A 60915-nucleotide genomic window follows, 5' to 3' on the forward strand; every position below is an offset into this window, starting at 1 on the left:
TAAATTGCAGAAAAGCGTGCTATTGGAAATGGCAAAAATCTCGAGGCGAGTGCTTCAACTCCCAGGCCTCTGATAGCAGACCTGAGCTTGAGTAAACATCATTACTTACCTGGGTTAATCGGGATTAGGAAACAATTTTTTTATATATCTTGTATATAAGAAACTTATTCTGACCTAGCTTAGCCTAACTAACGTACTTCACAGATGGCCTGAATTTCAGTCATCTTACTGCATGTCTAGTTTCACATATTGCCTGTAACATATACGGGTAATACCAAACGAAGGTTGATAGGAAATTCTACTTTCCATCGCACTACTCTCTGGATTAGCCTTCTACCTCTTACTGCTTTACGTTTGTTGTTACATTAAGAGCAAAACATCATATTTTATTTATACTATTTAATATCAACAGATACTGTATGTAAATGAAGAATGTATAGTAATGTATATTACGGGAATGTATAGTAGACCTACCAGGTAGGTTATGATCAGGGAAAATGTATGAAATTCAACTACTGCAAAAATGCTAATTGTTTATAGTGCAACAAATTGACAAAAAAATATCTCGCAAAATACACAAGTATACATGGTAGAATAAATAAGAAATATACTAATTTAAAGAGGCTTTTATTTTTACAATATTCATTTAGCATAGTTGCTGAATTAAGCAAGTTGCGAGTACGGATCCCACTTGTGACATTATAGAAGGCCATCAGCATAGTTCAGCATTGGTGCCTTACAAAGCTCATAAAAATTAAGTGATTTCAAATCAATTGTTTGCTTTTTAGTGTTGGCAAGTAGTATTGTTAAAATTTCCCACACACAGGTATCTGTTTGAATTCTGCAAGTGCATTTTAGTAAACCCAACCGCAACTGTCCGACCCATGATCAGACCTGCAGAACAAAATCAGCAGAAGCAAGCCAAGCAAAGTACAACAAAGACGGTGGAAGAAGAACCATCAGCATTTGATGGGCTAGAACTGTTAATTAGGTTGAAAAAACGACCGAGGTTGTCTACAGAACAATAATTAATGATACTATATTGACAGTTATTTACATATGTTTTATGATTGTTATACAAATCATTACTATTGCTACTTTACAACTATGTACATACATGTACGTAATGTGACCATGAACAAATTTTATGATATTCTAACATCTGCACAAATTATTTTAGGAGTTTAAAATATCAGCATCATCGTTTACTTGAACCATAGGCACATCTAGGATCTCAATAGTGGGTTGCGCCTTATAATCACATAGTCCAACTTCCTTGAGCTTCCACTCCCAATCCATAGTTTGAACAGCATAGAGAGAGTCAGCCTCATGATGATGTCGATTTAACATCTGATCCTGAGAGTAAAACAAAAACACATTTATGCAAGTTTTTAATTAGTTTGACAATATACAAGACATTTTTTTCTGGTGTTTCACATTATCAAAATAGAGCCGAAATATCGCATTTAACAAAAATCACTTTGTGTGTCTGTCTGTCAGTCTGCATAAACCTATGCGTTTACACATTTTTCAGTGAATTTTGTCCAAACTTCGCCCGAATATGCTCCATGCCTTCCACCAGGTTGCCAAAGATGTTTGGTTTCAAAACTGTCTAGTTCCTAAAACCCAGCCTCTTAAACACCCATCTGATCAAAAACTCATGAAGGCGTCTTCACAAGCATTACAGATAATTATTAAGGACAATTCCCCTCAATGAACGCACTCATGGATTATTGTCATGAAAGCAATGTAGTAATTTGCATTGAAAATCTACACACGTGCTGCCGGCTATCCAATTGAAAATTACATAAATTCTGAGCAATGCCGAGCTTAATGTGAATATTTAATAACGGGTATCAAGGCAGAACTCACCTTCAAGTTTTCAAACTTATCTTTGATATCTTGATGCCAAGATATGAGTTGTCTATTATTGAAATGCGAACGGCTACTTTTCTCACTGCTCTTTTCCTCTGTGGCATTTGGACCAGAGCTTCCATCCTGCATTAGAATTACAATTAATGCAAGGTGAGGTCTCTCCGAGAAACCATGTGTGCCATGACCAGTCTACACAATACTAATGCAGCAATAGGAAGGCCATATACAGTGAATAGCCAGGCAATATTTAATGCTGCTAGCTGTGCAAAGGCATCACAACAGAGACGAAGTGGTTTACCTCAAGCAGAGGCCATGGATACAAATCCGATTCAACCATTCTTTCCTAAAAACAAGTCTTTATGGCAGTGACAATAAGTTGCTTAAAATTTTTGAGCTGGCTTTTCAACTACTAAAAGAAAATTTCTGATAAACAGCATTATGGCATTAATAATATTGTCAAAATTGCAAGTACATTTGCACACACAAAACGTTGATGATTAAGTATAATTTTATGCAAGCAAATTGTCAAAGTCGAAAAATTGGTAAACCCAGCACTTCACCGAGTAAATGACTAACTGGGCTGAGTTCACACTATTGGCAAATCCCTGCACGTATTGGCACAAAGATGTACATTTTGGAAAAATTGTCTAGTATTCAAACCAGCAGTTATGGCAATAACATAACAATAGCTGGTCATCATGCAAAATGATTTTTCTGTGATGCCCATCATGTCTTACTGAAAATTTTAGCGATAAACTCAATAGCAACAACTAAATTGCATGTGATTTTAAAATACTGCGAAACAGTGACATATGGTTAACCTATTCCAACGTTTGCTTTGCATGCAAAAACCATCTTATTTTGAAGTAAAAATCTACTTGGAAAAATAAATTGAATTTCGCTTAGCTTTTTCCACAGCTGTAAAACTTAAATTTAAATTCTTGAGATAATTGTGTATCACATTAATACATCACGTGAAACGATAAAAGAAAACCTGAGCGTAGAAAAGTAAATGTAAAAAGCTAAATTATGCAAGAACTTATATTAAGTAATTCATTGAAAAGATTTTAATGTCACTTTATATTAAAGACAAGAAATGGAGATGTGGTGAATTTTGGCAATACAGAAGATGAATGTGCGCAAATAGTGGGGTGATAGAGATACAGAGCTAGTCTAACACAAATCATGTGGACTTAAAATTAACAGGAACTATTAATTTTTTATTTACATACTGAATATTTGTTTCAGTACGTTTGGTTATCCAGGCCAGCCTCTACTTCCCACTAGATTTGGGCTTTATTCTTTCTGTATCACTTTTAACTTCTTTCTCACAATAATTGCTAAATGTCCTTTGCAAAGTTTTTAAATTAATCAACAAATGTTTGTTTGCTAAAGTTTTTTATTATTTGTTGTTCTAATTGTAAGAAAGGTCTTGCTTTTTGGTTTTTATTTTCCACACCTCCCACTCGCAATACATTTAGTAGTATCCACGCTTTTAAAACTAAATGAAAGGTATTTTATTTGAACATCATGGATGCAAACTGTATGCATAATTATGTAATGATATACAGTGTTTACGGAAATTTTGGAAATCAAAGAGCATTTCAGAAATTATTTTGTATGTCCAGGCAAATGTTAAAAAAATATTATGGTGAGGCAATTGTAAGTCAGGGTTGGACTATAGTCAAGCTAAGCTAGTCAGTTTAACATAAACGTAAACGTTTTGATATCATCAGCAAAATCAACAAATCTCCAAGACTATTATTAGACAACATACCTTTAATGCATTGAATGGATGATACACTGTGCCAGATTCCTTATCCTTAAGCACAGTGCAAACACTAAGAGGAATTTCTTGGTTGGCAGCAGCACGCGCACCACGTGTGTGAACGCGTACAACTTCTTGTTCATAAGCTATACGTAATTTTTCCTACAAATCAATATTTACAAGCCATACAATGAAAGAACTTAAGTGCTAATGCCCGAGTCATTATTACCTACTTATCAGCTTCTAAATTGTGATTTGGGAAGTAGTTCACCAATTTTGGAAATTAAAATTAGGTCACGTAAGCTCTCTAAACTGTGTTTTAGTTGCCTGAGCTACTGAGCCAGTTACGAGGTCATCAATGACTAGTTAATGCCCTGTAGGAAATCCATTGTTGCCAAAATCATTGCACATACAGCATTTGAATCGCCAGGTTTGAACAGGGTCAAATTGTAATACTAGCAGATGGCTAAGTATCGGTGAAAACCTGCACTGATTTAAAATATATTCAGTTACAGCATTTAAATGTTAACCACAAAATTAACACATCTGCTTACATGTTCTAGTTGTTTGCAATACAAATAAACTAAATGTTTTTATACCAAACGTAAATTTCAAAAAATTTCAATAATAGCTAATCACTACAATACTATCTGCAGCCTATCAATGCATTGCCCGTCAGTACGAACAATAGTTTAGCACTGTAAGAAGTGTATTTAGTAAATCAAGAGCCGTCACATTGCTTCATTGCATTGATAATTTTTTTAAAACATGGAAACTATATCATAGTTTTCAAAGATCATAGTTTTCAAAGATATGTTTCACTATTAGGCACAGCCCCCTTATTTTGCAAACGATAATATTTTAGATAAGCTATACTGATAATACATTACATACCCCTTCAATGAGATGCTGACGACTTAATTTGTAACGTTCCTGCTCCTGTTTATTGAACAGTTCCTTCATCGGCTGTGCAAGCTGTGAAGGAGCACTAAGCAGTGGAATAGAAAGTTTACTTGCATTTGTGGCTGCGTTCTTATGTATTAAATACTTTTTGGTGTTGATGATATATCGACTATAGCCTGCTGGTGTTCGAGGATTCACAGGTACAATCTTCTCCCATTTCTTATGCATCTAAAAATATGTGCAACTTGAAATGGATGAAGCTAATGAGGCACAGCCAACAACACTGTTGAGAACATACGCTGTGTCAAATGTTATTTGGTATATCGGCAGCACCATTGATCCAAACAAACAATGATAGTATAATTAACATTATGGATTGTATTACATAGGTAAATCATCTTTAAACCATATATAGTCTTGCCTCGACATATGAGTTTCCCAACATATGAGAAATTTGAGATGCGAGAAAAAATCCGAGCAAAGTTTTGCCTTGAGATGCTAGCTGGTTCTTGTGGCCGAGTATGCGAGAGGCTGCTTACGAGAACGGTATCACTCGGTCTTTCTCACCAAGCCAGTTTAAAAAAGGCCAACGAAAGGTGCAGATGAAAGCGAGTCAAAAAGAGCCTAACTGAAAGAAGAAAAGTAAAATCTAAAACTGAAAACCAAGTTAGAATTAAGTTTATTGTAACGCAAGAGTAAAACTTATTTTCAAGTGTGCGGTGTGTGTGCGCAGTGCGTGTGTGTATATTATGCTACATAGTGTCACAAAAGTGTAGCGTACCGAACGTGTTGCCGTGAAGTCTCTCTCGTGCTGCCATTAGCTTACTATGTTTGTCTTGAAGGTGAGAACTCTATGTAGTACTATACATGATAGTATTACATTATATTGCAGATCATAAGCACTAGATAGGTATATTTGTTACTTTGTGAGCCTAGGTGGTGAATTAGAACATTTAAAAACATGTTTTCCCCTGTAATATGCTGTTTTAGGTGGTTTTTTCAGAGGGAGAAACCGATTAATTGGTATTTGATTATTTTATATAGGAAGAATTGATTTGAGATACGAGACAATTGACATACGAGCTCGGTTTGGGAATGTGTTAGGCTTGTATGTCGAGATATGACTGTACCACCATCGCAAAATGAATCACTTTCAATAATGCTATAAAGTCTGTCATAATCAACTATTTCTATGATAGATAATCTAATAGATATTCTATTTTACTGGGATGCACCACTAAGAACCACTGTAATCTAAGGTGATGTTGTCTGGATGCAGTAGATGTAGTGGATGTACTTTCTCATGTACCCTAGGACACTTATATTTCGCTAGTATTTAGTTTCGTGAGTAGCACACAGAGTAAAATTTCGTTGCAACTTAATTTCGCGGATCTGATGAGTGCGAAAATATAGTGATGTGAAAATAAATGCAGTAGAACAAACATAATTGGATTCCTCAGGTCCAGTTCGCTAGTAAAAAAAATTTTCAATTTGGGACTAGTTGGTATTTGTGAATCGCGGGTAGAAATGTGTGGGCGAGATCGACAATGCAACTTGATCGCTTGCTGCTATTTGTTTCTTGGACTATCAATGCCGTCTAGGTCCTTGCCCTTGCCGCCGTGACTGATGTGGCACCAATACGTATTATATCTCAAGTATTTATAGCATGCGGTGGCCATGGCTCAATGTTGTTATTGTGTTTGGGTGGTAATAAAATTCATCGCTACAATAATTATTATTCAATTTTATGACTTTCCTTACCAGACTTTCATCCTCATCAGTTACAAATTCAGTGACTAAACTAATATCATCATCTTCCTCGCTTGTCTTGGCTTTTCCACAGGCCCGTATTCCCTGGGGCGGCTGGCCAGCCCCAACTTTTTAGGAATTTTTGGTGGCCAAGTATAGTCAAACTCGGAGAACTCGCCCTCGGATAAAATGTAAAATTTTATCACGAACACTTGGTTAACTCGAACGGATTTGTTTGGTCTGTTCCCACGTAATGATAAGCTGCTTTAGATAACTTGACCTCAACATCATTAATTCGAACAGTTATTTGCCCGGGAACGGTTTTTTATCACTGTAGAATATCACTTTATTTCAAGCCATAGAGATAAACGTTAACTTTTAATAGTTCTTGGGCGTCATTATTATCATGATTGGCAAAATATTTTTGTTAACGACTTATAAAGCTTTGCAAAAGGTCAAGTTTTACCAAACATCCATTTGGCAATGGCCCAACGAAAGAGTAAAAACCTTCGGATAAACTAAAAATAAAATCGGCGAAATTGATCTTTGTTGAAACGCTCAAAAGAAAAAAGATGTCTTTTTTTCTTAGCTTTTCAACTGCGGTCAAGTTTAGCCTATTTTAATCTGAAAACGTCCTAGCAGTCACATCACCTAAAGCAAACAAATCTCAAGTAATAGAAAAAATGTTTATACTTTCCGATAAAATCTTTTAAAACTTTACGTGAGATGCCCGGTTGAGGCCTTACATGAAAGAAACCCGTTGAGGAGGCTGATACCACCCCTCCAAACCCCCAGATGCTCATAACTAGTCCCCTAACATTAGCTGCCCCAATTTGCAACCAGGGAATACAGGCCTGCTTTTCCAAAAGAACTTGTTATCTCAATTTGTTTTGCCACGCTGCTCAGTTGGCGTATTAGCTTTAATGAGTTTAGCAGAAATTGCCAAAGGTTACCTGCATTTCTAATATGACGATTTTATTGTGGATATCAATAAACAAAGCTCTTTAATTTCGCGTTTTCGCTCGTTCATTATGATAGTTTAGTTTCGCTCATGAAATTTTCGCCGAGATGAATGACTCCGCGAAAATGCGAAAGTTAGATGACGCGAATACATAAGTGTCCTAGGGTAATGCTCACAACTGATACACAGATACATGCACTCAACGTTACATCCACGCCAACAACCATGGCAGCAAATGTGTAATAGATACCTGCTCTCGAACTCCCTTGAATAGGGTATATGGGTTAAAGATAGTCGATGGTCCAGGTGGAGGAGGAAGACTTGGAGGTGGCACCGGGGCTACAGATGCTGGTTCTGCTTTCATTCGTCTGCTCTTTTTTGGAGGAACAGGATCTCTAAGTTTCTCACCAACTAATGCATAGAAGAATTTAACAAACGAGATGAGTATTTAAGAACTTGCAACACTGATACTGCACACTAATATTCACAACCACATGCACCACATGCAAAACTAACCGGTGGCTTGGATTCTATTTGTATGAGAGCGAAGACCAGTTCGTCGTGTTGACACTCCAATTGTTGATAGTGGAGGTTGGGTGCTAGCCTGAGAGGTTACATTGGTGGCATCCTGTTTTTTCTCTTTGTTTTCTGCAGAGTCAAGGCTGTCTGGAAGTTTTGCTTGCTCTATTTGCACAAACAACATGTTCATTGAAACATTAAGTGTAAAAATGTTTTATAACGAGATAAAATGAGGTTTACTTCAAAATGGAATTACCGTTTGGGGAAACTGGGCTTCCAGATTTAAATGCTTCAGCTCAGAAGCAGCCTATAAACTCGATGATGTAAATGAAATTCAAAAAAACCTTACCAGGTCTTGTACATATTTTTGCCGATGCCGACATGTTTTTTGTGTCTCCTTCAAGCAACAGTTCAAGTAATTACAGCATGACTTACATTAAATAGATAAATCATTGCATGAACTTTTGGTAAAAGTTTTTAATAAATAGCGTTTGCAAAAATCACTTTCAAGCAAAAGTAGGTAACCCAAACTTTCTATGCAGGTAAAATAATAGCCTAAACGGCTATTGCCCTGGAAGCAAAAATACCCCGGGCTAGAAAAAGAGGAGCAGACCTTTAGCAAGAAAGCTGTTGGCCCTCTCTGTGTCTTTATCTGCCAACATAACGTACGGCTCTCCACCGGCTGTTGCGCTGGCCACAGAGCTATGCGTATCCTTGGCAGTTGATGTAGCAGAAGTACTGGTCTGTGACTTACCACCCAGTTTTATGGTGAGAGGTGGAACCTTCTGTGACCCCACCTTTGAAGACTTGTCAACAGATGGCGAGCTGGCAGCGGACTACAAGAATACAAAAACTAGCGGTCATCACCTCAGGCAATTACATTCCAAAATTTTATCAACAAACAACATCGTCCACAATAACACATTTTGAAGCATCAAGTGGATCCGCAAAGATTCATCGATGTCAACGATTTGTACGAGTAATGAAGTGAGTTCATTCTGAAGTTATACAACCATAATATAAACTACTAGCTTATATTCACTATGTTTCCATCGTGCGGATTTGAAATTGTGCACATGTTGAGTTACCATGTGATAAAAGAGTTTCAATGGACATTCGCGTGTTGCGGATTAACGCGAGTGATTTGTTACAAAAGATAACAATTTCTATGCCACAGGTCATTGGAGTGCATTTGGGATTGCCAAGATCAGAATAACAGCGATCGATGTGTGGAAAATGTTTAAGATGGATGTTTAGAATGGATATTCTCTTGTGCATTATTCAAAAAAGCTGTTTCCATCATTTGCAAGCATGAAGAAACATTCAGTAAAAATTTTTGAATAACAAAACTTGCGGTCGATTTGCAGATTTTTACTGTTTCCATTTGTGGATGATGCAAACTTGCAGAGTAACAGAAGTCATGGAAGCACAGTAATAATTGTCATGGAAACATAGTGATTATCGTCATGGAAACATAGTGATTATCGTCATGGAAACATAGTGATTATCGTCATGGAAACATAGTGATTATCGTCATGGAAACATAGTGATTATCGTCATGGAAACATAGTGATTATCGTCATGGAAACATAGTGATTATCGTCATGGAAACATAGTGATTATCGTCATGGAAACATAGTGATAATGTAGTGGTCCAAACGGCCACACTTTAAGAATTGTGAAAACTTTCTTCAATCGATCCAAAGCGAAATGTTGTGATAACTGGCTCCATTATCTCTAATAATCTGCAGGACCAATCTTAATATCATACTACTAGACCTGCTATGAATTACTGATGACGATTCAATTCTCTTGCATCATTCTCTTATCAATTACCGCTAATACCTCAAGTAGATCATATGCTAAAAATGTAGATATCAATACAACACATCACAGCTCGACTCTACCAATCACAGTTCATGCAACCAAAATTATAAAAACCTTTTCTGACCAAATTGTCCTTCTTATGAAACCAACAAAATTTAGCCTACTATAATTAAACACCAGCTAAGCTTAATCTACGTGCAGCAGATAGTTGCAGTTAGTCTCCAACAATGAAATAAACAGGAAATGTTTGTTCAGCCATTGCAAAATTTCATTCTGATCATCCTTTGGTCTTAACCACAGAGTATGCAAGTACTTCACAAACACACAGCGTTAACATTAAAAGCTGTACCATTACTAAAAATTTGAGTTATTCGGTACTATTTAAATTGCAATATTTTATGAGGCAAATGCATTAATAAAACTAATACTATGGTCTTGCCCACTCTGAACTTTCAGGTCTTTACCAACCAACCAGCCAACTTTTACGAATCTTTCGTACAATTACGGCAAACTAAAAAAAGCGAACACACTGTCTTCTCGAACTGACTATTCGCCCACCAGGGCAGAATCAATATGGAAAATAAACTAACCCTCTCTTTCATCATAGCTTTTCTTCTAGTTTCGCGAGCAGGAATTGGTTCATCTTCTTGGTGAGCAGCAGCTAGCTGTTTGTTTCTAGATCGACTCGCTCTTGTTACATTAGTTGTAGACGAATGAGAATCGGTTGAGTCTTTGGAATTGTCTCCCTCTGGCTGCACCTAAACATTATCGAATGGAAAAAGTAAATTGCAGTGCTAAATGGCAGTTACAATGAAATCCTACATCGAAATTACTGAATGCAGTTAAATGCATACATTTAAGCCAAAATTAAAATATCAGGCATATTTGGTAGATACAATGTATCTCATTCATGGCCTGACACTCTGAATAGAGAGAAGAAAATGCTACTTACATGAGCTTGAAAGTGGATTATGACAGTCAATGAAACTTAAATCCTTAGAATACACAGAATGAATAATAAGTTTAATAAGTGCTGACAGAGCTTCCCCTGACAAGGCGCTAGTAAAGGCAGCGCAATTTCATGAAATAAATTCTTATCCCAGGACTTTTACCGGTGACTCTGTCTGAATGTTTGAATGAGCCTGTCGCTTCTTTCTGTGCATGCTACCAGTCCTTGTTCTTGAAGCTTTCTCCGGTGTAGGAGATACTGGCAGAGCTTTGCTCTCACCTTTAATCCAATATAATAAATAGAAGTAATTACCTCCTTAGGTCTAGAGGTCTATTAGCTTTAGCGATCTCGATACTTGGATCAGATGAAATAAAAACATGGCAGCTTACGAAACAGCGTGATGGTTTTCACAATAAATTGCTACTCTTTGACATTGGTTGGTGGAGATCATCAACAATATGCTACTGCTATTTGTTTCCGTTCACACACAGCCGACTGTCTTGTTAACGACATAAAATTATATGAAAAAAATCTAAAACTAAACATTATTTTGCAGGTAAGGCATTTATTAGCAAAATAATATACTTTTCACTTCCTCCACAACTTTGTTCTCAGCAGATAATGGTGCTGGGTTTCTGATATCCTGGTCAGCCTTCTGCACAGTTTTATTTCTTTCTGTCACCTCAGCAGTGGTATCAGCACTCATCGTTTTGCTAGCTTCCGCCTCACCTTTTCCATCTGCCGTGTCCATTTCTGCAGGCTGTTCACTAGTATTCATCAAATCTGCTATAAGAAATGTTTTCATTTGTAAATTCCTGCGCATTAGAACATGGATGAAATATAGTGTGACCTCTGAACCACATGCACGTTACACAGAGAATAATTGCTATAACACGAAGCAAATGTTATGGACAACAGAGTACAGGCTCCGGCTTCATAAGAGAGCGTAAACAAATTGGCATTCCACTCTGACAGAGCAATGAAAACCTTTACGCCGAGATCGCAGGAGATTATAGTACTACTAGAGAGGAGCCTATCTTACTACTAGACACGCTTATGCAGTCATTTGCCTAAGAGTGAGAACGCTATTAAATAGCTAGCTTTTGAATATCCAAATAAATCTATTATATAATTAATTAGAGTGGATAGATAAAGCCATCATAGCTTATTGAATGATCAATGCATTTCCACCTAGAAGGTAAATCCTATGCACAAAGCAGTAAATTGGTTTTGTTCAGGCTAGAGACAACAACTTCCAGAAACATTTATCATCTGCTGAAGGCTGATCAAATATACTATTGGAAGTAAACAGCTGTCTGCGACGAGCAAGGTAGTTTGTTTTGCCCACTGATGATTTGTCATCGGTTAAACCAACAACCATATCACATGTTTAGCTAAGTGGTAACCTTCGGCTAGCCTTTTGACCGAGCAAGCTTAGACCACAGTCCCTACAGATCAGGATATTTCAAGACAAAGGCATGGACATAAATGTCGCGCACACATGTACTCACCACTTGCGCAAGACTTGGCTGCGATTTTATCAGCTGGCATAGATTCCTTTGCATCTGCTAAGGTCAGGCTTGGCTCAGCCTCTATAAAGTCACCGAGTATCTACATTCTCGCATTCACTTATACAGTAGCTGTCATGTTTATAAAAGCGGTAGCTTGTTTTTTTATTATACTAGATATTTTAGTAACATCGTTTTAGTATGGTCTCTATGTTATGCTAGCCACCTTCAGAGTATATAATCTGGAGATATGATCATAGATCAACAAACTATGTAGAGTCTTTCGAGAACACAAGAGCTAATTATAACACCTCCCCGTGATAATGCTAGTTATCTTTCTCCTTTCCTAGCAACATTCCCTACTCTAAAAGGTGTCTATTAACAGTTAAAATCAGGCAATGGCAATGATCATTAGTAGCCTTCAATCAACTAAAGGAAAACATCCGGTTTGTTATAAAGACAGTGTTAACATCAGCAGTTAACATCAGCGTAGATATCAGCAGTTCATTCTCTTTACTTACTCGTCCCCTCTGTCGTACAATCTGAGACGTACTTACTCGTCCCCTCTGTCGTACAATCTGAGACGTACTTACTCGTCCCCTCTGTCGTACAATCTGAGACGGCCATCAAACCGGTGTCTTCTCTAGCAACTGGTTTCCCTTTTGTACTCGACTCCACTTGCGATTGTGATGGAATCTTTATGGGTGTGAAATTCAACGATTGCCTCGCCGGCTTACCTTGGCTTTCGAGTAGAGGGGGCTGGCACTAAATGTGAAAAGTTGGAGGTTTGTGGCATGACTAACCAAAATACCGAGATAACAGACAAGTTTCAGATAGCCGTAAGACTTATTGACAATTGATTGATAGGTTATGCCATCAAGCAGTTCAAGTGGTGGTTTGCATTCCCATAGACAAGAATGCTACAACATATCGCTAGCGTCTAAAAATCTGAATATCTACCTAAGTGAAATCATATGTTTGGAAAGACGGTATGATATTGAATTGGATGCGTCACAATCACTTCCTTTTGTTGAGAGAACAAATTAAGCCAATCTAGTTTTTCTCTTAACAAATATGTAGAGGCATCAGGTGAAGTATTCAACAGAAACAATATGATTCTCCATTCCTGGTCCTATAGCAAAAGGTACTACGTGCATCGAATCCTACCAACATTCCTGAACATAATGGATGATAACACATCATTAGATCACTGCACTTGAAGTTAAAAACAAACAGATATAACCTCAATACAATGCAGTAGAGTCACCAGTGTTCAAACTAAATGATTTAAATGGTTAAGAAAAGATTTAAATGACAGCAAACCACTCATTCGCTGGCATTCTTTGTGAAAATATTGAGCGAATATCAACTTTAGTCTACTCTGCATAGAAGCTAACGCAAGCCCGTATACACTCATAAAACTAACCTAGCAATGATCTCAGGCCGCTATTAACTCAGCCAAACGCCTTCGATGATAATTGTTCCTCATAATGCAGTCAGCAGTCAGTGACAGAGAACCAAAAGTGTCAAACACCCGTAGAGACAAAGAATGGCTAATGATACTTACCAGAGACTGTGTAGCTGACGCAGGCCGGCCAGTATCACCTGAGTTAGCGTGCATGACAGGGTTGGCACTCGGGTGCGTGTCTGGCTGTGCCACGGAGAATGCATCAGTCCTCTCTGGACAGGCTTCTGCAACAGACACGTCGAGCTGTTGACTAGATGTAGCACTAGAGAGACACTGCATTGCTGTGTACATTCCTCCGCACTGCAGCACTGCAGCCAGTCACCACAAACATTGCCTGCGTCTCGGATGCAATCAAGTTCCTTATTATTATATTTTTCCTAGACGGGTAGAGATAATGACTTGTATATGGGAAGCTTCAGTACTAGCTTACAGCATTCTCATTAAATATCTCTCTTCTACGCTAACTAACAACACATGTGTCAGATGGGGTATGAAATGAAACTGCCTCATCAGGGAACTAACTACCAAGCTTAAAACGAAACTGCACAATATGTGAAGCACAACTGTGCACGAGAAACAGGCCGATGGAAGTTCATCTCAAATTAGGCCGAGAAATAAGAAATCCGTTTAAAGCTAAACTCATACTTGGTAAATTTACAATGACCACCACGTCTGATGTTCATATACACTGGCAAACACCACTTTGGCTGATCTTTGGACACACGGAATCACTTGTCATGAAGCCCACTCATGCTCGCTGCTTGACTGGCATCAAGCTAGTATCTAATAGGCTACAAACTAGCATTTAACTGGAACTAATCCAGTCAACGACCTACGCTAATACCCTACATGTAATCGAGTAGTGCTAAGATTGCAAAATTTGCTCTCGATTAATCACTAGTTTTGACTGAACTAGTAACTGATAGACTGGTACCAAACTAGTGACAGGTACCAAACTAGTGACAGGTATCAAACTAATGACAGGTATCAAACTAGTGACATGTACAGAACTAGTGACATGTACCGAACTAGTCGCTGGCTGGTATCAAACTAATAACTGTTTGGTATCAGACTAATGACTGATTGGTATCAGACTAGTGACTGACTGGTATCAAACTGGTGACTGACTGGTATTAGACTAGCAACTGACTGGAATCAGACTAGTAACAGACTGGTATCAGACTAGTGACTGACTGGTATCAGACTAGTAACAACTGGAATCAGACTAATAACTGACTGGTATCACACTAGTGACTGACTGGTATCAGACTAGTAACTGACTGGTACCAGACTTAGTAACTGACTGGTATTAAACTACTAACTGACTGGTATCAGACTACTAACTGACTGGTACCAAACTAGTCACTGACTGGTACCAAACTAGTAACTGGCTGGTATCAGACTAGTAACTGACTGGAATCAGACTAGTAACTGACTGGTATCAAACTAGTCACTGACTGGTACCAAACTAGTCACTGACTGGAATCAGACTAGTAACTGACTGGTACCAAACTAGTCACTGGCTGGTATCAAACTAGTAACTGACTGGTACCAGACTAGTAACTGACTGGTATCAGACTAGTAACTGGCTGGTATCAGACTAGTAACTCACTGAAATCAGACTAGTAACTCACTGGTATCAGGCTAGTGACTGACTGGTATCAGACTAGTAACTGACTGGTATCAGACTGGTAACTGACAGGTACAAGCTAAATACTAACTAGCATGACCTGACTGGTACAAAACTCATGCTTGATAAGCATCAAACTCACGTTTAGCGGGAGCCATTTCAACTTGTGGCTGATGCAAGCTTATATCTGAATTGACGAGCAATAAATTAAAACCTGGTAAGAATACACCTGGCAGTCAACATCTACATGAAAAGAAGGAAGAGGCAGTAAAATGTTTATGAACTGGTTAGGAGACAACGCAAAGAGGATATACTCCAGTCATCCTTGAATATTTATCTATCTCAGCTAGTAATCAAATTTGCTAATGAGGAAAATCACTGATACAAAATTATCATTTGCTGCATATTAATAGTGCAACAGCAGTTTACCAAGTACACATTCTCAGTTTGTACAGTATGTGGAATGTGCAACTATAATCTTTTGATCTTTACCCGGTGTGGTGAATACAAGAACAAATGCTCATTTGGTTTCCACAATAGATCTACGTAGTATGTACAAGCATGGCCTTTCAGTTTGCATTGCATATGCTGTGTATAGTATAGGTTGTCTAAGTCAGCACTGCATATAATATGTACAAATATCAAGTCTGTCAAGTTTATACAACATGTAAAGTAAACAAGTACATATTATTTTACTGTGCACTGCATACAGTGCGTAGAGTTACAGAATCTGTCAGTTTATATTGTACATAAAGTGTGCAACAATAAATCATCTCATTCTGTATTATATACAGTGTATACAAATATATAGCCAGCCAGTCTATACTGTGTGTTATGTGTACAAGTATGTACTATCTCAATGAGCCCTGTATATAGTGTGTACAGATATAAAATCTGTCAGTCTGCACTGTATATTAGAGGTGGAACGAGACACGAGACGTCTCGAGTATCGACCTGTCTCGTATCGGTCTCGTCTCGAGTTAACTATTGCCAAACTCGAGACAGGAAATAGAACTAAAGCGCCTGCGCACGGTCGTTATAACATGGCTTCTTGCGGTAGCAACAACTCCATATATTGTAACGGATTGCGGGCAGCTGCCTTTAAAGTTCTACCCGGTCCGTTACTACCTGTTGCTATTGATTATGTTGGCCACTGAGTCTAATCATGTAGTCCGGACAACGGCCCTGTTATATTTTAGTTCGGTTCTGTGTTCTTAAAACAGATACCGGGTCGTATCTAATTGCTCTTCGGATAATCCAATTTAATAAATTGGATAACTTTTGCGGGTAAAATGTCTGTATTTTATCGTATCGTGTCTAAACACCAACTGACCTTCATAAAATTCGGGCCTCTTTTACGTATATACTACCAATCGCGGGTAAAACTTGCCCGGACACGGAGAAACGAACGAAAGGCCGTGTCGACCATAGTCCGTGTTCGGTTAACAATGACGTTTTGTTAACTCAATATAAGAATATACATGTATACAGTAATTAATATAATTTCATGAGTACAATTTAAATATAATTCACATACTACAGTTAACACATAAACAAAGCTTAACATTAATGAAACGATAAGAATGAAAGTGTTATCGTGTGTTCTTTTAGTTGCGGTATTTCTTTGTAGAGCGACGGCTATCGGTTTCATTACACATTACATTAAAAAGTAAGAACTATTCAATAGATGGTAAAAATATACATGTACAAAGCAATATGTTTATAATAATTATGATCAATCAAGCTCAAAATTCTTAGAATATATAACTTCGGTATTTTAGAGCTGTTTGTGTCACTTTTGTTTACAAAAACTACATGCATATCACTATAATAATTAAAATGTTGTATTTAAATCGTTTACACCAGTTGAAAATTCAATTTAAAAATAGATTTATTAATTTATATATACCGAGTAGCTAGTACTTGTGTAGTGAAATCATCACCAAATGCTCATTATTTTACTGTCTCGTGTCTCGAGTCTCGACTTTTCACAAGACAGTGTCTCGAGTCTCGTCTCGAACTTAAAAAACCTGTCTCGTTCCACCTCTACTGTATATAGTGTATTAGCCTGTCTTGACAAACTGTTGTTTTTGCGGAGTTGTCACTGGGCAAGCGCGGCGAGCAAAACAACAGCTTGTCACAAAACGCACTGCACCTGATGCATCAGCTGCACTGAAAGGGAGTTGTTCTCTTCCGTCTAAGCGGCTTGACTGCAATGTTATGTAGGTCGCTCCATTGGTAATCATAACGGATTTCGTGCAAAAATTTATGTAGAAAAAAAAAAGATTACAACGTTTAACCAATGACCAGTCTTTGCGGTAAACTTTAGTAGAACTTAAGAATAAAATTACTTAAAAATAAAATCAATTAGAACAAATAAAACTGACTGATACAAAAATAGAAACAAAACTGACTGAGCGCACAAATAACGACATGTTTAGTTGCTGTTGTTGCCTAAGTTCTTAAGTTCTACTAAAGTTTACCGCAGAGACTGGTCTCTGGTTAAACGTTCTTATCTTAAGTTTTCTACATAAATTTTTGCGCGAAATCAGTTATGATTACCAATGGAGCGTCCGACATAACATCGCAGCCAAGCCTCATAGACGGAAGAGAACAACTCCCTTTCAGTGCAGCTGATGCATCAGGTGCAGTGCGTCTTGTGACAAGCTGTTGTTTTGGTCGCCGCACTTGCCGGGGGACAACTCCGCAAAAACAACAGTTTATCAAGACAGGCTAATAGTGTATACATATATAGAGTCACTCAGTTGGTATGTTATAAAGTGTGGAAAAGTATTAAATCTATCGATTTGAACTGTACAGAGTGTGCACAGGTATAGTCTGTCTGTACTCTGTGTGGTGTGTACTCGTATGACCTTTCACAGTCTGTGCTGTACAAGCCAATAGCATTTTAGCATGTTCTGCATGTACATTGTACAAAAACAGCACCTCTCAGCTGATCAGTCACTGAATATTAAGTTCAAATACAAAATGGCTGTAGTACAAAACTTTTATAGTCACTTGCTTGAACCGTTAGCAACGTTAGTGGTGGCAGCTACAAACAACTAACACTACAGCATATCTACAACTGTTCACCCTCCAAGCAACAAACACTACACCATATCTACAACTGTTCACCCTCCAAGCAACAAACACTACAGCATATCTACAACTGTACACCCTCCAAGCAACTAACACTACAGCATATCTACAACTGTTCACCCTCCAAGCAACTAACACTACAGAATACCTACAACTGTTCACCCTCCAAGCAACTACCCATTATATCCTTTAATAGATTGACTAACAAAAACATTACTTCAACACGAAAAACAATCGAAAAAAACAAGAACAAAAGACGTATGTTATGCTCGTCTCGTCAATAGCAAACTAGTAACTGGGAAGGAATATCGATTGCGCGAGCAAATCTCTCTAGCATTAACCTCGCGACTATGTTAACAGCAACGCTCACTTATCAACATAGCTTCCTTAAAAGGGTACAAATACGCAAAAACATCGATCTTCAAATGTCTCAGATCTTCAATAAATCAAAGTTTGCACAAAAGAATTGAGACTTGCTTCAATCACCAAAAATAATTTGATAACTCGAACAAACACTAGATTCGCTTGTTGAACAGCGTTCTGAAACAGATTGTGGTGAAGAACCAACATCGAAATGGATTCACTAATATTTTAATCTGTTTATAGCGTTCATGATTGTCAAATCAGAAAGTAAATTTCTCTCCATTACAGATGAGTTGATTTGTGCAGCTATTACTGGTCTATGCATAATTATTCAAATGTGACATGGCCGACAGGTAACAACTAAAGAATAAAGAAAAAGCTTTAAAAAGCTGAAATGCATGCAGTGGGACTTTAAAAAAAGGATCAACACGAAGTCGACTCACCTCCACAATGACAGACCCGTAGCTCATACAATGTAAAGGAGTTATCAACTAATTACATAAGAGGACAACTACTAAATTCAGGCGCCAACGGAATCGTGTGTTGAAGAATTATTATACGCTAGTTTTACAACTATTGCTACGTTTTTTTTTATTATTTTCACTAGTTCACGTCTGCAGAGTTGTTCACATGTGCAGTAGTTTCTGTATAAATAGACAAAAAATGGGTCCACAAATATTGACATAATATAGTACTTTAGTTCCCACAGAGTTCAATCTGTACAACAGACGTTTGGAAAGGTTTAAACTCCAGTTACCATATTTATTGGAGCTGAAATACTGCTGAGCAACAGTGCCAACCGAGTCAATGCTTATAATAATCACGTAATGCAGATTAAAATTTGTCCCAAATCGAAGAACTTGGGATCTCAAGTAAACTAACAACACAAAAAAAACGGAATAAGAATATAATGGAAAAATAAACGTGTATATTCTATACTGTTTGAAGAAATTTATTAGGCGGCCATGTTTCCAGGTTATCCTAGAGATTTTTGTATTGCTTTAAGCTGCAGTATTCAAAATGATATTTTTGGAAACAATTCATGTTGATACGTTTAATGATACTTAAAATGAGTACACATTTACAGACGATTATTTGATAAAATACACACTGGCTAACAACAATGACGTATAGTTTGTTGTGGCTAGTATATGTATACAGTTTAGTTAAGAAATATGCTAGTGGTTACTGCTAGTGGTTATCGTTACCTTGATGGAATCCCGTGGAGGAATGTCTTGAAGCTGGTCGGCTTCCCGTTGAAGACGGACTGAACGAAGCAGACTCTATGCTGTCTGCCGTGGTAGATGACAACGGACGATTCTCACTGGTCACCATACTAACACTGGCGACAGACATAGCAGGTAGTTGTGACCTATCAGTTACGTGACCAATTGATGGCTCATGTCTGAGCATGTTAGCAATCTTCTGTGAGTGCTCCAAAGGAGTCATTGAACTGTTGCTATCTTTTCCTGCCCGTATCTGTATGGGAAATTGAGGCACACGCTCGTACCCACCAGCTACTATGTTCGATTCCTTCATGAGGAGCTGTTTGATATCTTCATTGATAGCGACATCCAACGGACTCTCACCCTTGCTGTTATCCTGATACGGGTTGGCTCCGTATCTCAGTAACAGCGACACCAACTGTCAGAAAAAATCAATAAAATTACACACTATAACGACTTGATGTGAAGTGGTTCTAAAAGCCAAAAATGGCACAGATGGACAACAAGTTAAAAATTGAAGTTCGCTATTTCCATGTAGCGATAGAATATCATTGGCAAGACATGTAAAAAATCAATAGAAAGTGTTTTACTAGACATTTTTATATTTGTGTTATCGGAAGAGCTTTTCAGGTAGGCACTGGAACTGCTGCATTACACATCTCCAGCTGAATAAAAATGGTAAAGAAGAGATGGGGAGAGGGGGAGAAAACAAAGAAGAGCGGAAGAAAGAAGAGGGGGAGACAGATGAAAGAGGACAAAAATAAATTAACGCAAATCTTTCAAACAAACCATGTGGCACAAATGAACATTCAAACACAATCACAATAATATCCTTTTTAGCTTATGAAATATCTACAGATTTAATTGATTTCATCAAAGAGGCCGGCATAAATAATAGTAACGAATAAAAACACCATCATAAAAAATTCTACGTATTTACATTCAACTTTTGAAATTTTACAGATTCTAGAAAAGTTAACTTCTCATCAATCTTTTTAACGGAACTATGAGTTATCTTACACTAGACACTTATAGAGGTCATACATAGAGTCATCTTACACTAGACACTCATAGAGCTCATACATAGAGTTATCTTACACTAAACACTCATACATAGAGTTATCTTACACTAGACACTCATAGAGCTCATACATATAGTTATCTTACACTAAACACTCATACAGCTCATATATAGAGTTATCTTACACTAGACACTCATACAGCTCATACATAGAGTTATCTTACACTAGACACTCATACAGCTCATATATAGAGTTATCTTACACTAGACACTCATACAGCTCATATATAGAGTTATCTTACACTAAACACTCATATGTAGAGTTATCTCCACATACGGATAGGCCTACATTAATTGTCTTATGCCATTCATTGTAAACTCAGTATTGAATAAATATACAATACAAGAATATTAAGAATGTCTACTCAAATGTGTATACAGCGGAACATTTACTTATGAAATCAATTTGTTCCAGATGCCATTTTGCAAGTAGAAAATTTCGTAATTAGAAACCGATTTTAGCATATAAATGCCCTAACCCGTTGCAAGCCCACAAAAATCGTATATAACATTTACATAAATTATAAATACATGTAGCAGTTTGTAAAAGTTGTAATAAACACATGTTAAAAATTTACACACAAACGAGGCTAAGGGAAGACCGCAGAAAGTGGGAGGACAGCGATCAGAAGAGGTGGGTGTTATATTGTTGTTTTGGTTTTGTTACGAATAAATGTTTTAAGAGCATAAGCAGAAAGAGTCGTTTACATTGGCATGAGCTGAAAAACTACCGCATGTCATATAGAAAGCACAGAACTTGAATTGCTAGAAACAAAAGTTGTCCTGCTCTATATGTGATATATGATAACTCCAAATTGCACAACAAGCGGGAAAAACTTGTTTACCGACAAATAAAACTGAGTGGCACACATTCTACGCCACAACCTCGAGAAGCAAACGGCCATAACACAAAACAAACAATCAGGTCTAAATACGAAAGGCCTTTTAGCCATTCATATCTAGAAATAATATGTTTTTCGTAAATCAAAGCGAGATTCCTACCAAAACTTGAAGATTTTGTAAGTAGTCTTCCAAAGTAAAAGGGCCGCTGTATTCATAACTATTCATAAGAAATCATTGTTTTTTCTTGGACAAACAATTGTAATGGAAACTCCACAATATTGCAAATTACAGCTTGAAATTGTGTCATTGATTAATCAGAGCTATTCCTGAGAGACAACTCCAACTTCATAGTTAGCAGTATAAATCTCGTAGAAAATATTGTAAAACCTTTAATTGAATGCCACCTCTATTTGAGCGCCATAATTGAGGAATGATTGAAAAATAGAGCACCATGGTGTTTAATTAGAGGTTTTATGGTAACCTGATAACTGCTAGTAAATCCTTCGATACATACAGCTCGACAGAATGAGAAGTTGAAAATTCATAAAGCTGGAATGGTGAAAAGGTCAAAATCTTTTTTGAACAAATAAAGAGAGTGAATTATCAGCCAGCTATGACTGACACGAATCTTTCAGTATCCTCAAAAAGCCCTAGTTTTAACAAATTCTAGTAACACTAAACAAATCATAATATGGGCATAGACCATGTTTAGAATAGAAACTGAGATACCAAAATAAAGGTGACTACTCTTTATGCTGAGACTGATCTAGGAAGAGAAACTTCCAATTTGTGCTAGCATAATTTAAACAAATTATAGAATTAAAAACATTCATTGTGTAACAAACTCAGAAGGTAAGACACACGTGCCTCCGGGTGACCATTGATGGCGGCATCATGTAGTGGTGTGTCATTGTCAAGACCTTGAGCGTTGACATTGGCTCCTTTCTCCAGAAGCAATTTGGCAGCATTGACAAAACCATGGTTACAAGCTTCATGAAGAGCTGTCCAACCTAAACAATACATATAACATATATAATATAATTATTAACAAATTATATAATACATATAATATAATTATTGATTATTAATAAATTATATAATACATATAATATAATTATTTATTATTAATAAATTATATAATACATATAATATAATTATTGATTATTATTAAATTATATAACACATATAATTATTGATTATTAATAAATTATATAATACATATAACACAATTATTAATAAATTATATAATACATATAATATAATTATTGATTATTATTAAATTATATAATACATATAATATAATTATTAATAAATCATATAATACATATAATATAATTATTAATAAATTATATAATACATATAATATAATTATTGATTATTAACAAAATATATAATACATATAATGCGGCAAGAAAGAGCTAACCTGAGACAAACTCAAACAACAAAAATGCTTATTCAAAATTGTTATTAGTGACGACAGTAACAATTAGAGATTCACCAAGTAAACCGAGAGCTAAGAAATCAAAGTTAACGGTCTTTCACATTTTAGCAAAGTGTGACACCCTCATCAAATGTAAGACAAACAGAAAGATGGCCTAAAACAAAAGAGGGTTCAAGAAATCCCAACCTAACAATTACCAGCATAGTCAGGAACATTTACTCCGGCTCCAGCCTCGACCAACTGAGTCATATGCTCTACATCTCCTTTGATGGTAGCCAAATGCAAAGGAGACTCTCCTTTTTCATTTCGTCTATTCACACGACGGCTCATAGCAGACCGAGGTGTGGTATCCATGGTCATGCTAGACTGAGGAGGCGTTTGCACAGGTGACGTACCACCAGATTCCTGTGCTGACATGGCAAGAGCTAAAGCCATTTGCTGTCTTTCAGACAATGGAGCAGCCTGCAAGTGCATTTCGCATATATTGCAATCCAGTAGTATTTAGTTTGATAAGAAAACGCATCATCACAATATTGCTTTTGAAGCTAGTAAACCACTTCAAATAAAAGTAGTAACTATGGGCAGATTTAGCAAAGATACCATACAAATGAATTGTAAAACCAACATGGTTGCGTAACAAACAGGACAGTGTATAAAAATACATAGTAAGCATTGTCATAGCATAAGCAAACCAAATAAGATACATGTACGTTAAAATTGTGTAAGCCTCAAAATATACGAAGACTGTGTGATGTATAGGCACAACAACAAAATATTTTTGTTCATCTGATAATTTAATCAGCTCTATAGGCTTTGTCTTCTCAATGAGCTTATCTGTATGTTTCTGACCTTCCTAGTCCCACTTGAACCGGGTGTCACGGAACCAGTGGTTAATGGATCAGTAGCATCTGTTTTCTTTCGCTTAGGGGTAGATCCAACTTTAGACTCCTCTTCTTGTTTTCTTTTCGTTTGCGTTTGCAATGATCGGACTGGGGCATCTTTACTATTATTGGTGCCTTGTTTCTAGCAATAAAACCCATTATAGATCTTAATTTAATAATTCTTCGTCGCTAACAGTACATCTATAGTTTTTTACTCACGCGTAACAAAAATATGTAGCAAAATTATTGATTTTTGCAGCATAGCTATATGACACATGTAAAATAATTTCAAAAAGTCTCACGGTTTTGCTACTGCTGCTTGATGTTGAAAGATTGGAAGCGACGGAATGGGAATCAGAATCTGTATTCTGTTCGTCCATCTGAATGTACGAGTATTAAGACAATTTCTCAAATAACAGTAATTAAAGCTATATATACAAACTTTGCAGGTACTTCTAATCAAAACGCATGAATATACGGTACATATATACACGCAAATTACAAAATTGTCGATGTAGCGAATGTAATATTTTTTATTCTTTTGGCAACTTTTTATTTACCGGAAATACGCATTAGATCTTGAAAGTACCAAAACTCCTTCGCTATAAACGTCATAATTAAGAAGTTATCTTCTCTATTTCAATGGATTTTTATTTCAAATCGGTGCCACATAGGAGCATAAATGCCTGTCATTGGCTTAATCGAAAGACCTGACTGTAACAGCTCAACTGAAGGAGTTAGCAATGTTATGCCCTGAGTGCACAACTCTTTGATTAAATTTACATGACTTGAACTACAGAAATATCAGTAGTATCAAAGTTTAGAGCACCACATGTGTGGTGCTCTAAAATTTGTTGAAGCAATGCACATGTAACTACAGGGCTTCCTTACTCATCTTGTTTTGATGTTCCACTCTAGTGATTCACCAATTATTACACGTGTGGGCTCTGTGTGCTCACTGGCAGCATGTTTGTATAGTCTATATGTAATGGCCGATGACCATAGGTAGGAGAATACTAATCCTGATGTCTTCGTTCAAAGTTGAAAACAATAATTAAAAATAGGTTAACAGAGTCATTTTTGTACTGATGGAAAAAATAAATCTGAATCACGCTTCCAATTGCGTACCAGTTGCAAAAGTTTTTTAGTGAGCTGTTTTTGTTTATTTTTGCTTGTTTACAAGATTGCCAAAGGTATATGAGAGGCAGCACTTCAAGATTCAACAGATAGTATAACACAAACTTTGCCAGAAGAACCACGAATCTTCTACTTCAACATTTAAATACTGACACATAGTTTTATTATATTGTGGTCATCATTAGCAAAAGACCATGTTCGAAGCTCAGCTTGATCTGTTACAGAGAGCACAAGGTATGTTTTTTTGCATAATGATATTATAGCCTTTTATGACCATATGTCAATTTTTATAAAGCCTTAATCATTTGTAAGGCTTTTTTTCACTCACATTACGTATATCTTGTGTCATTAAAATATCTATGTTGGACTTTAGCCTTCGATTCATGAGTTACACAACATGAATGTTTAAACTAGTATATGGATTTTATATCATTTTTTGTATTAGCCAATGTATGTTTCGTTAAATGAGATAACATGTTATTAACAGAAATGTTACCCTTTCGAACAAATATTATGAATTAGTATTGCCTTCTGGATTATACATCTGGTCTGTGTGTGCTTTTATTATATCATTAGTGGTGGTAGTAGGATTAGTAGTGCTGCAAAAAAGACTGTTGTTTATCCATAGAATTATTGTTTAAATTGTTCCATAAATGTTGCAGTTTTTACGGTGAGAACTGTGTGAGATGAAATAAAGTTCCATCAGTCATAACCACCCTTCCTTGTAACGGGTTAACGCTACAGCACATCTGTGCAATAATAATTCAAACTAGACCAATATTCATTTTTTTTTATAAAAAAGAGCTTGTTTTTATTGCCAAACTAAACTGCAACTCTTTAAAGCTGTGAGTTTTGTATTGATTAGCAGCCACATGCATTCTGATAAATTGAATTCTCTCCACTTATTTTAGCAAAAACTACACTTGCATAACTTAACGCTATGGAAAATGTTGACTGTGAAGTCTATTGAGGAATGTAAAAGTACTTTGCTTAAGCTTGTGTGCGCATAAAGGTAAAATTGCATTGTATTTATTGGAAGTTTTGTCAATCAGTAGATCAGTACCCATTAAACAACGCCTGTTTTGATTTGCTTGAATAAATTTCATCAAGAATTTAAAAGATACCACATCATGTCTTTCGTAATCATTGGATAATATATGCTCTAACATGATGAATCGAGTAGAATCCACTTTATATTAATACAAAAAGTTTTACCACCAGATTTAAACTCATAAAATCAGCCAATAGTCAAACTATGCAAATGCAGTTAATACCACACGGTACATGTATTACATTGTTTATTGACAACTTTGCACCAGCCAAACTCAATTGTAAATCAGGGGTTGTGGGAAGCTCTAATAATGAATGTATTTTATAACATATTGTACGTGGTTTAATATCTCAAAAATATTGTTCTAACGTTTAGTTGATTTTATTCTGGTCCGCATTTTGGTGAAATAAATTTGTTGGTACTGGATTCATTTGATCATCTGTTTCCGTTGCCTTAAGATATGGAGCAGAGATCTGATGGTTACAGGTAATTATTATCATTCTACATAGAACAGATGTGCATGTAAGGCAGGTTTAGTGTCATAAGTGACTACCTCTAGTATTGCTACACTAAATAACTAGTAGTAGAGTTGTCCTTTAATAAGCGTATAATAGGCGATAGAGGTTAACTGCAGCATCTAATAGTTGAAATGATAGCTGCTGCAGATACCACTTACCTATTTGTTGATGAAGTGAAAGCTCAAAGTAGCTTTAGCCTGAAGATCAAGATTAATCTTAGCCTGACACGCAACCAATTGTAATATTATAAAGAGTGTAGACGTATTGCGCATGGCAAATATGATAGTATGCCGATGTATTTATAAAAATATTATTTCTTGCGAAAGTTTGGATAAGCTGTGACAGAGCAATGAGTATTGAGAGAGCTTTGCATATTATACTTTAAATTGTCACTACATATTTTAAGATCTTTCCAAAAACCGCCACGTTTAAAAGGTCATCAAAGAATCAGCATGAGAGCGCTCAGGCTATGAGGGGAGCTCCAACGCATCATAAATATGATAATGAACATGGGAGCTTCTCGGAAAGACTAATAAGTTACAGCAAGAATGCAACCGAGGTAGCGATACAAAAGGGACAATATGGTGATGTGAAGAGTCTATAGTAGAGGAGTAGGACAGAGGTGGACAGGGATGTAGACTAGATAGCGGCGAGCGACAGTAAAGGTGTAGAGTGCAACATGTCAATTGTATCCTTGCTGGTTGGTTCCACTCCATGAATTGTCAGCTAAAGCTTTATGCTACAAAATTGAGAGAAAACTCATCAACTAGCTGGAGTACTCATCAACTTTACAGTAACTCTTAGAGATGCTATATGCAGTAATACTTCAACTTACGAGTGCTCCAACATACAAGAAACTTGAGATACGAGCCAGCTTTAAAGCAAGTGTTAGCACTAACATACGAGCCATGTTTGAGATACGAGCACATGAGTCACTTGCCAAGTATGCCGGAGGTGTTTTATGAGAACAGCATCACTCTGTATTTTTCAACTGCTCAGGTTATACTTTTGTATCATGTTTTTTTGTGCGCGATTTTCAGTGCAGAATTATGTGAATTAAAAGTACTGTGCGTTGACCGAAAGTTTGCCAGTAAAATGAAAAATAATGCAAAGAAAAAGCGAATGATAACAGTTGATATTAAACGGGAAATTATTGAAAAATATGCGAAATATATATGCGTGATTGAGCTAGCTCAGCAATTTGACAGAAATACATCCACAATTATCAAACAGAAGGAATATAGTCAGGGCATTTAGTTCGCAAAAGGACTAACGATAGTTTATAAACGGCACAGCGATCTTCACGACCGCTGATGGAGAGACTGCTCAGACATTGGATAAAAGATAAACAATTGGCCGATGACAGCGTACTGAAACGATGCTATGTGAAAAGGCCGGGTGCTATCTATCAAAACTATAAAAATAGACATTCGGACAAGTTGGCTAGTGATCGTCTATTAACCCTTTGTGACGACACCTGTGTTCATCCTAATCGCAACATGTTGAAAGGGCGACAAAGGCAAACGTCCTTAGATAGGTTTATCTTAAAACGGCCGGCTGGTCGTGAAAGCGAAACAAAGGAAAAATTAGCTAACCAGCGAGAAACTTCAAACTATGAACGCCGAAGAAATTTTAATTACGTTAAGTTGAAAATGAAAGTTTGCTTTTAGGTTTGCTTCTAAGTTTGTCTGTTAAGACATGGATAAAATCCAGATTTATCAAAGTCAACTGTCGTAATGAAGGATAACTTATATCTCCCTCCCTGGCAAATGCTAGCGTTAGCTGCTATTGTATGTATTTAATTTTACATTTTAATTAATCACATTTCCTTGCATTATTTTTTATTTGTTGCTTTTTGAAAGCATGTGGTAAGTTAGGACAATAACCAACATGTTCTTTCTGTTACAATATCTTGTTTTGAGTGTTTTATTTGCATTTTTAGAGTATGGAAACCAATCAATATATATTTAATTGTTCTATATATAAATAAATTGCACCAACATGCGAGCAAATTAACATACGAGCTCAGTCTCGGAACGCATTAAGCTCGTGAGTTGAAGTATGACTGTATATAAAAATATGTATATAAATTTTTTTTCATGTGCCTCAAGCAAAGAAAACGAGTTGAAAGAATTGACAACAAAGTTGGTTCACCAATAGCCTTTGGTAGCCAGTAAGTCAAACTGCCCCATAGTTAATGACTCCAACCGAGCAAAGAAAACGAGTTGAAAGAATTGACAACAAAGTTGGTTCACCAATAGCCTTTGGTAGCCAGTAAGTCAAACTGCCCCATAGTTAATGACTCCAACCGAGCCAGTGTATGATAGCCTGAGTTACTGAGATGCAGAATATTATACCGCAGTTAAAACAATCTGTACGGAGGTTAGATGATAATTCTATCTTTTTGGATTACAAATAGCATGTGAAACGTAAATATAAAATTGAGAAGCATAACTCCAGTTATAAAATTAAAAGACATTAGGCAACCTATTGCAGAGCGAGAAACAGGACAAGTGCTTTGTTGATAAGTACTTGCAGGACAATAAACTATATAAATGAACAAAAATATTACAACATGACCCACTATCACTCTTTATCAAAATTAACAATATATAGCTTGTTTTATTGTAATGATAGTACATGTAATAATATAATTCAAGATATTGAAATAATTAAAGCACTGCTTTTATAACAAAGGTTTCACAATATTTAAGTGATGTGACAAAGTGCTGTCTTAAAACAATGTTTTATCTTCCAAGAATGACACACTTATATACCAGTAATATGTTGAATGAATAATTCTATGTATACATGAATAAACGTACAGTAACTTAGCAACATATGCAAGAGGCCTCACTCTAAGGAAGTATCCTTTGAGTGCAGAGAACTTTCTCTTCCGCTCTAGTCTAGGGAAGTTCATAACAAAAACTGAAACAAAATTCCAACTTACACCAGCGCACTGTGAAGTTTCACCAATGTTGACATGAACAAACGTATTGCTTAGCTTACAGCCTAAATATGTTGCCATAGGGGTGAAGGTCGAGTTCCACTAAATTATTGTTTAATGACCATCTGCATATGGCAAAATATTTCTCATTATGATTATCATATGAATCAGACGACTCACAAGGACACATTACAAGTCTATAACCAGCTAAAACTATTAACTAGCTCCCACGATCTAAACTTGCAAGGATGTCACCCGCTTGCAAACGTCACATCAAACGATGCAGTGAAAAACGCCTCCAAGCCTACAGATTATGCATAATTGTCGTGTAGACTTTTTCTTTCTAATTCTCACCAAACTGTTCATCCTATCCTGAACCTACCTGCGACAAACTTCATGGAGTCACTGAATATTCAGAAGCGCGACTTGCCCTTTGGACCATCTTTTATGAACTCGTGTCCAAGAGGGTGCTTGCAATTACCACACGAAACCTGTCAATTGAAATACTGCAATAACGCATGACTGTTTGAGGGTATCCATATATCTACGACTCCCCCGTTACAACTGTCAAGGATGCTGGTACGATGCAAGCCTCTCAAGTGATGACAGCAGAGCCATACAAACTACTTCGTTAATAATAGGCTATTATTAATAGCCAGAAAATAATAACAATGATTCATAAAATATATATAATAATATAATAAAAATAGCCATGAATATAAAATACAGCTACATGTATCATCAATCGAAGGCTTGATAGGCATCACCAGTACAGCAGAGGGAAATGAAAGAAACAGCTAGGTCAGCTAAATCTATCTAAATGGAAACAGATTGAAGAAAGCTGACACAATGTTGTCTTTTTTACAACTTATATACTTTAATATGTAGTACGATTATATTTTATCCTGATGCTTAAAATTTTGAAATACAGTCAAACCTCAAACAACAAGCAGCCAACTATACAAGTTCTCCGATTTACAAGCCATTATTCAAGTCAAACCTTTGCGATCATACTTCTACGCTTTTATCATACACTGGTAAAATATATAAACATACTCATTATTCAAAAACATTTATTTTAATAATTTACAGTGATAATGAGAGTGTTGTTTCAGGTCTGGAACACATTACTTCGGTTTCAGTTATGTTGTATGGAGATTAATTTGATTACCATGCAAGTTGATTGATATACGGGTTGAGTTGAAAGTCTTGCAAGAAGCATGAAGCAAATATGTCAAAATCACGAAGAATTGTCGAGCATGTTTTTTACAATAAAGCATTTGATAATATTTACATTAATTATTAAGAGAAATTCATATAAGGTAATCTTCTTTCCTGTAAATATGAAATACAGGTCATCCTCGACTTACGACTGAGTTACATTCTGACTGACAGGTTGCAAGCTGGTCAAGTTGAACCATTAAATATAATATTATTTATACCATACTTTACATGTATGGTATAGACAATATTATATAATACAGTACAATGATATATAATATAATAAATAATATAAATTACTCATACAAAATGCAGTACAAAATCAAAATGGAATTTATTTTCAAGGCAACCTTCTTATCGTTTACTGAAGCAAACATTCCTATTGACAGAGACTGCCGCGTAAACCAAAAAGAAATTTTATTATTAATGTACAAATACAGTAATACTTCAACTTACGAGTGATCCAACGTATGAGAAACGTGAGATATGAGCCAGCTTTTAAGCAAGTTTTAGCACTAACATACGAGCCATGTTTGAGATACAAGCACGTGAGTCAGTTGCCAAGAAGTCCGGAGGTGTTTTATGACAACAGCTTCAATCTGTATTTTTCAACTGCTCAAGTTATACTTTGTACCGTGTTTTTGTGCGCGCTTTTCAGTGCAGAATTATGTGAATTAAAAATACTGCACGTAGACCGAACCGAAAGTTTGCCAGTAAAATGAAAAAACAATGCAAAGAAAAAGCAAATGATAACAATTGATATTAAACGGAAAATTGTTGAAAAATATGCGAAATGTGTATGCGTGATTGAGCTAGCTCAGCAATATGACAGAAATACATCCACAATTATCAAACAGAAGGATTATATTCAGGACATTTAGCTCACAAAAGGACTAACCATAGTTTCTAACCGGCGCAGCGATCTTCACGGCCGCTGATGGAAAGACCGCTCATGCATTGGATAAAAGATGAACAATTGGCCGGTGACCGCGTAACTGAAACGACGCTATTTGAAAAGGCTATTTGAAAATCTATCAAAACTATAAAAATAGGCATGCGGACAAGTTGGATAGCGGTCGTGCATTAAACCTTTGTGACCGACACCTGTGTTCGTCGTAATCATAACATGTTGAAAGGGCGACAAAGGCAAACGTCCTTAGATAGGTTCATCTTAAAATGGCCGGCTAGTCGTGAAAGCGAAACGAAGGAAAAAATAGCTAACCAGCGAGAAACTTCAATCTATGAACGCTGAAGAAATTTTTATTACGTTAAGTTAAAAATGAAAGTTTGCTTTTAGATTTGCTTCTAAGTTTGTCTTTTAAGACTTTGATAAACTTCAAATTTATCAAAGTCAACTGTTGTAATGAAAGATAACTTATATCTCCCTCCCTGACAAATGCTAGCGTTAGCTGCTATTGTATGTATATAATTTTACATTTTAATTTATCACATTTCCTTGCATTATTTTTTATATTTTGCTTTTTGAAAGCATGTGGTAAGTTAGGACAATAACCAACGTGTTCTTTCTGTTACAATAACTTGTTTTGAGCGTTTTATTTGCATTTTTTAAAGTATGGAAACCAGTCAATATATATTTAATTGTTCTATATATAAATAAATTGCACCAACATGCGAGTAAATTGACATACGAGCTCAGTCTCGGAACGCATTAAGCTCGTAAGTCGAAGTATGACTGTAATCTACAATTATTTTATGCAGCTCAGGCTGTGTAAAATAATTGTAGATTTACTGCATTTGATTTGTGACTGAAAACCTTTCAACTGATACAACAATAGAAAGAATCACCTTAAAAAAAATTAAAGACGCCCGTAAAGTCGATCAGATGTAAGTAGAACTGCTTGTAAATCGACAACAATCTGTAGTATTAAATAGAACAGTCAGAGCGCCACATTTGCTGGTACTGAACGCTATCAAAGAGGCAGCTTATTATACTTATGTACTTTGAATGCTGTCTCTGTCTCAGGCCTTTTATGTAGACTGTCTTCTCTAAGAGTCTCATGGAACGCCGGCCAAGGTGACGAGTGTTTATACTTAGAAGCGCTTGAGAATAAGTCATGGCCGCATCTTACACAAACGTATTTACCTAAAAGGTTAACAATCAAAAGATGAACGAGAATAAGAATCCCCAATGAAACTGTTTGCTGACGCATTCACCGTTGTGTAAAGATATTATTGCATGATTTCACTCTGAGTAATCATGCTAAAGAAATCTGATAGGAGTGATACTCAGTAGCATCGCTAATAGGCTCACTACTGCTGACACTAGCTCATCTTCCCTCTATCACTTGTGTACAAGTCATGCTTTTGCGTGTTCAACATGTTGGAGAGATAAATGACTGAGTGTACATTCTCAGAAAATTCAATTGTATCTTTGTTATGGAGGAACTTAGGATAAGCGTGACAATGATGTGGCACATTCCAGGCTATAGAATGTTCTAGAGAACGCAAATCAGCTGCATTATGTCATTATGTTTGTTTCACTCACAAAAAGGACACAAAATGACTCCATTTTGAAGTATAGTCATCAGTAATCTACTACACAAGAAGCTGAATTTCATGATATAATCACTAATTTGTCATTATTCCAAGACTGGTTTGTAGCGTCCTTTAATGCATAAAGATGCATAAAACTACATTCTGATCTGATGCTTCTCAAACAGGTTTATCCTTGGACAAATGACACTTAAAAGGATCAATCAATGAAGGAAACAGTAATCTTTCAATATTTCAGCTGCAGCCAGGAATATTTTTCTTGTATTAAATATTGCACATTTTTATTTCTATCGGAGCTATTCACATACTGTAAACACACTGTAAACAATTGGTATTAATATAGTTTTCACTTAAAATCAACATCATGAACAAACCAATTTTTATTAACTATTTTCGTATACATAACCTCAAAACTGTTGAAGACAAATCAAAAGCATTAAGTCACCAGAACATGTTGAAGTGATGTAAAATACGCTGAACAGCTTGTAGGTTCAAGAACCTTTGTTAGTTTCAACACAACAATCAAGTAGAATCTATAAAAAATTTTCAACTGCGCTAAAACCCAGCTGAAAGAATTTTTTTAGAAAGAACAACGATTCCAACAGAGGATATCTTTGAAGCAGTGAAGAAAAGCCATTAAAATCTCCACATTTATTGATTTCATGGCTGACATGTAGAAATTGAATACAACAACTGCATCAAATAAGGCTATAGATGAGCCGGGTAGCAATGTTACCATAAGAACTTGAGAGAAGTTATCTTCCCATCAGAAAACATTAGACATGGATGAGCTATAACATGAAAATAGCTATAACTGCTTTCAATCAATTGCAGCAAAAGTTTTGCTAAGTAATGCGTTGGGTATTTATTGCTGTTTATCTAATTGTGTTTATAGAATCTGACATAAATGTTAATACTGTAGTTCAGTTTACTGACTTCATGGCAAAAATGTTTTCAATTTTATTAGGAGATGAGCAATTCAATGTGAAGTAATTGCCTCTTTGATGGACTATAAATAACGGCACTCATCAAGTTCTTTATTTGAGCAAATCATAAATTCATTGAATCATTTATTTTATATATACTGTAATTCTATTTACAGTATATACAAAAGTATATACTGTATAAGTATATATTTATATATACAGTCAAACATGGATAACTCGAACTTCACGGAACCGAGCGAAAGTGTTCGAATTATCAGAGCGTTCAAGTTATCAGAGCACTGTCACAAGTCCTTGTATTTACTTATTTATTAGTAGATACATGTACATATAAAAACTATAATATAAATCAAAAGCACAAATGGCTTGTTTCAAATTAAATGCTTCTAATGTAAAGTTTAAAACGTTTTTTATCAAAAAGTATAGAGATTTTTCTATCACTTGAGATTGGTTTGTTGTTTGAGGTGATGTTATTGCCAGGACGTTTTCTAGATTGACATTGGCAAAACTTGATCGTTGTTGAAATGCTCAAAAGAAAAGACATCTTTTTCTTTTGAGCGTTTTACCCACGATCAATTTTGCCAATTTTTCTTGAAGTTTACGCAAAGATTACCTCACTTTTCCTTACTTCCGAAGGGCGATCGCCAAGCGGATGTTTGGTATAAATCAAATTTCACCAAACCTTTAAAAAAGTCGTTGACAAAAATATTTTGCCGATGGTGGTAATAACGACACTTATGAATTGCGAAAAGTTGAGGTTTACCTCTATGGCTTGGAATAAAGTGATTTTCTAAAGCGATAACAACCGTTTCGGTAGCCGTTGGGCAAAAAACTGTTCGAGTTAACAGAGTTGATGTCGATATTTGTCGATGATGTCAATTTATAGCAATTTATCATTACGTGGGAACGGACCAAAGAAACCGTTCGAGTTAACCAGGTGTTCGAGCTATCCGTGGGCGAGTTATCCATGTTTGACTGTAAGTATATATTTACAGTATTTACAGTTTGTACACACCGAGGTCTGCGATAAGAAGTGTCAAACTCACTACAAAACTTGATTTAGGTTCAGTGATTCCGTCAAGTCACCTTGCTTATTGCTATACCAAAAGACATTGAACCATAGTATTACCAATGTTGAGTATACATTTATCATTTGTAGGGCTAAATTTCATTCACAATGGAGCTAGATTATGCATAGCAAATTGACAAACCAGTTGAGACCTTTCTCTAAAAAGGTTGTTGTGTTAAAAATCATGTTTATAAAAATGTCCTTTTATTTGGTGTAAATATTTGTTTCTTTGTAAAAGGTAGAAAAACTGACATGGAGTACTTGACATTTATTTTATAATCTTTGCTACCCTGATGTAATAGATGAAGCAACTCGCGCTGCAATTTTTACAAAAAAGTTGATGAGAGTAGCTTTACCAGCATTTTAAATCATAAAAAGCAGTAAAATTCAATCCACAAAAAATCAAAACATTTGGCTTTGGAATGGAGACAATTACGCATATGAGAGAAGGCCCCGTTGGTAAAGATATTTACCAAAGACAATATAAACTGCTTGTAATTATCATGTCAGATTGATAAAGCCCCCACACACAGTCAATTTAAATGCTGTTTAGCGACACAGTAGCACAGCCCAAACTTTTACAAAGCTTCAAGTGTTCAACACTTCTCACAAGTTTACTTGAATAAAACTAAAAGACCAACGTAAAGCATTTTCAGCTAATAACTGAGTAATCGCTCAAAAAAGAGACCTGATAACATTTGTAAGTAAATGACGGTTTGGTGTCGTTGTTGTTCATACTTTCTACTTTAAACTACTAACTGATACAAACGTCTAGTTCTCACCTGTGTTGAAAAAATCTTTGAACTTTTCAGCGTTGCCCCAACTGCAAAACGACATATTAACAAAAAAACTGTACACTGTATGCCGAATAGTAGTTGAACTTTTTGCAATGTCACTCTTCCTAGATGATTTCGATTTTCCGTCTAGAACATTGCTATCTTACGTTTTTCCTTTACGCGAGTCTGGTTTCATAACGGGCTAGAAGCCTAGGATTTTCAGCTTCTATGGGCGAAAAGCGCTTGGGCGGACTAGTGAATCGCTTTATGGATTTAAAGTGATTTTGCGAAATGTTGAGACTACGTTTTAAAACTAAACCTTGGTTCTTAAAAACTTGAAGAGAGGCGTACAATTTACTTCGTTTTTTATCATCTAAACAATTGACAGGACAAACCATAATGCTATAAGAGCACTTTCGCTATGGAACACCAATCACGTATCGTAGTCCTGGTTTCTATAACAACGCACTTATCAAAGCAGGCTTAGCTCTTCGATTAAGGGACAGGTTGCGTTTAATTAGCTCGTTATACATACATAGATACAGAAAAGCGCTATGGCAGATGAAGAAACCCAAGAAGAAAGAGCTACAAAAGAACAGGTACATAATTTAAAATTCTACATCACAACATTATTGACAAGCAATTCAACATTCTTATGTGCGTACTGAAGGGTATCCAGATGAGTATGGGCACCATTTGTTAGCACTGAACACAAAGTTCAGTTTTGCTTACATCCCATCTTCTTGTAGTGACCTTTTAAATAGACTATTAAATACTATTAACTAGTATTATGACTTTTTGCTTGAGTTCACTGTAAATGATGTATTTCTATCCTTCATTTAAGCTCAAATACAAATCTTTTCAAGCAATCCTAATGTAATAGCACACATAATTGTATATACATGTATATTTACAATCTTTATTATGTTATTCTACTGTAAGTTTTTGTTTGACATATTCTTAATGGTTCAACATAAAGCAGATCTGCTAAAAGTATGTAAAATAACGTATTTTATGCTAGTACCAACATGTAAATATATTTTTACGGAGGTTTGTGCAATGTAGGCTTTCATTTTTCTTGTAGATTTACATACTATGACATTAGGCACACACTATTCATCTTTGGTAGTTTTTATTGGTAGGTTGTTTTATCTTTATAGGAAGACAAGTCGGGAAGTCAAGAGAAAACAGATGGTATTGTATTACTCAAACAGGCAGTGAAATCTTGTCAAGTATTGCGGTATAGTTAATCACATCGACTCACAAGAAACTCTTGAAAAAATCTTAATTTTATTTTGATATGTTTGTGTGTAGATGATGATGAGACGCTCACTCAGGTGAGTGAATTAGACGAGGACAAATCTCGTCGCACCCGTAAGTGTAAAAGAAGCCCGATAGGTGGCTAATTGGTTGCATAAAATATAGGAACACAAGCCAATAACTGTCTGCAATATGTATTATGGTTAAGTACGAGTAAGATGGAGAGAGTTTGCACATCGTAAGGAGAGTGCTGTGTTCATAGAGATGTTGGTTTGCATTGAAATTGATGGTTCAATCTCAATTCAGTATTATTGATTAAATGCTATGTCTCAATATGTGTGTCGTGAATAGAAATGTGGCTCAAGGATATCAAGTTTGTATTTACAATTTGTTGGCTGTCTACTTGACGTAGTGTAATATTATATCGCTAGGTGAGGGTGACCCTAAGAAAAAATTCTTTGAAGAAGAGCTGCGAAGGTTACAAAAGAGCCTGAAAGCCGAATCAGAAAATATTCACGCTCCTCCAGTGTGAGTATTACAATAACTTTCGTCACTGCTGACCTGCTGTTTATACTAGTACCTGTGCCTAGCGGAATTAGCAACCCTTTGATCTGACATACTAAATTTAGTTTTATTTGAGCGGTCATTGAAAACCTCTTGAATTGCTCTTTGGTTAGGCCAAGCTATTGTTATTCTTTGAATTTGATTAAGTAAATTGAAGTGGGAATGGAAAGGGAGACTTGGCTGCCTCACACCGTAAGGCGAGCAGTCTATGGCTCTATTCAATTTAGTACAATCAGGCAGCAAAACCGCTGATAAGTTAACTACGCAAACAAACGTAATTTTTGTCCAATGACACTCATGTAATTACATTTGTCACCAGAGATATATTACCAACGTTGATATGAAATCTTTGCTCAACGTAACTAATATCACTTCTAGATGTCCAACATCCATCTTAGTACTTTGTTCTACAATACCTTATCATAACTTCAGATAGTTATGAGGTAAAATCTGATAAGACTCTTGAATTAAGAGGCAGCCAATGTTGTCAATGTTACTGTTTGTTTTAGGCAAGAGTATGTTCCATATTGTTTCAACACACTCGCGCCTTATTACAATACGACTACAGCTGAACACGTAATAATAAAGACAGGAGACAATGGCAAGGTATGACCTCTTACCATGTTGGTAAACATCAACTAGCAGTAAGCATTACTCGGTATACCACTTGATGCCTACATTCTAAATGGCACAACTTCTCATGTATACTGTAGTAGATAAAGTAAGAATATAACCCGATAAAAATATTTGCTTAAAGCAAAAACCAAATTACAGATTTTTCAATGATTAATAAAGTTTCATTGTTTTAACAAAACATCGTATTTTAGCAGCAGTGTTTTTAATCAATTTGGCTGGATTATAGCATAACTCCAAAAAGGACAGCAAAGCATAGAGTAATGCCAGCAATGTTTTCAATTTTCAGCTAAAAAACTCAACTCAACAGTATGCCACGAGAAACACAGCAATAGGTCTGGTTGATCCCTGGGTGAGCAACAAGATGGATGCCACACCGGGACAGCCTATTAAAATAAAAAAGCCTCAGCCATTTCGTCAAAGGTATGTAAACATAATATCATTATCTGTTGTCGTAACTCACTGTTTGCTGGGATACTACTGACCAGTGAAATGTTATCGATCCAGTAGGCTGATACAGTATAGGAGACCTTGTTTGTTCTTTAAACTTGTTTTACTAACAATATTGTAGCTCTGTTTGCATTATGAATGGCTAACTATAAGCTGCAAATCTACTAAGTGTGAAACCGGCTGAACAAATACTCTGAGTGGATAGTCCATGCATGCTAAAGTGCTGAAGGCAGTAAAAGCATATGGGTAGTACCAGGTGGAGGCAGTCAGATCATGAGGGTTTTCTCTGAACCAATTGTCAAATTTTTTAAATTTTGCTTTTTGATTTCAAAATAAGATTTGCAATATTTTCAAACTTATTCCTATATTGAATGTTAAAGTGACACGCTAAAAATGCTATCATCAGATCGTTCATGCAAAAAAGAATGGAACTTTAAAGTTTGTGCCAAAAACCCTATTGAATTCACAATAGTCAAACTCAATGGTATATTTTGTTTCAGTCCTAAAAAAGAAAAGAAAGTAGGTGAAGGAAGCACAATGATTCCAGCATTCCCTACCATAGACATGGATACACCAGACCTCGCTAGCAGAAAGCTTGATTACAGCGATGTACCAATGTTACGGTGAGAATAATTGCTTGAAATCCTGAATGATTTGCACCATATCAAGCTAGTTTGTTTCATGTTTGCGATAGATTGAAAATAATCACAATAATCCCGTACGGTAATATGTATTTTACTCTCTATTTTTTTAAACTTTATTCCTTTTTACATTTCATCGATGTTTAAGCAGGAAAGAGCTCAGAGAAAAGTACAGCTCACAAGGAAAAGCGAAGATAGACAGCGATTACGAACGTACCAAAGTCGACTTTTACAGAATGGAGTTGCACAGACTAGGAGATGTCCACCCAATGAATCGAGAGAACATGAAGTCTGCGTACTTCGCCTACCTCCAGAACACTCCCGGCTCGAAGAAGGCTGTCAAAGAGTGCCTTGAACAAATAGAAGCAGAAAAAGATGATAAAACTGATGAAACAAAAGAAGAACAAGAGGAAGCGAAGAAAGAAGAAGCTGTCACTGAACAGGAAGAAGCAAAGAAAGAAGAAACTGTAGAAGAGTGACAAGGGAGATAAACCCAATAGGAACCACCTTTGAACAAAACATACAAGAAAACATAAGAGGCTTACAATACTATCAGGATTATTGAGAACGGCTGACTTTTTCATGTTTTAAGATTAATGTAGCATACGATATATATTTCTATATTTTAAAGACAGGTAAATGCATAGTGAGCAGAAGACATGATACCTTTTATATTTGCTAAGCTAAGACTAGAAAATCAATAAAATGAATAGAGAGCCGACTATTATTGCCACAGCGGCTCTGATTACTTCGGTGGTCCGCTTGCTGTCTAAATACTCCTTTAGTTTAAGGACTTGAGATCGGGTGTCATCATAGCTCCCCGAGTTATCAATTAAACATAGGTTATTGGTAGCCATAGACTTTTTCTCTTCTAAGGGCATCTGTGAGGTTATCCTGTTACGAGCTTGTTCTATGGTGAGACTGTTTCGAACTTGGAGTCTTTCGAGCTGTTGTTCAGGAGTACTACAAATGCCAAATAGAGCTTAAATATTTAGAAATACATGTACAATCGTTACTATAATAAGAGCCGTGTCTGTCTGTCTGTCCAAGCCATGATTAAAGGTTGGGATAAAATATTTCTCTGTACGAGATTCAAACTCGTTGTAATAATGAAAAAATTAAAGGAATTTTCAAATTTGGTTCTAGCAATCTCTAAAGTCAAAAACTTTCAACTTTCCAACTTTCACTCACTGAAGCAGACTTTGATTTTTCGTGCAAATCTCTAAGAAACATTTAAAATATTTTGCTGAAGTACAGTTTATGAAGTGCTATAATTGATTATAATACATAACTATAATACATAAAGCAACGGCTCAGATTCAATGGGAGTAGAATCTCTAATTTAGTGAGCCAAGTGTTATAACTTCTACTACCGCATGTTAAAACAAACATTGTGCTGTCGATCACCTACACACAGCTTACAATCATAATACAGTACTCAGCTTGTTAATACAATGACCTCTATAATATGGAGAAGCATAGGCAATGCTCTTATACAAGCGAGTAATTGCTCGAGATCTCAGTAAAGACTTCATAAGGTCAGACCAAGGCTATATAGTGTGTGTATGCAGTAGGCTATGACTACATACTTCGTTGTAATTCGACATTTCAGAAGCTGCTGCCATAGCAACCAGATACATTTCTCATAACGATATATGATTGACTTACCAATAAACTATTATGATGTCGCCAAGTAAAGCAGAAATGGGTCCACGCGTCTCTATAAGCAGCGGAGCATCAATGATTGTGTATCTGTAACCTGCATATCATAAAAGTTGTATGTCTTTGAGAACTGAGGCTAGGAACTGAGGCTAGCTAATGTTATCTACTTTTATATATTTATCTCTTCATAAGTAGGTGAGATTAGGATTATTTCATGGAAATCTTTTTTTCGAACTAACTCAGTCTCATTTTTGACCTCTGAGCTCAGGCTACTGATTCATGACTTTAGGCTACTGGTTCATGACCTTAGGCTACTGGTTCATGACCTTAGGCTACTGGTTCATGACCTTAGGCTACTGGTTCATGACCTTAGGCTACTGGTTCATGACTTTAGGCTGTACGAATGAAGATTTACAAAAAATAATGAGCCATATCTTATTTCATTATAATACTGCAGACCAACTCATGTATTTCAAAGCTATGCATAGCCTATAGAGAGGTTGTTAGACTTCTCTATAAAAATGTAAACATTCATTCAGGAGAGAATTTGATTACCAGCTGATAAGCTTGATAAACAATAAGTTCAACTTAAATTTGAGCATAGTCAACCAATCAATATTATTAGAATACACAGCAGATGTGGTTTTATTTCATCCAGCACCAAGAATATAATAGGTATCGCTTTCAAACACCCCAATAACTAACCATCTTGTTAGATTTGAGATCTGCTTAAATTTAGTCACAAAGGATTGTGACTAAAATACTATTGTAAGCAGCGTTTTAAACAAAGTTTCATATATATTATTCTAAAAGTTTTAATATATAACATTTTGCACATATTAACAACAGATCAATTGCATTTTTGCAATAAATTGCAATATAACTGTCATGACAGAATCAAAAAAATAAAAACAATTGGGAAGAAATAGATTTCATCTGAGTTACAGCAAATATTACCACGCTCTTAGAATATCCAAAGCAGTAAGTCAATTTTTAAAAGCCAATTTTATCTGAAGCCAAACCCTGGCAACAGCACTAAAGTTGAGAGACACAAAATCCTTTGCTCATGAAAACCAATTTCTGGTCACAACCATGTTCATGTAGCTACAGGTACCACCTTTATTTACAAATACACAAAGCATTTTACAGTATTTACGTATGTGTACAGAGCTATGTAGTTTGCTATAATTCTATGATTTATCTACGTGCACAGAGCTATGTAGTTTGCTATAATTCTATGATTTATCTATGTGTACAGAGCTATGTAGTTTGCTATAATTCTATGATTTATCTACGTGTACAGAGCTATGCAGTTTGCTATAATTCTATGATTTATCTACGTGTACAGAGCTATGCAGTTTGCTATAATTCTATGATTTATCTACGTGTACAGAGCTATGCAGTTTGCTATAATTCTATGATTTATCTACGTGTACAGAGCTATGCAGTTTGCTATAATTCTATGATTTATCTACGTGTACAGAGCTACGCAGTTTGCTATAATTCTATGATTTATCTACGTGTACAGAGCTACGCAGTTTGCTATAATTCTATGATTTATCTATGTGTACAGAGCTATGCAGTTTGCTATAATTCTATGATTTATCTACGTGCACAGAGCTATGTAGTTTGCTATAATTCTATGATTTATCTACGTGTACAGAGCTATGAAGTTTGCTATAATTCTATGATTTATCTACGTGCACAGAGCTATGTAGTTTGCTATAATTCTATGATTTATCTACGTGTACAGAGCTATGCAGTTTGCTATAATTCTATGATTTATCTACGTGTACAGAGCTATGTAGTTTGTTATAATTCTAAGAAGGGTTTAATTGGATAGACAACATTCATAACTTTTCTGTAAGTGTCAACGAACAATAGGAGCTGGACACAAATTTCACATACATGTATGTATACAACTCTAACTGTATTCATAGCATGTAATCAATAATGGATGCAACTGGCTAAGAGAAAGAGTTTTTACGTTAAAAATTATTAACTTCTTTTGAAAATGTATTAAATGTTAAAAGAAATGTATTTTTTAATTTTATATATGTAGGCGATTCCTCTATTGAATGCTGATTAGATCAGTTTTTCCGCAATACATCTAGATTATGCAAAAGTTATCAATAGTTATTGAGACAACTGAGAAAGAAAAGAGGGTTTTTCTTAAAGGTTGACTTGCAACAAATCTCACATTACCGTTATTTGATATGAAAAGATTCACCATGTCTTACTCTGTTGTGTTGTAGGTGCAAAATATGTGGAAAGGTGATTACAAGCTCTTAAAAGCTCAAAAACGAACAGAAAATCGCAGCCACACGAGACCGCTGTAGTTTGGATTCCCTTTCCAAAACGGCTCAAATGTGATGTAGTTGTGAGAGATGGTTTCTGTTTACACTTTCTTGCAACCTTATTCGTCGAAATATTTTTACAAACATACTTCACGCATTCAATAAAAATATGTCTATTGTTCTTACGCGTCTGTTTTATTGTCATTGTAATGCTGTCACTTTTAGCACCGATATCTGATACCTTACCGTAAAAAATCGTTAAACTTTTTAACCTTAGCTCGAAGGAGTACATATCATTGTCTGATAATCACGACGAGCCTGTTGGTCACCTGTAATAATCGAAAAATGCTGCAAAAATTATTTGCAAAGTATTGGGTCACATGATCAGATTACGACTTGACGATTGAATAATGTCGAAACAAAACTGTAAAGTAGCGAGCATCTATATTTGATAAGGGGTCTTCGGTGAAACCCAAAGTGTTTGTCATAAACCAATACTACGATAAGTTTTATATTGAGCTTTATATTGGCCTTTCAATTCACGTGAGAACATACGTGACAAGACGATAACCAAATTTCGTGGTTACGTCATCGAAATAAAGAGATTCCAATTTACGGTGGCTTTTCGCTTTTGAGAGCTTGTAATCACATTTCCACATATTTTGCACATACAACACAACAGAGTAAGACATGGTAAATCTTTTGATACCAAATAACTGTAATGTGAATTTTGTTGCAAGTCAACCTTTAAAGGTTGACTTGCAATAAAATTCACATTACAGTTATTTGGTATCAAAAGATTCGCCATGTCTTACTTTGTTGTGTGGTAAGTGCCAAATATGTGGGAATGTGATTAAAAGCTCTTAAAAGCTCAAAAACGAACAGAAAATCGCAGCGACACGAGACCGCCCTAGTTTGGATTCGTTTTCCAAAACGGCTAAAATGTGACGTATGTGTGCCAGATGGTTTATGTTTACACTTTCATGCATCATTATTCGTCGAACTATTTTCACAAATATACTTCGCGCTCGCGATAAAAACCATGTCTATTGTTCTTACGCGTCTATTTTATCGGCATCGTAATGCTGCAACTTTGAGCACTGATATCTCAAGACATAGCATAAAAATATGTTTAATTTTTTAAACTTAGCTTGAACGATTGCATATCATCCTCTGATAAAAATGATGAGCCTTTTGGTCCGTTATGATGGTCGAAAAATGCTGTAGAAGTTGTTCGCGCTATATGGCGGGAATTGTAAGTCACATGATCAGATAACGTTAGTTTCAGTTCAAGTTTGACCTATCGCAAATAACAGATACGCTTTCTCGTATTAAACTTGTTAATTTCAATTCATCATAATCTCTAACGCGCCACATCGTGTTTGTGTAGACGGCAAGCTGAGAAGCACCTTTTTTCATAGCCAAGAGCAGAAAAAAGACCAGACCTTCACCGGGCGTGGAGCAACTGGGTGAGGCTGGATGTGACAAACTTTATTTATTCGCCTGCTTACTCTTACCTTTGTTTTCGCCATTTCAAAGACGACATGTTTTCTAACCTGTTTGCATACTCCACATACCACCAAAGCACGTGAGTAATTTATTTTATGAACCACTTGTATTAGTAGTAGTAACTCGGGTTATTTTCTAGTATTATTCTAATACTACTGTATTAATCTATATTTAATATTACAATATTAATGTCATTTAATTGTAATATAATATTATTAGTATTTTATCTTTTTAATTACGTGTATTATTCTTATTATAATAACAAAACTAATTCATACTGCATATCTATCAGTAAAACGTAATATATTAATCTATATTTGATAAAATAGTGTTATAAGTTTCACGATTAATTTCGCCAAATTTCTTAACCCCACTCACTTATAGATATGTTATATAAAATAGTTATTGTCATTTTCTGGCATCATCGTTAATAGCATATTAGTATTATTAGATGATTATTATTAGTATTAGATGATGAAGAGTTTGTGCCAACCACTGAAGACTAGGAAGAGTTTGAGCGCTATGTTGGCCAGCGTCAAACGCTCTCCAATTACATGTAAGATAGAGCTGAACTTAACCAAACTTGACAAAATATAAAGAATATCCGGAGTTATTACTCACATTTTTATGTTTACAATATCATGGATTCTGATAAGGTTTTGTAAAATCTGTGTCATGATTGCATGGCTAGGCTATATATTTATTCTTTTTCTGATCAAGCAAATATGATATAATAACAGGAAATGATGTTGTACAAATCTCATTGCAAGTCAACTATTGTGTTGTGATTTCAGACCCGAATTCTCCTTCAAAGAGGAGAAAATAATAGTAAGTGTGACAGCACTCCAGCGACTATTTCACTGTCACGCCTGCGCCCTCCCCTGCTCATTCACGATGGTGCGAGAAGGTGGAAGGGTAGAGTTCAAGGTTACATGTGCCTCCTGTCACCAATCGTACACTTGGGAAACAACTGCCAGGGTGAACAGAGCTCACGTCATCAACCCCCTGCTGGCAGCTGCACCACTCTTTTCTGGCGGATGCCTTACGCAGAACCTCCGTTTTCTGTAGCTCCTGAACATCGCGATACCAAGCCACAGCGTTTGCCTCTACCAACAAAAAGAATACTTACATGGTATGAGTGTTAATATTTACCCATAAACTTGGAAAATGTGAGTAAAAAAAGCTAGGCACACTAATTGAATAACGACATTTAGAAACAATTTTTTTCTTGAAATGAAAATATGTCATTCTTCAAGCGAAATATATTATAATTTGAAATTCTGATTCTTCATCATAATATAACACAAAAAGGGGGAAGAGGATTCTACATTCTTAGACTAATGATAATGATACAAATTAATCTTGTATAATGAAGTTTTACAATATTTTACAGTGTATTGCTGAGCAGTACAACCTGCATAACGAGGGACTGATGGCAGCAATCGATTGGGAGCTTGATTTGGCAGGTGACAGTAGATGTGATAGTCCGGGGCATTGCACACTATACGGGCCTACACTATGATGGATCAGAGCTGCGGTTTAATAGTTGTCTTCTTGTCAAGGTATCTTGTCAAGGTAAAACTTTGACAGTTTTCACTTCACAGCCTGACAAAAACCGAAATTTTTTAGTAGTTATTAATACATAAACACAAAGTTGCTGATCTAGCTAAATAATGTGAAAGTGATTGTTGGTCGTAACTTTTTTACTTTGCAGTCAACGGAGACCACCAGCTCTAACGCCATGGAGCTGGAAGGCTTCAAGCGATGCCAGTCCGATCTAATTTCCCACGGCCTGAGAGTGAGGTCCATTACAACGGATGTTGTTACAAAGGTTGTGTGCATACCGCAAGCTTGTGTTTTGGCTTATGCCGCAAATTCGTCGTGGTGAGCGACGGCCTCTACCTGCCTGTTTGGTGTCTAAGATTCAGGCTCTTTTCCCACCAACGGATGATGAAGTAGAGTTTGCAGACTTGCAAACAAGATTTGCGGCATAAACCAAAACACAAGATTGCGGTATGCACACAACCTTTTCCGAGCATTTGGCGATGGCTCTCCAAATGGGAATAGATTATCTACCAAAACAATTATTGAAAAACAATAATTGCTGATCATCAAAATAATCTCGATCTTTATATAATAAAATCATAATACTAATACACTCTCTACTGTAGTAAGTGTACAAGCCAAATATAACAATTCTCCTTGTGTTCCACGAGTTCAGAATATGTGTGTTCAACCGATGCATTAAATGTGTAACACAAGAATTGTAGATAATGCCTGACACATTAGCATAGCTTTGGTGTTATTGGCATTAAATGAAAATCCAACTCACTATGATATCGCAGGTAATTATTCCACTCCAACTCAAGGGGTGCAGGCGCCACAAGTTCGTCCACACCAGGATGCATACACAGGCATTCATGCTCCCCGCGGTCATGGAGACGATGTGCTAACTCAGCATCATGGCAGCACAAACATTCAGAAAGAGATGGCATGTCTTGACAGCGCTTGCAGACAAACCACTCTGTAGCCGGTGGTATTAGCTCCTAAAGAAATGAACAGCTATGTCTATGCAACCATAGCTACCATACCATAATACATCAGGTCGATGTTATCCAACAGTATATCGGTGCAGCACTAGATTTAAATATTAAAATTGTTAATGTTGTCATTCGAAAAAAATCTGTAATTATTTTTTCGCAATATGAAGTGATAATTATCATCATTAAAATCATATGCATGTATATCATAATAATATTCGTTCTATCACTCTCAAGCTAAAACTATTACTACTAGCTAGCTTGGCACATAAGAGCTGGCTGGTGGCGGTGCTTACTTGCTGGGAGGTTTGATTCTGTTGAGGATCTTCTTCAGATAGAGCGTCAGACTCGAAACGCCAGGGTCTTAACTCTTCAGAATTTGACATTTTTTATGATCGCAACTCAGACATGAATTGTCGAACGGAATGGCCAAGCCGAAACTGTAAAGTAGCGAGCATCTATATTTGATACGGGGTCTTAGGTAAAACCCGAAGTGTTTGTCATAAAATATTGCTACGATAAGTTTGATATTGAGCTTTTTATTGGCCTTTCAATTCACGCGAGAACATCACGTGACAAGACAATAACCAAACGGCGCGGATACGTCATCGAAATAAAGATATTCCAATCTACGGCGGCCTTTTGTTTTTGAGCTTTTAAGAGCTTTTAATCACATTTCCACATATTTGGCACCTACCACGCAACAGAGTAAGACATGGCGAATCTTTTGATACCAAATAACTGTAATGTGAATTTTGTTGCAAGTCAACCTTTAAGTTTCCACTACAGTAAAAGTGAAAAATGCTTTTTAGGTTCTTGAAAGATAGGAAGAAAGCAATAATAAAATAGAATTAAACAGAAACTACATGAGCTAGACACGTGCATATTATAATGTGAACTTTTGGCATAGCTGGTGTGACCTAATGAGTACACTCAATGCCTTTGCAGGTTTTACATGTTGTCAACTAGTGCTAAGGAATGCATTTCAATGATGTTCAATACAAATTAATTACACATACCACTACTTTCTACCTGACATTATTACTGATAACCATCATTTAGAGCACCTGCCATTATTCTCAACTTTACCTGCCACTATTCATGACACTTGCTACCACTTTTCACGGTATTGACAACTCCTCTTAGGGAGTTGTCACACTATGTTTCAAAAATGAATAATTGGTTTCTCTAACACTAAAAAGCCTTGTTAAACCAACTCCATCAGATTACCTGCAAAAAGATTCCGCATAGTCTGCCAAAGCATTTCCCAGCGAATAAGAGGATGCGTTATAGCGTTAAGTTGTCTTCTCTTAGTACTGTCTGAGAAGATAATCTCTCCCAATTTAGTTCTATCAATACTTCCATCAGGACATAGTATGTCCTCTCCAAATTGATCTCTCACTTGTCTCCATCCTTTAGAGCCAACTTGAACCACTAATAACAGGTCATAGACATATGACCTGCACACAGAAATATAAACTCCAAGTGCATCTGTTAGTCAAAAAACACTGATAGCATCACGTACCTTGTCTTGATATGACATCAGCATCTATAACAGCGCATCCAGCCTCTCTGAGAATAGATGTAACAGTGCTTTTTCCAGAGGCTATGCCTCCAGTCAGCCCAACCAGAAACATTTTTTCTGGACTACAAGGCCTAAAAACCAAAGAAACAATATGTACTGTATAGTAGAGGAGATGGGTACTCCCTTCTTTCTAGCTCTCTAACAAAGGCTTTAAAAATGTCTGGGAGTTTAGCCACACTGCTGCTTTATTGTACTTATTCCATTTTCCACCTTTATCATCCCGATAAGTATTTGAATTTGTTTATGAAGATGCATCTTTGGCTAAGCAGAGCAGTAATGATGCACTCACTTGATGCAGATTAACTAATCCTGCTGTTTAGTCAGCGCGTCGGAAATAATTTTGAAGCGATTTTCTCTCTTCGAATGTCGAGTAGAAGTTCGTTGAGTGGGATTCACCTGCTTCTTGATAGTAGCTATAATATTTATCTAAAACCAGAGGAAACTTTCAAAATAGAATAATTACATGTTGACAAGAGTTGATGCTTACAGTCATAACACTTTACCAAACTGGTCTGAAGGAAATTTGCACAAACATAAGATACAACTGCAAGCATTCTCGACTTCTATCTAATAACATTCCACTGACGGTATATTTATATTACAAGTAGGTGAGAAGTACATTGAATCCATATCTCAGCAGGAGTAAGAAAATGAATCTTACATACATGGTCAGGAATGTGTACGAATCTGATGTTTCTGCCACGAATAAAGAATGCGGTGAGAGCTTGTGAGCCTGTTCTACTAGTGAATGTGACGTTTGAGAGAGTGACATTCATATAGATATCGACATCAAGTATGCGTCCATTAACACTACTTTCATTCCTCAGTTCTATTGTTGAGGTCTCGCCTATTAGGCCTTGCAGCAAGCATATGAGAGAATTGCAGGCGATAGCTTTTTCCCTAGCTGATCTGATCGTTTTGTAAGCAGTTGTCATTCCAAAAGACTGGTAAACTGCCAAAGCTTGTTTCACCTATAATCAGAAAAAACTGCAATATGCTACAAACTTTCACTTATCATGGCGTATGTCATGGCCAACAACCTTAAGATGTCTATGAGAATATGTCTACCCTAGGACACTTATATTTCGCTAGTATTTAGTTTCGTGAGTAGCATACAGAGTAAAATTTCGATGCAACTTAATTTCGCAGCTCTGATGAGTGCGAAAATATAGTGATGTGAAAATAAATGCAGTGGAACAAACATAATTAGATTCCTCAGGTTCGGTTCATTGGTAAAAAATTTTTTCAATTTGGGACTAGTTTGTAATTGTGAACCGCAGGTAGAATTGTGTAGCCGAAATTGATAATGCAATTTGATCGCTTGCTGCCATTTGTTTCTTGGACTATCAATGAACAAAGCTATTTAATTCCGTGTTTTCGCTCGTTCGTTATGATAGTTTAGTTTCGCTCATGAAACTTTCGCGAGAGGATGACTCCGCGAAAACGCGAAAGTTAGATGAGGCGAATACATAAGTGTCCTAGAGTATGCAAACAGCTGCAGTCCCATCACCCCATTAGATAAAGGCTTTTCAAAATTTTCTTAAATTTAAATTAAATTTTCTTAAAATTTTCAAACGCATTAAAATGAATACGAAGTTAGATAATGAGAACAGTTAAAAAGGCTATTTTGAGTTGATATTGCATTTTCATTATAAGTAAAAATGATAACTTCAAGCTTCAACTTTGTTTTTAAAAAATACATTTCAAAGTGACAAAAGCCTTTACTAATGCTATACGTATTTACAAAAGGATTACAGTAGACACCCCTATACAGTAGACACTCTTATAACGTAAATTTCAAATAGCGTAAAGATTTAAATGAAGTTTTTGCTTCATACTACGTAAAAAAAATTCCATATAACGTAGTGTGAAGTCGGGCGAGTTCTCAAATCAGATTTAAATGGTAACTTGTTTTGTCGTACTTGCAAAAGAAAAAATGATGTGTGTATAGAGCTATATTATATTTATTTCATATACAACTTTTGTGACATTCTAGATGTGTCGACAAAACACAATAGGGTAGCTGCGCAATCACTCATAAATACTTGAAGGCGATCGACTGGTGCATTTGTTACAGCGTCGGTGTACGAATCTGAATGTCACGAGTTGGAGTGTCATTAAAAGTTAACTTTTATCCTAACCTTGACCCATAGATACAGATAGACGACAAACAGGTAGTACCGTTCCTTTTCAAATAAAAAAAAATTTTGCTTTGCTTTATTGTAGAATTATAAATTATTTGTCATTAGTTTTACATTTCAGAATAGACTTTGCCGTTTAGAAAAAATAAGCAAATTATAGTGAATGAACGTCGGAGATGGGCGCTCTCCCATCAACCTTCTGTAACATTACCGCAAGCATGATCTATAAAACCGTTGAAGTTGATAGAAAAAAAGGAAAAGTTGTCAATGCACACCAATAATACTGGAGTTACGCCACAGCCCAGAAATTAAAAAGTTATGTATAGTTGTTCTTTTTTGTATGACCAAAGGGATGATTTTGAAAAGATCTTGGTACGAATTAGGCAATTTACACTTATTTTACTGTTTGTATAACGTAAAATTCCAATAGCGTAAATGTTCCTGGAACGGATTATTTACGTTGAGGTAGGAGGGCCTACTGTAATCGAAAAGTAAAATCATTTGTTATAATGGATAATGGATAAGAAATTAAATTAAAGATGAACTCATACAAAATTTTAGTATATTTTATTAGAAAGTATCTCTTTATTATTTGCGACTGTTTTTGATGTTTGAGGTAATCTGACTGCCAGGATGTTTCAGGGTTACAATCAACAAAATATGATCACAGCTAAAATGCTCAGAAGGAAAATACGTTCAAAATGATGTCGCTAGTAGTAATCATTGCAATAATTAATATCGGTTGTGTTCGAGTTGCAGTGTTATGCACCTCTACTATGTCGGTGGTCTCTTTGCAACTACAGACGTCATAATTGCACTTTTGCTTGATTCAAATGCTTTAACTGCGATCAAATGTTGTCGATTTTAATTTTGAAACATTCTGGCAGTCAGACACCCTCAAACATCAAAAACAATCACAAAAGATACTACATACTGATACTTTCTGATAAAATTAACTAAAATTTTGTGTAAGTTTATCTTTACATTATGAACCTGTTTCTCGCACTATATGAAAGAGCAACATAATTTGTGAAGTTACAAGAGCATTCCTAGTTTTTGTATTTAAAATTAAAGGTCAAAATGAAATTTCAAATAACTTTTTGAGACATGTCAAAAATTTGTTACTATTAACAATGGATGAATTTCCTGCAAAGAAAGTTACTAAACTCTTTGGAAAGTCCGATAATTTGTTGAATAATGGAAGCTGTTGGCAAAGACAATACATGGACAAAGCTCAACATTCAAGCCAGCAGACTACGTTGCTAAACAGTTGATTAAAGTTATTCCAACTAAACAGTTGGAATACTTAAGCAGGCCTGTATTCCCTGTGGCGGCTGGCCGGCTGAGCCGCTCCAACTTTTTAATGATTTTCTGCGGCTATGTACTAAGAATTGCAGTCTAAGCTCATTCACTTGGAACTTCCAACAACTAACTTACTAGCAACTATCGTTCTATATCGTCTCGGTGGTGGTCTCGCCAAATGAGTGATCTCGTTAGACTTTGTTGAGACTGGAAACTGAACTTTATTGCTTATAGTGGGGGTGTGAAGCAGACCCCAAACTTGCATTTTTCTTATCATAACATAACTGAATCAAAACATCGATGAGGAGCACTATGAGGCAGGCTCGTCTAAATAATCTTTCAATATTACACATATATAAAGATGTTGAAATAGATACAGAATCAGTTGTAAAAAATTTCTGCCATGGACACATTGACGGAATAAAAGCCATTGCAATAAAAAAGTAATAGCTCTTGTTCTGTCAATGTCCCTTACAGAAATCTGTAGTGTCATGAGTTTTATGTCTATATTTATTATCATTCGTTGAAAAAAGAAAAAGTTTGGCCTTCCATGAACCATAAACAATATATTTATGTAGATTTTGATGCTAACAATTTATTGCATTTATGCATACAGTCAAACATGGATAACTCGTCCACGGATAGCTCGAACACATGGTTAATTCGAACATTTCCTTTGGTCCGTTCCCACGTAATGATAAATTGCTATAGATAACTCGAACTCAACACTGTTAATTCGAACTGTTTTTTTGCCCAACGGTACCGAAACGGTTGTTATCGCTTTAGAAAATCACTTTATTCAAAGCCATAGAGGTAAACTTCATCTTTTCGTAATTCATAAGCGTCGTTATTACCACCATCGGCAATATATTTTTGTCAACGACTTTTCTAAAAGTTTGGTGAAATTTGATTTATACTGCGATACGATGAATAGCACGGGCTAGCCAGGTCACGCGCGCAAGGATTTTCGCCACGCACATACAAAACAAAAATCGCATGTTGTTTTTGTTTTGTATGTGCATGGCGAAAATCCTTGAGTGCGTGACCCGGCTAGCCCGTGATGAATAGTTTTCCGATGTTGATTCCGTGTTGAATCAACGTCGGAATGTTGAATGTTTAAAACGTCTTAAAAAATGTTGTAATTAAACGTATACGTTGTCTGAGCTACAAAAAACTATTCATCGTTTGACCTAAACACAGAATTCGTGTGTACATTCAATAAGTATCTATTAAAAAAGCGTGAGTGATATAGAATGTATCGCAAAACCTCGTAAAACTTCTAATTGAACTGCCTCGGAGTGTTGCTCTTAACGAATCCCAGGTAAAGTAAGGTAATCTGCATAAACTTCAAGAAAAAACGGCAAAATTGATCGTGGGTAAAACCTCAAAAGAAAAAGATGTCTTTTCTTTTGAGCATTTCAACAACGATCAAGTTTTGCCAATGTCAATCTGAAAAACGTCCTGGCAATAACATCATCTCAAACAACAAACCAATCTCAAGTGATAGAAAAATCTCTATACTTTTTCATGAAAACGTTTTAAACTTTACATTAGAAGCATTTAATTTGAAACAAGCCATTTGTGCTTTTGATTTATATTATAGTTTGTATATGTACATGTATCTATTAATAAATAAGTAAATATATGGACTTGTGACAGTGCTCTGATAACTAGAACGCTCTGATAATTCGAACACTTTTGCTCGGTCCCTTGAAGTTCGAGTTATCCATGTTTGACTGTACTTTGAGGGTTATTGATGCTTAAAAGGTCTAGAGCTTCGGGGCGCTGCCCCGAACTCCGTTAGGGGGCTTACACCACCCCCAAACTCCTAGGCGTTCATAACTAGCCACCTAGCAGTTGCCGCCCCAACTTGCAACCAGGGAACACAGGCCTGTACTTAAGTGATGATACATGAGTCAACGGTTTTGTTGATATCATCGGTCACATGTATTTGTACTAAGCCGTGAGATTAAGGTTGCAAGATATTAACATGATTTTTTTTGTCCTAAGACTTTTTCGCTATGTGGGCTTTCGGACATAGCTGACACTACCAAGAAAAAAAGGAGAATGATAGTTTTTTTCAAAAATCAGAAGCATAAAGGTGAAAGGGACCCATCGTTAAAAGTATTGGACCTAATAATTGTCTCTAGAATCGTTTGGCCAGTTACCGTCTTTTTGATGGACATCATTAATTGGCTAGTTTAGTCCAGAGATGAATTTGTTGATTTTCTTTTTTGAACAAAGTAGTTTTAAAGTAGTTTTCAATTGCAACAATTTGATAAGATTCTAAAAAAGAATAAAGATACATCTTCAAATTGTTTTGACCGTCTACTGAGATGATCCACTGCTAAAAACTCATTAGCGATGAAGCCTTCAACTCATTTTGAAAATATAATTATTTTAATTCGGTCAAAAACAAACAAATCTATGATTTAATGATATATGCACACTCATTGTCCTGTCAATAACTATTATATTGTTAAGCTTATTAGTACAGTCAGCTTTTTTAAGGTATTAGTAAACACAACAATGTGTTTGTTATGTTTCTGCACAGAAGCAATTAAATAGAGTATTAAATTAGAGAAATGGTTTATTGCACACTCCAGAGACAACTGATTTGATAACAGAAAACCCAAGTATTTATATGTTTGGTCATAGAAAAGCTTTGTAAAAAGCTACAAGCATTATTAATAGCTATAATGAGACAGTACTATATAATATTAGCTTGTATAAAGCTTTAGCTAAAAAGCATAATGTTTGTTGGCAAAGTACCAGTAATACTTGGCACTTGTATGACACCTCCTCACTAAGCTAAAGGTTCTTTCTGGTTCTCTTAGACCTTCGGGGTTTGTCTCTGCTATACTCATCTCCATCAGGTAGACGAGGGTTGCGTGGTCTTCTTCTATACGGAGGTTGCTCTGTTACAGTTGTAGGGGCTGGTAGTTGCAGTTTTGTCTCCTCTGTTATATCAGGTTTATCTCCAGGGTCTTGATCTTCTTCTGTTGAGTATCTTGGTCTGAGTTGTTCAACATGTCTTCTCCAAGTAGGTCCCTTTGGTACCACTTTGACATTGAGACTACGAGTTCCATATATCTTAGTAACAATGGCTGGAACCCATCTAGGTTGTCTGTTGCGTTTAGGTCCATGATACAAGGCATAGCATGGTGCTCCAAGATTGTAGCTGTGTATCTTGCTAACTGTCTTTTCTGCCAATCGGTTGACTTCTCTGGATTGATGAAACTGTGCTATGTGTGCGGGTGATGGCAATAGGGTGTCAATCTTGCATCTCATCTGTCTTCCATTCAGCAGCTGACTGGGAGAGTATCCTGTAGGAAGTGGTGTCCTTCTATAGTGCATCAGGAACTGTTGTAGTGCAGATTTAGGTGAGAGTGACGATTTCTTCATGGCTTGTTTGAAGGATTGTACTAGTCTTTCAGCTGCGCCATTTGTAGCTGGATGGTAGGGTGCTCCAGTGAGGTGAACAATGCTTCTCTCTTGACACCACTGCTGAAACTCTCCTGAGGTGAAGCTGGTAGCATTGTCAGTGACTATGGTGTGAGGGTATCCAAAGTGTGCGAATATCTCCTCTAAGATGTCTGTGGTAGCTCTGGTAGAAGTAGATGACGTCCTGTGTATGCATGGATACTTTGAGTAGGCATCTATCATCACTAGCCATTGGCTGCCCATGAAGTTCACTGCATGATCTAAGTGAAGACGACTCCATGGCTTCTCAGGTAGCATCCAGGGATGTATAGGATACTTCTGTGGAAGCTTCTGGTGTTCAGCACAGGCAGTGCACTGTCGGCTTGTCTCCTCTATATCAGAGTCAATGCGAGGCCAATAGACAGCAGTTCGAGCTAGCTTCTTCATTCTTTCCATTCCAAAGTGTCCAAGGTGAAGGATCTTTAATACTTCCTGTTGTAACTTGACAGGAATGACTACTCTGTTGCCATATAGAAGACAACCTTCAGTGATAGAAAGTGAATCTGAGATCTTGTGGAAGAGTGACAGCTGAGTCTCCTTCATCTCTTTGTTACGAGGCCATCCTTCTGCTGTGTAGCGCATTACTGTGGCTAGTGTTGGGTCTTTCTTTGTCTCCTTTGCTAGAACATTGTAGTCTGTAGAGTTGAGCTGTTGTCCAATAGTGTGAATAGTGCATACTGTATCAACATCATCCTCATCTTCTCTTGCATCAAACTCTTTATCAGGTCCAACTGGCAGTCTTGAGAGGACATCTGCATTTTGATGATGCTGGGTAGATCTGTATTCTATGGTGTAGTCATACTGATTTAGTACCAGTGCCCATCTTGCTAGTCTGTTGGCTGCTAGAACTGGAACTCCTTTGGTAGGTCCTAGAAGTGTGAGAAGAGGTCTGTGGTCAGTTACCAAGATAAACCGTCGACCATACAGGTACTGGTGATACTTCTTTAGAGCAAATATGATTGAGAGAGCTTCTTTTTGTATTTGTCCATATTTCCTCTGTGTGCTGGTCAGTGTTTTTGAAACATTGGCTATTGGTCTCTCACTTCCATCAGGATAACGATGAAATAGTACAGCTCCCAGTCCAGCTTCTGAAGCATCACATGAGATTCCAATGTCAAGATCTGGGTTGAAGTGTGCTAAGACACTATCAGTTGATAGCATATCTTTCAGTTTGTTGAAGCTCTTTTCTTGTTCAGTGCCCCACTTCCAGGTCTCTCCTTTGCGTGTCAGTTTGTGCAATGGTCCTGTGAGTTGTGACAGATTGGGTATGAACTTGCTGTAGAATTGTGTAGCTCCTAAGAAAGATCTTAGCTGAGTTAAGTCTGTTGGGACTGGCATCTGTTGTACTGCATCTGCCTTCTTTCCTTTAGTGATTCCCTTTGAAGTGAGTTTGTGTCCCAGATACTCTACTGTAGGTTGAGCAAAACAGCACTTGTCTTTTCTACATCTGAGCCCTCTTTCTTCTAATCTTTGAAGAAGTCGACGTAAGTTTTGTAGATGGCTCTCTGCATTGGCTCCACTCACTAGTATATCATCTAGGTATACTGCTACTCCTGGGAGGTCTTGTGTCAGTTGCTCCATGATTTCTTGAAAATACCCTGGTGCTGAGCTTATGCCAAAGGGCAACCTCTTCTGTAGTAGTACTCCTCGGTGTGTTGATAGTGCTAGTCGTCGTTGACTTTCTGGTGCCAACAATATTTGATTGTAGGCATCTGCTAAATCAATCTTTGTGTAGCAATAGCCTCCACCTAGTTTTCTGATTAGATCTTCTGGTAGTGGGATAGGTTTCCTATGTGTTTCTAGCTGATTATTGATAGTCTTGGAGTAGTCTCCACATACTCCGATCTTCCCTGCAGCTTGACCTGTTGTAGATTTGCGTACAGGTACAACTGGTGTTCCATACTGGTTGAATTGAGTTGGTTCCCATATGCCTTTAGCTACACCTGCTTCGTATGCTTGGTTGAGCTCTTCTGTCAAGGCAATAGGAACTGGTCTGGGTCGGCAGAAGACTGGCTTTGTTGAAGGTTTGAAGTTTATCTCTAGTTCAAAGTTCTTGAGACATCCTAGCTCGTCTTTGAATATTTCTGGAAATTCTTTGCACATCTCCTTACACTTGATTTGTAACCTCCCATCTGGCTGGTTCTCTGTGATTGTTGATACAAGGTTCTGTTGTAGCTTGTCATCAATAGAGATGCCTAGTTGCTGTATAGCAGTTCTTCCTAGTAGGTTGAGATCTTGTACAGCACTAATCACAAATGGTAGTCTGACTTCTTTCTGTGCATCCAATTGGGCAGTTAGCTCACATCTGCCAAGCGTCTCTATGAGATGTCCTGAGGCTGATTTGTAGTTAACTGTAGTAGGTTTTAGGTTTGGCTTTCCTAGCTTCTCCCATATTGATTTACAGATGAAGTTGTCACATGCTCCAGTGTCCAGTTCAAGTGTGAAGTTGTCTCCCTCCAGTTTGATGTTTTCAGCAAGTTTCACCATCTTGGTTGATGTGCATTCTATCATCTTTACTGGTTTTTCTGCTGCAGATGATTTCTTTTTCTTGCATGCTCTTTCTATGTGACCTTGTTTAGAACAAAAGTTGCAGGTGGCTGCTTTGAATCTGCAGTCATCCGCTGTATGGTTAGTTCGGTCACATCTGTAGCATAGCTTTCCTTCCTTCTGCTTGTCAGGTGTAGAGTTGTTTTTCTGGATTGGTTTGTATCTTGATTTCTGTTGAGCAACCTTGTTGACTTTAGACGAGTTTCCATAAACTGTCTCTTTGGCAACTTTAGCTGCTTCTTCTGTTTCCTGTGCTACCTGTATAGCTTTGTTGAAGTTGAGTTCATTGTCCTTGACCTTGAAGAGAGATTTGAGAACTGCTTCATTGTTTACAGAGCAGATAAATCTTGTTCTGAGAGCCTCATCTAATGGATCTGTAATGTCTATGAAGGCACATGTAGTTGCATCTTGACGAATTCTGGCAGCTAACTCTTGAATAGTTTCTCCAGGTTTCCTCTGCATGTCACTCCAATACTTGTAACGCTCTCTAACAATGAAGCGCTTAGGGTCATACTGGTCTTTGAGAAATTCCAGTATTTCATCCATGTTGAGGTCGTTGATCTGCTTGGGTGTTGAAAGCTGAGCTGCCATATTACTAAGCTGCTTGTAGAGTGTAGGCTGTTGGTTGGTGAGAAAAGTGCCAGCAATCTTGTCTTGATGAATAGAATTTGTTGCAATGAATGTGTTGAATCTGTCTATGTAATCTGTTAGTAGCTCTGCTGTTGGGTCAAAACCTGGGAAGGCTGGAACAGCGGTTGCAGCTGTTTCTTGTTTCCGTTGTAGGTTTTGTAGTAGTAGCTCCATCAGTTTCTTATTCTCCTCCATTCTTTCATCTTGCTGACGTCTGTATTCCTCTTGTTGCTGCTTGAACTCCTCATGCTGCTGTTGTCTATGCTCTTCTTGCTGCTTTCTCTGCTCCTCTTGCTGCTGTCTCTGGTCCTCCTGCTGCTTCTGCATTAGCTTGATCAGGTCTGCTACTTCTGCCATTGTAGTGGTGCAATTTTTGAACAGTTACTCTTGTAATAAACTAGAACTCTTTGTATCGATTTTATCAATGATAAAATCTGAACAAAACTCTTTGTAACTGTTCAAAAGAGAAATCCTTGTCGCCAATTAGCTTCTGTTATGTTTCTGCACAGAAGCAATTAAATAGAGTATTAAATTAGAGAAATGGTTTATTGCACACTCCAGAGACAACTGATTTGATAACAGAAAACCCAAGTATTTATGTTTGGTCATAGAAAAGCTTTGTAAAAAGCTACAAGCATTATTAATAGCTATAATGAGACAGTACTATATAATATTAGCTTGTATAAAGCTTTAGCTAAAAAGCATAATGTTTGTTGGCAAAGTACCAGTAATACTTGGCACTTGCATGACAGTGTTATCTACAGTTACAGCTTGAATCCTTGCTTGCAAACTTGCTTTATCTAGGTTTGTGTAGCGGTAAAGCAATAATACAGTTGTGTGCGTTCTCTATGGAGACAACTTGACTAACTCTTTTACCAATGCTTTTTACCAATGCTTGACCAATGGCTCCAAACGTGCTGCCATGTTGCGCAGTGTCTTCAAGACAAGTTGATTGGAAACCCAAATGTCGCTTTTGAATTACACAATTTAGCACAATAATTTCTACATGTATAGCTACAAACTAGTGAGTGTTCAACCTTATACAGGTTTAGCATCATACTTGCACCAATTAATGATCTTTCCTATTACTGGTAATTAAAGTGTTACCAAAGTGCAATATGTGAACTACTTGTATAAATTTGTTCTGTTCCATATTTATAGATTTTTATTTAACGATAGTGAAGAAGAATGGCAGTAAGATAAATCAGTCTTTGTTAAGGTAGGTGCTACAAAAGCATTTTGTTGGTGATGCAAAAGACTTCAGATCGAAATATCAAATAAATTGAACTTGATTGAATCCCAGATGACAAACTGAGTTATTTGACTCGATTTTGCACTAAAATTTGTTATCTAACATCTATGACATTTAAAGCCTTTGAGAGATTTTGTATAAAGTTTGTCTT

The 60915-nt window shown here is 36.4% G+C and overlaps 4 protein-coding genes across 4 annotated transcripts; 1 reads left to right on the forward strand and 3 right to left on the reverse strand.

The window, feature by feature from the left end:
* Nucleotides 1-1023: 1023 nt before the first annotated feature.
* On the reverse strand, nucleotides 1024-24540 carry LOC137394731 (ankyrin repeat domain-containing protein 11-like). The gene is made up of 18 exons (XM_068081497.1): nucleotides 24394-24540; nucleotides 24060-24233; nucleotides 23408-23672; nucleotides 22637-22779; nucleotides 19828-20263; nucleotides 13627-13751; nucleotides 12653-12824; nucleotides 12063-12143; nucleotides 11137-11337; nucleotides 10715-10830; nucleotides 10193-10360; nucleotides 8389-8611; nucleotides 7773-7940; nucleotides 7507-7667; nucleotides 4538-4774; nucleotides 3653-3805; nucleotides 1873-1998; nucleotides 1024-1356 (listed from the first exon to the last, which is right to left on the reverse strand). Exons 1-18 carry the CDS (start codon nucleotides 24469-24471, stop codon nucleotides 1177-1179), a joined length of 3207 nt encoding a protein of 1068 aa, XP_067937598.1. The 5' UTR covers nucleotides 24472-24540; the 3' UTR covers nucleotides 1024-1176.
* A 2856-nt stretch (nucleotides 24541-27396) lies between these two features.
* LOC137402663 (methionine-R-sulfoxide reductase B1-A-like) lies at nucleotides 27397-36454 on the reverse strand. Its single transcript, XM_068089168.1, has 4 exons — nucleotides 36275-36454; nucleotides 32927-33069; nucleotides 30127-30235; nucleotides 27397-27536 (listed from the first exon to the last, which is right to left on the reverse strand). Exons 1-4 carry the CDS (start codon nucleotides 36327-36329, stop codon nucleotides 27532-27534), a joined length of 312 nt encoding a protein of 103 aa, XP_067945269.1. The 5' UTR covers nucleotides 36330-36454; the 3' UTR covers nucleotides 27397-27531.
* Nucleotides 36455-36822: 368 nt separating this feature from the next.
* Nucleotides 36823-40329, forward strand: LOC137385281 (uncharacterized). The gene is made up of 7 exons (XM_068071724.1): nucleotides 36823-36867; nucleotides 37429-37462; nucleotides 37960-38056; nucleotides 38602-38698; nucleotides 39015-39148; nucleotides 39676-39798; nucleotides 39968-40329. Exons 1-7 carry the CDS (start codon nucleotides 36823-36825, stop codon nucleotides 40293-40295), a joined length of 858 nt encoding a protein of 285 aa, XP_067927825.1. The 3' UTR covers nucleotides 40296-40329.
* A 22-nt stretch (nucleotides 40330-40351) lies between these two features.
* Nucleotides 40352-49802, reverse strand: LOC137401398 (dephospho-CoA kinase domain-containing protein-like). Its single transcript, XM_068087732.1, has 5 exons — nucleotides 49699-49802; nucleotides 49350-49480; nucleotides 49055-49258; nucleotides 41485-41575; nucleotides 40352-40779 (listed from the first exon to the last, which is right to left on the reverse strand). Exons 2-5 carry the CDS (start codon nucleotides 49459-49461, stop codon nucleotides 40506-40508), a joined length of 681 nt encoding a protein of 226 aa, XP_067943833.1. The 5' UTR covers nucleotides 49462-49480; nucleotides 49699-49802; the 3' UTR covers nucleotides 40352-40505.
* Between the last annotated feature and the right edge of the window lie 11113 nt (nucleotides 49803-60915).

This window comes from Watersipora subatra, chromosome 1, assembly GCF_963576615.1.
Source record: "Watersipora subatra chromosome 1, tzWatSuba1.1, whole genome shotgun sequence".
Lineage (NCBI taxonomy): Eukaryota > Metazoa > Bryozoa > Gymnolaemata > Cheilostomatida > Watersiporidae > Watersipora > Watersipora subatra.

Coding starts and splice junctions, on each gene's coding strand:
- LOC137394731 (XM_068081497.1), bottom strand. CDS start 24,471: ATGGACGAACAGAATACAGATTCTGATTCCCATTCCGTCGCTTCCAAT. Junction 12,825..13,626: donor CGTCAGCTACACAGTCTCTG/GTAAGTATCATT, acceptor TTTCACATTTAG/TGCCAGCCCCCTCTACTCGA. Junction 10,361..10,714: donor ACATTCAGACAGAGTCACCG/GTAAAAGTCCTG, acceptor GATAATGTTTAG/GTGCAGCCAGAGGGAGACAA.
- LOC137385281 (XM_068071724.1), top strand. CDS start 36,823: ATGGCAGATGAAGAAACCCAAGAAGAAAGAGCTACAAAAGAACAG. Junction 38,699..39,014: donor AGACAGGAGACAATGGCAAG/GTATGACCTCTT, acceptor TTCAATTTTCAG/CTAAAAAACTCAACTCAACA. Junction 39,799..39,967: donor AGCGATGTACCAATGTTACG/GTGAGAATAATT, acceptor ATGTTTAAGCAG/GAAAGAGCTCAGAGAAAAGT.
- LOC137401398 (XM_068087732.1), bottom strand. CDS start 49,461: ATGTTTCTGGTTGGGCTGACTGGAGGCATAGCCTCTGGAAAAAGCACT. Junction 49,259..49,349: donor TGATGTCATATCAAGACAAG/GTACGTGATGCT, acceptor ACCTGTTATTAG/TGGTTCAAGTTGGCTCTAAA. Junction 40,780..41,484: donor GACATCATAATAGTTTATTG/GTAAGTCAATCA, acceptor TGGCATTTGTAG/TACTCCTGAACAACAGCTCG.